The 72,089-nt window shown below is 36.1% G+C and overlaps 2 protein-coding genes and 1 long non-coding RNA gene across 3 annotated transcripts; all 3 read left to right on the top strand.

The window, feature by feature from the left end:
• Positions 1–1,974: 1,974 nt before the first annotated feature.
• On the top strand, positions 1,975–9,031 carry ERS (glutamate tRNA synthetase). Its single transcript, XM_022056083.2, has 13 exons — positions 1,975–2,393; positions 2,490–2,608; positions 2,734–2,855; positions 3,151–3,333; positions 3,550–3,668; positions 3,811–3,859; positions 3,966–4,067; positions 4,193–4,295; positions 6,263–6,326; positions 6,427–6,541; positions 7,981–8,081; positions 8,377–8,533; positions 8,647–9,031. The coding sequence occupies exons 1-13, from the start codon at positions 2,107–2,109 to the stop codon at positions 8,875–8,877; spliced, it is 1,752 nt and encodes a 583-aa protein (XP_021911775.2). The 5' UTR covers positions 1,975–2,106; the 3' UTR covers positions 8,878–9,031.
• An 858-nt stretch (positions 9,032–9,889) lies between these two features.
• LOC110825616 (brefeldin A-inhibited guanine nucleotide-exchange protein 1-like) lies at positions 9,890–31,349 on the top strand. The gene is made up of 11 exons (XM_088206699.1): positions 9,890–11,143; positions 11,634–11,951; positions 21,994–22,327; positions 22,551–22,973; positions 23,348–23,640; positions 24,095–24,368; positions 24,735–25,234; positions 25,604–25,925; positions 26,640–27,000; positions 27,425–28,107; positions 30,494–31,349. Exons 1-11 carry the CDS (start codon positions 10,107–10,109, stop codon positions 31,097–31,099), a joined length of 5,151 nt encoding a protein of 1,716 aa, XP_088062825.1. The 5' UTR covers positions 9,890–10,106; the 3' UTR covers positions 31,100–31,349.
• Positions 31,350–40,812: 9,463 nt separating this feature from the next.
• On the top strand, positions 40,813–50,581 carry LOC148253345 (uncharacterized). Its single transcript, XR_015821383.1, has 3 exons — positions 40,813–40,950; positions 41,029–41,094; positions 50,349–50,581. It is a non-coding gene; the product is annotated as an uncharacterized LOC148253345 (long non-coding RNA).
• Positions 50,582–72,089: the final 21,508 nt, after the last annotated feature.

A 72,089-nucleotide genomic window follows, 5' to 3' on the forward strand; every position in this document is an offset into this window, starting at 1 on the left:
AAATATTGTTGCAAGATCAAACACATAATCTGAGTACAGGGTATTGACGCATGTGTCATTTGAGATCACTTAGTTAAAATGTTATTAAAGAGTTGTGGTTCTTGATAAAAAAATTGAGATGAGATACGTACCATCACAAGATCAAATAACATAGTGCTTACCAAAACTCAAGGAGGAATACAATTTTATAACTCAAGAAACAAATTTAGAATAGTTGAGAGACCTTTACCACTGTCAAATTTAAAAAAGAATGTTAAAAAACAAGTGAAAAATAAGCAGGAAATACCGTCAGTAGTAGTTATATACCTACACTGCACAAATAACTGCAAGCTATGAATTGCACAACGATAAGACTAAATGGTTAATAATTATTGTAACAAGTTTTGTCCTTTTGCTATATTTGTACATTATTCATATGAATTTGTAGAGCTTTGATTTAATGTAAAATTTTATAAATTAAAGGGATCTCATCTCATGACATTATGCTGAGAATTGTTCAACATATTCCTCCCATTTCTTTTACGTTTGCATGAAGAAGGCAAAAAAAGAAAGCTTGAAGGAGCTTCGAATGTAGGAAGGCAAAACGAACAAAAATGATGTAGATGCTAATCGTTTAGTTTTTTATTTATATGAATATATATATATACATATATATTATATTTTTTTCATCTTTTTATATTATTTCAATTCAAATTGGCACCAGACCAGTATAGACTAGTTTTAAGATTTTAATTAAAAATAATATATTCCTAAGTCTACATATATATATATATAAAATAAAATTGAAACCAAAGGGTGTTCAAGTTTCAGTTTATATATATATATATATATGTATTGAAACTACAACTTAAAATGTTTTAACTTTCAGTTTTTATATACAATATATACATGCACATAAGCTTAAAAATAAAAAAGCTCTAGATTTTTTTTTTTAAAAAAATGAGCTCAAAATTTCATTTAGCTTCTGCCCTATCTTTTTAAAAATTTCTTCTTTTTTTCGGTTTACATTTCTTTGTCTTCAACATCCTCACTGTTAATATCCATGGCAGGAACAAGCAAGTTTAACCTGCAGCCTATACCAGTCCAAATAAAGACTATTTTTGAATACAGCTCAAGTTAGATGTTAGAATTTTTAACTGAAGAAAATTTAAATTTAAATTGACTCCAAAATTAATAATTTAATGTATTTTTAAATAAATTTACATATAAACTAATCTTTTGAAAATAAAATATCAGTAATATCTAAACAATAAATATTAAACTAAATCTCCTAATTATCATATGTTTTTTTAATATTTTTTATATCTATTTTGATTAATATAGAAATAAATAAAACAAATAAAAATTATTATTTTATTATTTATTTATAACACATATTTTTATATTTAATACTAAATTAGTTCAAGTGAAATATTTTACATATTTAAACACCAACAAGATGGTAAAATTTTCTGGGTCTAATTTTAATTATGGTCAATTTCAATAAAAAATAAAAATAAAAATTCGACAAGAATTGAACAAAATTGACTAATTTATTTCAATTTATTTTAATGAGATATAATATGAATATACATAAAAAATTATAAATTCAAAATAGATATGCAAAATGTGTTGAATTACCTACCCTATTCCTCCCACTTTTAATTTTATTTTTTAAATATACTCAAATTAATTAAATTTTATTTGATGAATATCTGATGCTATATATTTTAATATTACTTCATCATATCTTTTTATTGAGTATTGTAGTTGAATATTATTTTAAATTATATATTGTTTTTGTTCATATTTAATATTTTAACTTAATTTATTTAAATATTTTATAATTTTTTAAAATAAAAAAGTAAATGAAATAGGTAATTAATAAGACACTTTCTACCAATTTTTTATATAAGGGGTTATAAATTTATGTTTTTAGTAAGAATTAACGTACTCATTCCCGTGCCGATCCCTATCCATTCCCGCAGCTAGACTGCTAATTGCACGAAACGTTTCAGCAGAAATTGATTTCACGAAACGGTGACGTGTGTATAGGCAGCATCAAGTGTGATGCATTCATCGGCGAGCCCTTCTTCTTATCCTTTGAATTAGTCAGTTTTGGGAAATATGGCGACTCTGGCCGCAGGGACGCCATGGATGAGGGTCAGGGCTTTGCCAGAGCTTGCCCCTCCGTATCTTAGGCAATCTTGCCTTTGTTACTACAAGAACGCTGCAAGACGCGCCATCTCTGCTCGCATTCCGTGGAGGAATTTCTCAGTCTCTGCATCTTTATCTTCCAGCAATAACAAGGTTGAAGATGACACTCCCGTTAGAGTTCGTTTTGCTCCTTCTCCCACTGGAAATCTCCACGTTGGTGGCGCCAGGACAGCGCTCTTCAATTATCTGTTTGCTAGGTTTATTCCCTACTTTCTGTTACTCATTTTCCTCTTTCTTTAGTACTGTTTGGTTTTGAAATTAGAATATTTTGCCTTTTGGAATAATGATTGCAGGTCCAAAGGAGGGAAATTTGTACTGAGAATTGAAGATACTGACTTGGAGAGGTCTACTCGAGAATCTGAGGAGGCCATGCTTCAGGATCTCTCTTGGCTCCGTCTTGATTGGGACGAGGGTATTTCTCCTATTAATCTCCTTATACCTCAATTTCATTTTTCAACTGGAAACTTCTGCATTCGTACTCATTATTTGATGCGTACTTATCTCTTACTTTGGTTTTCTATGGTATCTGAACTGTAGGCCCTGGCGTAGGCGGAGATTTTGGTCCGTATCGGCAATCTGAAAGAAATTCCCTCTACAAGCAGTATGCCGAGAAGCTTTTAGACTCTGGTCATGTTTACCGCTGTTTTTGCTCCAATGAGGTAGTTTCTTCTAGAATCTCCTAAGTTATGTTTGCCACCCATTTGGATTTATTGCGGATTGGAAGCATGAATCTTCAAGAAATATAGAGAGAAGTACATGGACCCTTAAATTTTTTAATCAATTGATGGCAAAGAAACGATGATATCATAACTGTGATGAACCTTATGTCGATTCATTGATAAGTTTGATTGGTAGCTATTGGCATGGCATTATTTTTGTCAACAATTGTATCTTACTTCCACGTGTCAGTGAAAATGCATGTTGTACTTATTATTTTGTCCATAACTTCCCCAGGAACTTGAAAAAATGAAAGAGGTTGCAAAACAAAAGCAACTGCCTCCAGTGTACACTGGGAAGTGGGCCTCTGCTACAGATGCTGAAGTAGATGAAGAGCTAGGGAAAGGAACCCCTTATACATTTCGTTTTCGAGTGCCAAAGGAAGGAAGTTTGAAAATTAATGATCTCATCCGAGGCGAAGTAAGTTCTACTGATTATTGCTATTATGGTTGTTATTTGTGTTTATTTAGTCTAACTACCACAAAAGTACTATAGTGTTTAAAGATCATGACAAATTTGGCAGCTCTTACATAGATCTGCTGTCAACTGGTCACTCAACGAAAGAGTTTATGATTTCATTGCGATTAAACTGTACCAAACGTTTATGCACTAACTTTGACGGATAGTGTCATGAAGGTTAACTGGAACTTGGGTACGCTTGGAGATTTTGTTATCATGAGGAGCAATGGGCTACCTGTCTATAACTTTTGTGTTACAGTTGATGATGCTACTATGGCTATTTCACATGTTATAAGGTGACTAGAACTGCCACTTCAAATATTTAAAGAAATGTACTAGTTTTAAGTGTAAATAGTTTGCTAGTTTGAAACTTTTTTAAGTTTCAATTTGTTTCACGGGTGTTGCGCGCTCATTTTCCCCTCAAAACTTGTCTATTAGAGCAGAAGAGCACTTACCTAATACTCTAAGGCAAGCACTCATATATAAGGTAATGTTAGCATTTCTCTGCTCCCTTTTTGTGCTTTCCTGTGCTCCTAGAGATTCTGAATTCTTTTAAAAGCTGGATTTTGATATCTATTCATCATCCCTGGCAGGCTCTTGGGTTTCCGATGCCGCACTTTGCACATGTTTCTTTAATTCTTGCACCTGACAGGAGTAAACTCTCGAAGCGGCATGGTGCAACCTCTGTGGGTCAGGTAGGTAATTTTGATTTCTATTATTTACGTGTTAAGTAAATGTTGTAGTACGGGATGTTATTCGATTTCCTTGGTGAAGTGAAGTGTATAATTTTCAACAATTATGACTTTTTTTTGTCTAACAGTTCAGGGAGATGGGATATCTTCCTCAGGCAATGGTTAACTATTTGGCACTTTTAGGTTGGGGTGATGGCACAGAAAATGAATTTTTCACACTTGAGCAACTTGGTTAGTATCCTCATGTTTTTATAGTTCCTGACATGTATTTTTCTGTGAAAAAATTGTTGCTTGTTATTTTTGGTAGATGAGTGTCCTTTTTCTTTTAATAAGTTTTAGCTTCAGTAGATGAGTGTTCTTTCTCATGACCTAAGCCCAGGAAATGACTGGGACGATGGATTAGGTAGGCTTAAGGCTGCTGATACTGTAGTAAGCCTCAAAAATCACTAACTCATTGCTCACAGATAAAGCATAATAATTTGCATACATAATGCTGTCTAATCAAGAAGGGAAGTATTCTTAAACATGAAATTCTGTCGCAGCACGCATATACAATGTCATCTCAGTTTGTATTTCCATCCAATATGCATGGTCATTAAAAAACTTATTGAAGGTATATACTATTAGTTATATGTTATATGCTTGTATGTACTGATGTAAGGCATAATTTTAGCTCCTTATTTAAAAAAGGCATAATTTTAGCTCCTTGCTCAAGCTGTTTTCGAAGTAATCCTTGTTTCCTATAGGGTAGGATAGTTGAAGCATATTAATATACTACCTACAACTAATTGTCAGTTTATAATGTACTGCTAATATAATTGAGAAGTTATTATAAATAATAACTAAATTCTAAGAATTCAATAGAAAGTGAAAGGAAGCAAATTGTATTCCCAGTATATATTGTGGCAAGGTGTCCTTCTCCCAGATCCATGGTGCTTTTGGCTTGCTCGCAACTCTACAGTCTTTAACAGCAGATACACTTCCTACATTGAACTCTGGGAGAGGGTTATTTTTTTATGAGCCAAAGGACACGATCACTTTCGTGAAATTAGCATCTCCATTCTCCATAGAAGATGAGATGTTTTTGTTAAAAGCACGTAAACTTGTTTTTTGTTGGTCTTTCCTTCCTTTTTTTTCCTCTCTCTCTTGGCGGTTTGGTTTTCTTTGTATCTTATGGAGGATTTCTTGTTCTCCCTTGCTGTGATTTCATCTTTCTCAAGAAAGTTTTCTTCTTTTATCTGAGAAAACTCTTCTCTTTACTGAAAGTTCGGCAGAATCGTCCCTAAACATGAGACCTTTCTCCTTGTCATCAAATTATAGATAAGATATCAGCAGCCCTTAGGGCTCCAACAACTTAATAAATTTTCAGCAAATCAAGAAATGTCCATCCAGAACCTTCTAATTCTCTTCCCTCCTCAACTAACACAATAGAAATACCATATTACTACCACAAATGTTGTTTACATGGTCATTGACCAGCAATCACTGGAATGGTTGGAGAGATGAGATCTGGTTGATCTTGTCGTGACAGTTCTCCATGTGCTAGTCATAGGCAGGTACATGCCACCATTTTCCAGGATAAGACTTTGAAATCCGATGCCTTTCCCCCATCCTTCTTCCAAATGCCAGTGATTCAGAAGCTGGCAGAGGTCGGGATTGAAAGCTGGAGACACAAGGAGTCTTTTTGGTGGTGGTGACTCACTGCCTCTTGGCCAGGATTGGCTTGGATTGAGCCAGGAAGTTCGAGCTTCTCTTTCTCTCTTCTTTAGGTGTTGTTTCTGGTACGCTTCTTCCTCCTTCCTGCATTTCCAGAGGTGGTTGTCATGCTGGGGGTTGGTGGTTATGGGATAAGGTGGCTAGGTTCTGAGTACCAAGCCTTGGTACCAACCTTCTATCTATATGACTATTTCCTTTCTCTTTCTTGTTTGGTTTTGTGGAAGAAGAAGAGGATCCTCCTTTCTTCTTGCTTTAAAACTCCATCCCCCTTTTTTTTGAAAAATGCCCCTCTATCCCATGTATGCTATACATATTAAATATAAAAACATGATTTCTCCCAACTCATGTCAAATCACCCTGTTTACAATTGAAAAAATCTATCATTTTCTCAAAGAAGGTCCATAATAATTCTCCTAAAGGAATTTTCATTTGTATTTTTTTTTTTGCAATTTCTTACTTGAATAATCTTATGCAATTTACAGTTGAAAAATTCTCGATTGGCCGTGTTAATAAAAGTGGTGCAGTTTTTGATTCTATAAAGTTGAGGTAATTATAGAGTTTCAGTTTATATGATATTTGCTTGCTGTATAATTTCCAAGATTGTTGTTTTACCTGATGGTTTCCTAATGGTCTCTGTGAACTTAAGGTGGATGAATGGTCAGCATTTAAGAGCACTTCCATTTGAGAAGTTGACCAAACTCATTGGTGAACGATGGAAGAGTACTGGTATCCTGACAGAATCAGAAGGTCCATTTGTAGATGTGAGATTTCTCCCTTGTGCTTCTAAATGCATTGTACTTCTGATATTGATTTTTCAAATTAGCAGCTTTCCTGTTCTTTTGATGTCTGAGTTGGTTCTTTAATGGTTGTTTTAGAATGCTTTAACATGAACATGCTTTTTTTTTTCTCTCTTTCATTTAGTTGATTTACTGTTTGGAGAAGGTTTCTTTGAACCTCACTAGTTCTCGCATGCAGCATATCAATTTTTTGTTGGTCTATAATTTTGTATTAGGTTTCCCTTTGAAGATCTGAGACTTTCTATAATGTGGCTTGCATTTTAATTTTTCATTTCCCAGTGGCATGATTGCAGTATCTCAAACTGATATAGGACAAGAAAAGAGTAAGAGAGAACCAAAATTGAGGAAGAAATTAGCGCAGAAGGGAGAATAAGTAGGAGGAATTAACAGGGCGGGGAAGAAAGACTTACATTAGATTGGACAGAAAAAATCTGAAATACTATATAAAGAAGTGTTAACTTCATCATAATCGAAGATATTCACTGGCTTAATACCAATTTTTGGGGTACTAATTGGAGCGAAATTGAAAAAGCTACAACGATAAAGATAATATCACGACATCTGAAATCTTAATAATATTCGAAATCTATATATCCGTATGAAGAGCCAAATTGGGAAAGAAAAAGCCAAATAAACTAAAAATGTCAAATAATAATGATTACAAAAATATTTCATAGCACTAAAAAATTCCAAATTAAGATACTGCTCCTGCATATTAAGGATAAACAAATATAGGGTTGAATGCCATAGGGGGATTGCTATCCTTTTGATACGATAGGGAATCGTTTTGTTGTATGCCCAAAGTATTTTTAGGATAGAGAATTCCATTCCACATGATAGGGATTTGAGAAACAGATTTCTATTTCAGACTGCTTATAAATCTTTGTTTTCTTGCACCTAGTTGGTGCCTTCAATGATTTCTATTATCTTCTAAAAAAACAATTAATTAAATTGAAATTTTATATGAGAAGAAAATAATATAACAATAAAACAAAAAGTTTTTACTTAATGCCAATCAGAATTGAACTTCTGATAGTGAAGAAAAAATTAACCCATCATTTGAAATGTTATTTCATGGCAGAATCTGAGAGAGAAAAAAATCCTAGAAATAGTGGGGTGGAGAGAAATAATGGTGTTGTAAAGTTAACAAAGTTACTGTTTTTAATGGAACAAATTAGTTCCACGATTTTCATGAGCAAATTTGTTCTTTGATTTGATATTTTTGCACTATACTTAATTCTCTCTTTTTTAGCACCAAAGATAGGACAACCTTTTTCTTAAGTCCAACCCTGTAATTTTCTTGTTAATAAATGCTACCTAACTTCTAATTTTTGATAACAAACTCATGCATAATTTTATTGCGTGTGGTTATTCGAAACTTTTAAGTTTGTGCATGCATACAGGAGGCGGTGCAGCTCCTTAAGGATGGGATTGACTTGGTAATGGACTCGGACAAAGCTATTTCAAACTTGCTATCATATCCTTTGTTAACTACCCTGGCTAGGTGATCATTGAACTTCTTGTTCTTCACTTTTAATGTAATTTTGCGCAGAAAATATGGCATTATTTTTAAGATGGCAGGACTTTGTCCCTTTTGTATATTTCAATAAAGGGGAGAGAAAGCAATATTTTATCTCGGCCTTAAATTTGTGGTTGCTTAAAGATGAAAGGAGATGGTTGTGTAGTAGCTTTATGGTTTTATTTTTTCAGAAAAGCATTACAGTCTTTGATATCTGGTTAAGCAGGGTTATATGTCACGATTATCATGTTTTTATTAATTTTCTTTGCTCGATCTCCAGTTCTGAAGGTAAAACTATTGTGGAAGACAAGCTGTCTGAAGTTTCGGCAAGCCTTTTAGCTGCCTATGACAGTGGTGGACTCATTGCTGCACTGGAGGAAGGGCAGTCTGGCTGGCAGAAGTGGGTGAAAGGCTTTGGAAAAGCATTGAAGCGCAAGGTGGGTTTTTAAGAGCACTTACAGTTCCTCATCAACCAAAAGAATTAAGTAAGACATATCCTGTCCAAGGGTCATTGAACTGATAATTTAGCCTATTTGCATTCTCATGGCAGGGAAAATCACTTTTTATGCCTCTTCGGGTTCTGCTAACTGGAAAACTTCATGGCCCTGATATGGCTGCTAGTTTGGTGCTGCTCCATAGAGCTGGAAGTTGTGGTGTGATTGCCCCCCAAGCTGGGTTTGTCCCATTGGATGAAAGGTTTAATATGCTCAGGGAAGTGGACTGGAATGCATTTAGTGAGGATCAGCCAGTTTTGACATCCGCGACCGGCGTATTAAATTAAAAATTGACGGATTTGATTAGTTATTTAGAAATACAGACTACGTGTCTTCATTTGTTTGTTGTTATTATTATTACTTTTATTTCGAAACATGGTTTTGTTTTGCAGCCATCTCATTTAGTATTTATGAGCTGACAAGATCTCATTTTGCGTTGAATGGTTACTGTGCAAGAATGTTGTGAGCATTTCTTTATTCATGGTTGGAGAGACAATCTGCAATGAGATTATTTGATGCATTTATGTTTTATTATACTTGGAAAGAAGGTTCATTTATTCTCTTTAGGCATGTAGTTGAGGAGTAGTGTGACAAACATCGAAGGATGACTCGGGTAAGGATTATGCTTTATTGGCACTGCAGCAGGTTGGGAGGAGGGATGCAAGAATCTGAAGATAAATCAAACAAGAAGTTTCCTGCCAAATTTGGTCAAATTTTATTTGGAAAGTAAAGAGGCATACATTTTGAATCCCTGTATGAGGTAGTGAGAAGCTTGAACTTTTAACATTGTCTAGAATTTGAACTCAAATATTCAATGAAGACTGTTACCAATTGACAAGTAGTATTAGAATTTTTTATTTTATTACTAAACTATTATTAATAACAATAATGAAATAATTTCTTGGATTAGGTCATTGCAACCCCTTCTGTGAGGAGGCACCATTTTATTCCAAAATTACAGAATTAATTTACTGAATTCTTTAGAGGGAGTTACGTCGCCTTTTATGTATTTTCTACTAATTTATTTGTGTCGGTTTTAAGTATAAGTATTATTTTATTGAAAGTCGTTTGAATTTATAATCTGTAAATGAAAAATAAATAAAAAATCTTGAATTAAATGGATGATATTTGATTTCATATCAATTTTTATGAGAATGGAACCTTAAATTTTGAATTGTTAATAGTAGAATTTTAACTCAAAGAATACCAATACTAATACTAATACAAATGAGGGTGCATTGGTATGGTGTGGATAGGCTAGTTTTAACGCTTGACAATCTACACGAACCAACAACAAACAAAAAAGACCATCCCGCACGCATCTGTCGGGTCAGAACACAGAAAGCTAATTAGGGGCACTGCCTGGACTGAAACCAACAAGAAAAAGTCATCAAATCCCCAATTTACTCTTTTTATCATCTCCTTCCTCCTCTCCTTCTCCAATTTCTTATTCCTCTCACCATTTCCTTCTCTCCGATTACTCAAATGTGAACTCTTCTTCTTCTTCCGACAAATCATGTCCTTGTCTCACACTCTTGGCGGTCCATCTCGTTGCGGCCGCGTGCTTGGACCTTCCTTAGACAAGATCATCAAGAACGCTGCCTGGCGCAAGCACTCTCACCTCGTCTCCTCCTGCAAATCTGTTCTCGACAAGCTCGAAACCCTCTACGATTCCTCCTCCCCTGATCCTTCCTCTCCTCTATTTGGTCTCTCCCCCTCCGACGCCGATTCCGTCCTCCAACCACTCCTCCTCTCTCTCGATACCGCCTACGGTAAGGTGCTCGAGCCTTCGTTAGATTGCACCTTCAAGCTCTTCTCTCTCTCTCTTCTCCGCGGCGAGATCCACTCATCTGCTTCTGATTCCTGCCTTTACAGGCTCATCTACTCCGTCTGCAAGGTGGCTGGAATTGGCGAGGAGCCTGTTGAGCTTGCTGTCCTTCGCGTATTGCTAGCTGCTGTTCGCTCCCCGTGTGTTCTCATTCGGGGCGATTGCTTGCTTCACGTTGTTCGTACTTGTTACAATGTCTATCTCGGGGGACATAGCGGGACCAATCAGATCTGTGCCAAGTCTGTTCTCGCTCAAATTGTGCTTATTGTTTTCACCAGAGCAGAGGAGGACTCCCTGCACGTTTCCTTCAAGTCCATCTCTGTTAGTGAACTCTTGGCATTCACCGATAAGAACGTCAATGAAGGAAGCTCTGTTCAGTTCTGTCAGGGCTTTGTGAATGAGATAGTTGCGGCCAGTGAAGGGGCTCCCTCTTCTGATATCAAGCTTTCGTTGCAAACCCAAGTGCCTCCAATGCGGAACGGTGAAGGGGATGAGAAAGGTGACGAGGCCTTTGATGGAGCGGATTCACACAATGGCGGCAGCAGCAGCAGCAAGATTAGGGAGGATGCCTTTCTTCTTTTTAAGAATCTCTGCAAATTGTCCATGAAATTCTCATCACAAGAAGACCCGGATGATCAAATCCTTATCAGGGGAAAGACTCTCTCTCTGGAGTTGCTCAAGGTCGTCATCGACAATGGAGGTCCTATTTGGCGCTCAAATGACAGGCAATTACATGTTTTTCTTTTTCTCCTTTTCTAAACCTTCGTAAAATTTTCAAATGTAGTAGCTCCACTAATTGTTACCACAAAAAGCACGTCTGGGTTTTTTCATCTGGAATTCAGCTAAATAGATGATGGAAAATTGAATGCTTGTTATGGACTTCCAATTAAACTGTAGACTTTTTTTCTTTTCCCTCTCACATTTCTACCGTTTTCCATTTTGAGGGTCTTTAGCTTCATATCTAGTTCTGATTATTTAGCATTGCATTCTATTTTTACAAATTATTCTTTTGCATGGCAAATCCAAGTTGAATAATGGTCTTCCGCTTATGTTCATTGTTGAGAAGTTCTTTTTATACATGTGGTGAGTGTGAAAATTGTTGGATCTATGCAGGTGGTGCTGTGGATAATGTTTTTGTTCTAGATTTTGTACATCTTTTGCTCTCTGATTATATTAGGTATTACCTTATCCAATTTTTCATTCTAATTGATACAGGTTTCTCAATGCTATCAAACAATATCTCTGTCTATCACTCTTAAAGAACAGTGCATTGTCGGTTATGTCTATTTTCCAGCTTCAGTGTTCGATCTTTATTAGCTTGTTATCGAAATTTAGATCAGTTCTGAAAGCGGAAATTGGCATATTCTTCCCCATGCTTGTCCTTCGGGTGCTTGAGAATGTTCTCCAGCCGAGTTTCTTGCAGAAAATGACTGTCCTTAATTTATTGGAGAAGATCTCACAGGATTCACAGCTAATCATTGATATATTTGTGAACTATGACTGTGATGTAGATTCTCCAAACATATTTGAAAGGTATACACATCTCTATTGCATGCTTACTCTTCTTCTTTGCATTTGGTTACAATCTCTATCACCTGTGGAAGTATATGGACATGATAGTCTGTGTAGGAAGTACTAGCATGTAGCCTGGGCATTATTTGATTTTTCCTACTGGAATACTGATTGAGTTTTAATGCTGTTTCAAATGTTTATTGGAGCCCCCTGCTCTATGGCCACCCTTTGCACTTTGCTTTGGTTATTTTTTCAAAATTTTGTCTTATGTACATTTCAGGCTTAGTAAAAATTTGTATATGTAGTGGGAGGCTAGAAAATTTCATTAAATCAAGGCTGTCTATAATATTTTAAACTAAAACCTTAAAAGAAAAGCTTCTGCAATTTCAATATAAAGTAATTTGCAGATGCAAGTGCTCACTATGCTGATGTCTTGAAATGAGTTGAAAATTAACTTATAGAGGGGCAAAACTAGAAGAAAATGTCCTGGTAGGATATAGCTATTTATCCGACCACTGCCCATTTTAAGCACCCCAAAAATTTTGTTTGTGTCGTCTAAAACCGCAAAATGGAGTGACATATCGTTTGTACAAGTTATAAATAAACTGTCTGGTGTACATTCTTGTTTTAACTGGTGCTATTTATAGCACATGTATGAAATGTATATTATAGGTCTATAATAAGTTCTATCAAAAGTAGAACTAAGATATAGTTGTATTTTTAGGATATTTATCTCTTTACACCCTACAAGCTTTCTGGAGTCACATGCATAAATTGGACCTTAAATAGTTGAAGTGATTTGTAGTGAGCCCTTTGTGCTTTGGATAGGCATGTTAAATCAGACAAGAAGCTATGTAAATAGTGTTGACATTGTCAAGATAGGTAAAAGAGGAATCACTGAATGATAGTATAACTCTTATAACATATTCTAGAGCCAAGAAAAATTACAGATAACTGTAGAAACAACATGATAAAGAGAGGTGATAGTAGTGGAAGCTTTATGTGATGAGAATTTGTAGAAGAATCATTGTGGGGCTCAAAATTAGGTGGGCCTGCTTGGTGAAAACATCTTCTTGAGTAGTTGAATAATTGGCTAAGACGCGTGTGGCGAGGAAGTTAAGCAGAGTCATGGGAAGGCTAGTGGGGGAGCATCAACATGCTCATTAAGGGCATATAAAAATTGGACGTTGCTTTAGTTGCGAATGAAGTGGCGATAGCTTATTGAGAAGTGGGGCTGAAAGTCTGGTATGCAAGCTTGACATGGGAAAGGTTATGATCACATGTCCTGTATTTCTTGTTTTACATGCTAAATAGATTGGGTTTTGGTGCTAAATGGTGCTTGTGGATGAGGACTTGTGCTACCTTCTATTCTTTTCCAACGATGGTAAATGATGACCTATCGGTTTTTTAAGGCCTCTAGGGGTCTTAGATAGGGGAATCCTCTTTACCCATTGCTTTTATCATTGTGATGGAGGCCCTTAACAAGAATGATCTCCAAAGCAAGAGACCTTCAATTATTCAGGTCACTAGTGGTAGGGAAAGAGTAGGAATAGCGGGGGTGACTCATCGGTTATTCGCTGATGAGATACTATTATGCAAGTCAAGTCCTCAAGCTCATTGAATATTAGATGTATTCTACTATGCTTCCAAGTGGTCTTCGCTCCTAAGATCAATTTTGCAGACTTAGAGCTAGTTTCGGTTAGAGATGGAGAGGAACCCTCTGCTCTTGCCAAAATTTTGGTGTGTAGAGTTGCTAGTTAGCCCTTAAATAGTTGGGATTGCCTCTTGGGGCTAAGTTCAAAGACATCTTTGTACGGAACCTGGTTGTGAACATGTTTGAATCGAGACTAGTGTGATGAAAATGAGTTTCCTCTTGAAAGGGGAAAAAGTGACACTTACCAAGAGTACCTAACAGACCAATCTTCTATTTATCATTGCTAATCTTTTTGGTTATTTGTGGTGAAAAAGCTGGAGTTTATTCAATTTATTTTCTTGTGGGGTAATTCTTATGAGAAAAGAGGATTTCACTTGGTGGCTTAGAACGCGGTTAAATGACTGTTTCAGAGAGGTGGTGTTTGGATCAAATATGTGTTTGAGTTTGTCAAGGCTTTCCTAGGTAAGTTAGGGGCTTCAAAAATTCATTAGGGAGCAGACCAGTGTTTGGTGGAGAGAAATCAAAGTAAAATTTTGAACGGATGGTACAAGATGGTTTTTACGAGTTCTGGATGTCCTATGCTGTAGGAATTTGGAAGAAAATCTACATGGGTAGGGAGGAGTTTCATGGTTCAATTAGATGGAAAGTTGGGTCCGGCCAGAGCATGAGGTTTTGGTTGGATGAATAGAGTGAAGTCCGACTTTTGACTGGCGTTTTCCTAGTGATTTATTCCCTAGCTCGCAATGAAGAGGCCATGATTGCAGAGTTTTTCTCTGGTTCGTTCCATAATAGTGTTTAGGTGGACTTAATTGGGAATTTTAATGACTGGCAGGTGAAAGAGCATTTGAACTCATTTCAGTTTCTTTTCCAATGTATGAGGCCACTTGAGGCCTTGAGTGAGTCGGTTTGCAAGCTAAGATTCGAAGTGGATCTGCTCGGTTAAATCCTAATACTATCATTTGGCTAAGTGTGATAGAATCAATGAAAAATTTTCCTTTAAAAAACAGATATGAAGGATCAAGGTCTCACCTAGAGTGACTTTTTTTCATGAGAAGCAGCAAAGGATCCTATTTTAACTATAGACAATCTGATTAAAGGGGAAAAGTTATTGTGACTGGTGCTATTTGTGCAAGAAAGAGGCAGAATCTGGCAATCACCTTCTCCTTTGTTGTTCTTCATTTAACCGGCTTTGTTCTATGGCCTGTGGTCTAGTTGGGTGAGCTAGGCTATGGCTAGTTATTGAAAGTGGACTTTGGGTTTGGAGAGGCATCCATGGGAATAAGCGTTACAACAATACTTTAGACATTATCTTCATGGCGACCTTATGGGTAATTTGGACGGAAGGAAACAAAAAGGCTTTGAGGGCATATGATCTACTTTTAATAGATTTAGGAGTCTACAGTTTTAGATCTTGGTTTTTTTTTTCATTAAGGGTCATTATGTTTATATGTATAAGTATTTTGGGGAGTTTATTCATATTTTCACAGATCTGTAATTTTTTTGCATAGCCTAAGGGACTTCAGACCAATCAGTTTGGTAGAATATATTTATAAATTAATTGCAAAAGTCCTTGTTAGAAGAATGACTCTGGTGTTGGGTAAAGTAATAGAGGAATGTCAACACACTTTTGTTGGTAGAAGACAAATTTTTGATGCGGCTTTAGTAGCTAATGAAGTGGTTGACGGCTTTAGTAGCTAATGAAGTGGTTGATGAATTGATCTTCAGAAAGAGGGATGGTGTTCTTCGTAACCTCGATATGAACAAGGCATATGACCATGCGAGTTAGGACTTTGTTGACTACATGCTTCAGAGACTCGAGTTTGGGGAGAGATGGAGGGGATGGATTGACACTTGTATTGCTTCTGCTTCCTTTCCAGTGATTGTTGACAGTGTGTTTCATCATTTTTTAATGCATCCAGAGGGCTGATACAGGGAGATCCACTTTCACCATTGTTGTTATGGAAACTCTAAATAGAATGTTATTAAAAGCCAAGGAATGTGAACTATTCAGCGGGTTGAGAGTTAGTAGGGGAAGGCAGTTTGACGAGAAGTGCTATGCTTAATTGATAATTATAGTTTGGTTGATCTCCCTTTAAAAGGCGGGAAATGGACTTTGTGTAATGACAGAGTATCCCCCTCTTATTCAAGAATTGACAGATTCCTTGTCAGGCAGGATCTTCTTCTCTCTTCACCTGAGTCTCACTCAAAAGGTACTTTCTAGACCTCTCTCTGATTATTTTCCTATCTGTCTTCATCCTAGTGGCATCAAATGGGGCCCTGCTCCTTTTAAGATCGGTAACAAATGGTTTAAGTCTGAAAATTTCAAGTGTATGGTTGACAATGAGTGAAAAAACACTGTATGTAGAGGGACTCCCAGCTACCATCTTGCTTTCAAACTCAAATCTCTGAAAGAAAAAATTAAAATCTGAACTAAAGTTGTGGAGAAGGCTGATGAGAATCTGGTTAATAACCTCATGGAAGAGCTGAATTTTTTGGAAAGCATTGAGTTGGATTTGGGTTTATCCCTTGCTGACAGAGATAGAAAGGACAATAGACAACTGGAATTAGATTTGGAAGCTCTTTCCTGGAAACAAAAAGTTAGGGAGAACTGGATTAAAGGTCACAAAAACACAAAATATTTTCATTGCCTTGACAGTTACCACAAAAGCTTAAACTATGTTGATGAACTCTTCATTGATAATTCCAGAATTGAGGGTAATACAAAAATGAGGGACAAAGCACGTTTACATTTGCAGAATATGTTCACTGAAGAGACCCAGTGGAGACCGAAGTTAAATAACCTCCATTTTGACAAATTACATGACTCGGCTAGTGCTTTTCTGGAATATGAGTTTACTGAAGTGGAGGTTTTCGACTGCCTTAAAAATTATGAGGGGGACAAAGCTCCGGGCCCTGATGGGTTTAATATGAAATTTCTCCAAGAGTTTTGAGGTGTCGTTAAGAACGATATCATGGATTCTTCAAAGACTTTCATAAGAATGCTTCATTTGTCAAATTTATTAATTCCACTTTTATGATTCTGATCTCAAAGAAGAAAAATGCTTCAAATAATAAGGACTGCCGTCCTATCAGTTTGGTTGGGTGTATCTATAAACTCCTCTCTAAAGTACTGGGGCATAGATTAGCTAAAGTTGTTGGTTTGGTCATTGGGGAAAATCAACAAGCTTTTGTCTATGACCGTCAAATTACTGATGCTATTCTCAAGCCAATGAAGTGGTAGATGATGTCATTAGAAATAAAAAAAGAGGTTCTTTGCAAGCTTGACATGGAAAAGACTTTTGACCACGTCTCTTGGGATTTTATTGATTATATGCTGGAGAGATTAGGCTTCGGAATCAAATGGAGACGTTGGATCAAGGTATGTATCCACTTGTTTTGCCGTGATGATCTATGGTGGCCCTTCAAAATTCTTCAAGGTCTCCAGGGGCTTAAGGCAAGGTGATCCCCTCTTTCCTTTATTATTCATCATTGTTATGGGAGTCCTAAATAAACTTGTTTTACAAGCTCTTTCCTTAGGGCTGCTTAAGGGCATTTTGGTGGGTAGAAGAAGTCATCAAATGGAATTTTCTCACGTGTTCTTTACGGATGACACACTATTTTTTTGTCATGATAATCCCAGCAATATTTTGCACCTTAGATGCATTCTACTATGTTTTTAGGCTGTTTCCAGACTCAAAATTAACATGGACAAATCTAAATTGATTATGTTGGGGGAAAACTCTATTTCCGATGGATCTCTTGTTAATGTTCTTGGATGCAAAGCTGCCCGCCTCCCTGTTAAATAGTTGGGTGTCCCTCTCGGTGCCAAACACAAGGATAGTATCTCTTGGGAGCCGGTCATTGACACTGTCCAAAGCAGATTGGCTTGTTGGAAAAATAAATACTTATCTAAAAGTGGTAGAAGGACCCTAATCAAAAGCACAATGTCCAACCTTCTTATCTTCTATCTTTCAGTCCTCCCCATCCCCAAAAAAGTGATTAAATGTCTTGAATCCATCCAATGTCACTTTTTTGGGAGGAGGACGATTTGAATAAAAAGTTTCACTTGGTCAATTGGGATCAGTTGAAAAAACCTGTTAGAGTTGGTGGACTTGGTTTTAAATCCATTACTAGTCTCAACAATGTTTTACATGGTAAATGGATTTTGAGGTTTTGGAATGATGATACAAGTCTTCGGAAGTAAGTTATTGTTAGTAAATGGTTTGGAATGACGGTGAAAGTTATTGTTGGAAGAAAGTTATGGTGGATAAGAGTGCTTTCGGTTTTAGTCTTTGGAAGAGCATTTGGAATTCAAGAAATCTTGTCCTTAATAAATTCCAAATGGGTGATCAGCAAAGGTGATAAGGTTCGGTTCTGGCAAGACATTTGGTATGGCCAAACGAGCTTTCAAATCCAGTCCCAATATTTTTGCCATCGCTAGAGAGAAATCTATACTTATTGAAAAAGCCTATGGGGCTTCTACTTCTTTGTCATGGGATGTGGCTGTTATTAGGAATTTAAACGACTGGGAAGTGGTGAAATATGAAAATCTGCTTCGCCTTTTGTCTACTGCAAAAATTGGGTCTAGACATGATAAATTAAGCTGGAATTTATCCAAGAAAGGCTCTTTTTCCATGAAGTTCCTCTACAGTTTTTTGGCGGACGACAATGGTTCTCCTACTGTCTTCCCTCGTAAAATTATTTGGAATTCTCTTGCTCTACCCAGGATTTCCGTTTTTGCTTGGGAAGCTGCCATGGGTGCTATTCTTACACTTGATAACCTCATGAAAAGGGCTTTTGTTCTGGCTAACTGGTGTGTTATTTGCAAGTAGAATGCTGAATCATGTAACTATCTTCTCCTCTGGTGCCCCGTCTCCTATGAATTGTGCTCTATGATTTACAAGCTGCGTGGCTTTTCCTGGGTTATCTCTGGTTCTGTTAAAAGGGAGTTACTTGCCTGGGAAGACATCAAATTCAACAACAGATGGCACAGAGTTATTCCTCTTACAATCCTCTGGATCATTTGGAAGAAAAGAAACTACAGAACTTTTGAGAGCAGAGAAACTAACCTTCTATCAAGGACAAGTGGCTGCACTCTTTTGGTTCCATTGTTCTTGGTCGTAACCTTGTTTCTTTTGATGATCTTGGTTATATTGTAGATATTCTTACCGACCTATAAATTTCTTTTGTACATGGGTTCGCCCCCTTGGCGTCTCTTTAATATTATATCTTACTTTTATATAAAAAAAAATATTATTAGATGTGTATTGTTGGGTTTTCAAGCTGTATCTGGACTGAGTATCTACTTATCCAAGTCAGAATTAGTGAGATTTGGGGAAGACGAGGATTTTGAGATTTTGGCAAGTGCTTTGGATTGTAGAGTGGCAACTTTACCTATTAAGTTCTTGGTTTTATTAGTTGGGTTTAGTTTCAAAGCGGTGAGAACTTGGGAGCTCATGGTGGAGAGGGTGGAGAAGAGAGTGGCTGGGTGGAAGAGAGCCTTACTATCTAAAGGGGGTAGAATGACTCTGATTAAAAACACATTGAGTAACCTCCCAATTTATTTTGTCTCTACTGTCTGTACTGGTGAAAGTTGCTAAAAAGTTAGAGGCCATCCAGTGCAGATTTCTTTCGGGAGACTTGAAGGGGTGTGAAAAGTCCCATTTGGTTGCTTCAGAAGAGGTCAAGAAACCACTCGCATTGGGTGGTTTGGGTATTCGATCCATGATAGAAATGAATAAGATGCTACAAGGGAAATGGCTTTGGAGATTTCTGGTGGAGCAAGAGGCTTCATGGAGAAGGGTGGTAGCACTTAAGTATGGCATCAATGAAAATGGATTGTTTACAAGGCTGAACTCCAGGTTGCATGACAGAGGTTTATGGAAAAATATCAGTAAAGGCAGAACTCTTTTTCGGAGATACATCAGTTGGAAGGTAGGAATGGGGGACATATTCAGATTTTGGGAGGATTTGTGGTTGTTAGAGGGAGGCCCTATATGTGTGCAATATCTGCAGACTTATGCAATCACCCAACAGAAGGAGATCAAGATATGTGAGGCCTTCGGGGTTGGTTGCTGGAGGAGTGAGAGAGTGGTGGATTTTAGTTCAAAGACCTCTGAATGACTGAGAAATTGGGGATTATGAGAGATTACTTGGTATACTTTCCCAGATTACTTTTGGTGATAGTAGTGACATCCCTGTGTGGAGCCAGACAAAGAAGGGCGTGTTCACTGTTAAATCCTTTTACAGGTAGCTTGCTAAGCATAATGGTTCTAGTTGAAATATCCCATATAGGCAGATCTGTAAGACAAAGGTCCCACCTCGCATTTCGTTCTTTGCATGGGAGGCTAGTAGGAGCTGTATTCTTACTATTGACAAACTCCAAAGAAGAGGCAAAATTTTGGTGAATGCATGCTTCTTATGTAAGCGGACAGAGGAAAATTGTAATCATCAGCTTCTATGGTGTCTAGTGGTTTATAGACTTTGGACCATGGCTTATGCTTGGTATTAGTTGAGTGCTTGCTGGCTCGGTGAGAGATGAAATTTGGGTTTGGAAAGGTTTGGGTAGTAAGAGGAAACAAGCAGAGTTGTCCTGCTTGCTATTTTCTAGGTTGTGTGGAAGGAGAGAAACAAAAGGGTTTTTGAGGGGCTCGATGATGTTGATTTACATAAGAACAAATGGTTCTAGACCCTTGATTTTTTGTTAACAAATCACTTTATTATATCATCTTTAGAGTTAGGAAGCCTTCTAGATAATCTAATTGATTTATGAATATTTTTGTAATGAGTGGCACTCCCTTGGAGCCAATATTAATACATATACATATACATACTTTTTATTTAAAAAAAAATAAATATTTTTGTATACGGCTACACCTGCTTGGTGCCTTGTAATATTATTCTACTTTCTTTTAAAAAGTTATAAATCGAGGTCTTGCTCACATATTTGTATGTTCAAAACAGAGGATGGTGCAATTGCTGAGAAGCCATGAGGGAAGGAGGACGAGGCTGATGGATAGTGGTAAATAGAGAGGAGGAAGGAGAGAGAAATAAAACTAGGGAGGAAAGAGAAAGAATTAGTCTGAGCTGTAATGCAAAGAGAAAAAAAAAAAGATAGGAAGGAGAGAGAAAAGGTAACCAATAACTGTATTGGTAATTGGGTTTAATATTGTTATGTTTTCATTCTAAGAAGATTTTGTTTAACATTGATAGCAGGGAGAATAGAGAGGAAACACAATTAAAGGAGAGAGGGATATCCCTAGAAGGAAAGAGGAAAAAGTAATTAATAATGGGCTCTGATTCTGTGGAAGCATCTTAACCAAAAACATTTGATGACATATGAAGGGACTCAAAAGATATACAAGTCATTATAAAGTCTTGTTGATTCAGAATAAAAAGTTCTTAAAGTAGAGATATTTTGATGACAAGATATATTTATGTAATTGTGATGTTTATACACTATTGAGGTTTTTAGCTTGTTTAGAACTAGTATCTATTGGCTTATTTTTTTAATAGACATCTATAGGATTATCAGTAGTATGATTTTATTATTTTCTATTCAGTATGATCTTGTTTAGTTATTCTATAGTATAAGTTATTCCAACTAATTAACTTATTTTCTTATTTAGTAGAATTCCTAGATAGATTTGAAAATTTCTATTTTCATTATAATGTGGTACCTATAGTTAGGGTACTCTAGCTTAGTTTGTTTGTAGATTATTTATATGATTATTATATCACATGAGTTCTTTTGATTCAATTTTTTTTTGAAATAGAGTTATTTTGATTCAATTAGATTCGAAATCTGTAGTTTTTGTTCTTACTAAAATTTTCAAAATTTCCTGCTCTCTTACATTTCTTATATTTGGTTGATGTAAGATTAGTGTTTCATAATGCACCTTCATGTAGAAGGTGAAATGCCAAGCTATAAAGTAGGGACAAAATTGGCTTTGACACCGTGTACAATTTATTGATAAATTGTATTGTGTGTATTCATGTGTCAAATGGTGCTATTTATAGCACATGTACAACTAATAGAAGTCTAAGAAGTTTGATCAGAATTGGAACTAATATGTAGATATTTACTAGATAATATCCAATGATGTTTATCTCTTTATGGTTGAAGTTCCTGATTTTAAGTTCATAGAAGGGTCTCTGTCTCTGTCTCTGTCTAGCGTGCGCACGCATGTGCGTGCATATGGACCCAGGCCTGCCTGTATACAAAGGCCATGGACTGGACACACACCATATACACATGCATATGGACATGGTACGTTGCACACACTTATGACTCATTTTCTCATATGTATGCTGCATTCATCCGTGTCTGTTTCTTTATTTTCTTTTTTCTCTGGCATTTTGCTTTTATAAATGTATTTACACTCTTATAATTCCATCAGATATTTGCAGGATTGTCAATGGCCTCTTGAAAACTGCTCTTGGACCACCTCCTGGTTTGATCACAACCTTGTCTGCCATCCAGGATATTACTTTCCGGCATGAATCTGTGAAGTGCTTGGTTAACATAATCAAGGCAATGGCATCTTGGATGGACCAACAACTTCGAATGAGTGATTCATATGTACCTAGGGCTTCTGAAATTGATGCTACCACAGAGAATTATTCAAGTACAAGTGGAGAAGAAGGAAATATTCCTGACTTTGACTTGCACCCAGACATAACTTCTGAACCGTCAGATGCTGCTACTCTTGAGCAACGGCGGACTTATAAAATTGAACTCCAGGTACTATACTTTTCCGCTCTTTGAAGACATAATAACTTTGTCCCCACTTACTCTATTCCCAATATATTTGCCATCTTCAGGTGGGCTGTCCTGCATCATAATTTGCCATTTACTGATTGGCCACCACGTCTCTACATGTTTCTATTTTTCATTCTGTGCTCTATCTTACCGGGACTTCCACCTGGTTTGTTATGTGCTCACAACTTTACTGGGTTACATGCAGAAAGGCATATCACTATTCAACAGGAAACCTTCGAAGGGTATTGATTTTCTCATAAACACCAAAAAGGTTGGCAGTTCGCCAGAAGAAGTGGCTTCCTTCCTAAAGAATACTGCAGGCCTAAATGAAACTGTAATTGGTGATTATTTGGGTGAAAGGGAGGAGTTTGCTTTAAAAGTTATGCATGCTTATGTGGACTCATTTAATTTCAAGGGGATGGATTTCGGTGAAGCGATAAGATTTTTTCTACGGGGTTTTAGGTTACCTGGAGAGGCACAGAAAATTGATCGCATCATGGAGAAGTTTGCTGAACGCTTTTGCATATGCAATCCAAGCTCCTTTACTAGTGCTGACACTGCCTATGTTCTTGCATATTCTGTGATAATGCTTAATACAGATGCCCACAATAGTATGGTGAAAGATAAGGTTTTACTGTGAAACCTGTTCCTTTATGTAATTCTGCCCACAATCATGACGTGTGAGCTTTTGCTTTGCTTGGAAAATTTCTCATTTTTTTAACTCATAAAATATATGTAAAAATTAGCAATATTATTTAAGTTTTCTTTTTAGTTTTGGATTCCTCAAAATTGCCATCTTCTTGAGAAAATTTTAGATCCCATGTGGAAGCTGCTTCAAAATCTTTGGATATGTTATTTGCCATCTGTTTCTGGCTGTTGTTAAAAATACACTGAAGAATTTGTAAAAAAAGAAATACTGATTTCCTATATGCAATTAGTTATCAGAAATGTGGAATTTATATTAACCTCATTCTTTCTATTATGCATTTCTCTGCTCTTCAGATGTCAAAGGCTGATTTTATTAGAAACAACCGAGGTATAGATGATGGGAAGGATTTACCTGAAGAATATCTTGGTGCCCTTTATGATCAAGTTGTAAAAAATGAAATTAAGATGAATGCTGATTCTTCTGCTCCACTGAGCAAGCAGGCAAACAGCTTGAACAAACTATTGGGTTTGGATGGTCTTATCAACTTAGTCTCTTGGAAGCAGACGGAAGAAAAGCCACTCGGGGCAAATGGACTTCTCATAAGGCACATTCAAGAACAATTTAAGGCCAAGTCAGGAAAATCAGAGTAAGCTATGATGAAATTTCAATTTTTAGAAAGACATTGGAAGCAAAATTACTTACTGTTGATCTTCATCTGCACATTTTCTCATTGAAGAAGTTTAGAATAATTTGGAGCAGTTTTTCCATCCAGAGGTTAGGTACACTGTACATCATTTCAGTGCCATAGTTTGTGATAAATTGGAAATTGATCGAAGTGATGCTGGCTTTGCATGTTTAATTTGTTGGCTTCTTGTGATAGGCGTCTTCATCGTATGAGGGATTATCAAAAGTAAACTTACTTTGCATGATAAAGAGTCCTGGGTCTTATAGGAAGGGACAAGTTTTCCCCTTCTGGCCTCCTATTTCTCAGAATACCTTGTTTTCATCATCTTTCTTAAGAGCACCGACACTTTACCAACATATTTCTTCTCATGTATTAAAACTAGAAATTATCTTAGTTCCTTTTATTTGTTTTTCAGGTCTGTTTATCATGCTGTTACGGATGTAACAATCTTGAGATTTATGATTGAAGTCTGCTGGGGCCCAATGCTTGCTGCCTTTAGTGTGACTCTTGACCAAAGTGATGACAGGCTTGCTGCTTCTCTGTGCTTAGTGGGTTTCAGATATGCTGTCCATGTCACTGCTATTATGGGTATGCAGACCCAGAGAGATGCCTTTGTTACTTCTATGGCAAAGTTCACTAATCTTCACTGTGCAGCAGATATGAAGCAAAAAAATGTGGATGCTGTAAAGGTGAAGGCTTTAAACATATAATCAGAGGAAAAATCTCCTTGCAGTTATTATATGCTCAGATAAAAAATTATGCATGTACTCTTTTTTCTCCAATGTGTTGTGAAGATGGAGCTGACCAAGTCTTCACATGTTGTACTTCCATGATTTTTATCTTCTGTTCCTCGACAATATATGTGGTCATTTTGTCAGGATAAATTTATATTTAAGTAATCAAAGTTTATGTAACTAGCTTTAATTTATTAAGCAGAAGTTAGAAATTCTATATCATAGCTAATTTCTATCTGTTTGTGTGGTGTGTCTGGGGCAGTTAGTCTTTTTGTGGTATCCCTCTATATCTGTATTAACTCTGGATTTGACATTGTACAGGCGATAATAACAATTGCCATCGAGGATGGTAACCACCTTCATGAAGCTTGGGAGCATATATTGACATGCCTTTCTCGAGTCGAGCATCTGCAGCTATTGGGAGAGGGGGCACCAAGTGATGCATCCTTTTTAGCAGCTTCTAATGTTGAAACAGATGACAAAACTCCTAAGGCTATTGGTTTTCCAAACCTAAAGAAAAAAGGAAGTCTCCAGAATCCAACTGTTATGGCATTTGTCCGAGGGGGTTCATATGACAGCACGATGGTTGGAGTCTATTCAGGATTGGTAACTCCAGAACAGATTAACAATTTCATTTCTAACTTGAATCTGCTGGACCAGATTGGAAATTTTGAGTTAAACCATGTTTTTGCTCATAGCCAAAGGTTGGGCAGTGAAGCGATAGTGGCTTTTGTTAAGGCTCTCTGCAAAGTTTCAATGTTGGAGTTGCAGTCCCCAACAGATCCCCGTGTGTTTAGCCTCACAAAATTAGTTGAAATTGCGTAAGATTCTTATCTCTTACCTTCAGATTTTTGTTTTACTTGTATCCTGTTTGACAGAAAAAAGGTTATTGCAATATTAATATGGTATGTTAAAAGGAAATTTGTGTATTTTCCTTGGTGATCTATTGTTGCAAGGACAAATATATTCTTTTTAACTGGAGTTGAACTTTGCAGAAATTCCATAGTATTTAGACTTTTGTACTTTTTTCAGTAAATTTATGAAATTCCTTGATGGCTCTCCTGTTTCCTTGTGCTTTCTTTAATTATCATTCTAAATCTAAAAGGTGATATGATGATAGATTCTTTGGAAATTATAATTTTGCTGCTTTCAGAAATGTTACTAATTTGGATATCATAAATTTGTTGCAGGCATTATAATATGAACCGCATAAGATTGGTTTGGTCTCGCATATGGAGTGTTCTCTCCGATTTCTTTGTATCAGTTGGATTGTCCGAGAATCTATCTGTTGCAATTTTTGTAATGGACTCATTACGGCAACTTGCTATGAAGTTCTTAGGGCGTGAGGAGCTAGCAAATTACAATTTCCAAAATGAATTTCTCAGACCATTTGTCATTGTTATGCAAAAAAGTAGCTCTGCTGAAATTAGGGAATTAATAGTTCGGTGCATTTCTCAAATGGTACTGAGCCGCGTCAGTAATGTGAAATCTGGTTGGAAAAGTGTTTTCATGGTATGTTAAGCTTCAGTAATAAATTTATATTTTCATACTCTTTACGTGGAAAATCTGATATACCAAATTTTTGGTTGAGGAATAAATTTAAGTGAATGGAAATATTCTGAGGAAAAACATTGCATTATATTTCATTTCTGTTTGTCAATATTGAGGGAGTCTGGAAAAAAGTGAAAAAAAAAGTTTATGGGAGAAGCTTTGGTTAATTCAGGCAGACGAGGGGAATTATATAATTTTTGGAAATCTGTTGGGAAGAAATAAATTTGTTGAATTATTCTCATATAAATTAACATTTGTCTGATTGTCATGTTGCATTATCTAGTCAGGTAAATAATGTTTGTCTCTGTTATTAAAACATATAAGTGTAGAAATGATCACTTAAAGTTGTATGCTATTTTAAAATCTGTGATATATCTTCAAAAGTTGTATGCTATTTTAAAATCTGTTAAATTCTTTAAGAAAACTAGAGTTAAAATGTGCTTCAAAAGGTCAGATATGACAAAATGTCAGATTGGGATACGTCTAGGATCAGTAGTCAGTTGAAGGTAGCCCATCCTATATTAATTTCTTTGAGAGTGAAGGTTATAACTGAGATTCCTCATGTTTCCTATGAGTATACAACTAAATTCCAAGTACTTCTATTAGCACAAGTGTGGCTCTGTCAGTACTGACTGCAATGAGAATCCTATTTCTCCAACATGTTTCTCCTTTTAGGTTTTCACAACTGCTGCAGCTGATGAGCGGAAGAATATAGTCTTGCTAGCCTTCGAGACGATGGAAAAAATTGTACGAGAATATTTTCCGTATATTACTGAGACAGAGACTACAACTTTTACAGATTGTGTTAGATGCCTTATCACTTTCACAACTAGCAGGTTTAACAGTGATGTTAGCCTCAATGCTATTGCGTTTCTGCGGTTCTGTGCTTTAAAACTTGCAGATGGGGGACTTGTTTGGAACGAGAAGAGCAAAATTGATGGTTCATCCACTCCAGTGTTAACTGAGGATTCCCCAAACATTCAGAGACTCATTGATGTAGATGAGCATGCATCATATTGGGTTCCTTTGCTGACAGGTATAATGCGGTTGTACTGAAAGTAATGGTAAAACTTTGCATTATAGATTTTTTCTGCTCCCCCGAGAGGGGGGGGGGAGGGATTGGTGGGTTTCCTATTTGAGAGAGCCACCATCCTAAAAGGACTGAACTGAATCTGAAGTTTATTCTTTAAGATCTTCAAAAATCACATGAATGTAAATCACTTGTCTAGCTTTTGTTGTTTAAAGTGCGTCATGACTCTGCTAGGGCCCTTGATGCTCAGTTGTTGGCAAATGTTAATGAGTAACTAATCCTTTATTCCTCTGCTGAAATTGTTTTAGGGAGAGTGAGGACAGTTTCTCCATAGCACAAACCTCCACTCTACTTTAAGCTTCATATGTTCTGAGGATTAATGTGCCTTTTACTGCGCTGAAGTTTTAATTTTTTCTGTATTATTGTTCAGGTTTGTCTAAACTGACATCTGATCCCAGGTCGGCGATCCGAAAGAGTTCCTTGGAAATGCTTTTTAACATTCTAAACGACCACGGCCATCTGTTCTCTCGACCTTTTTGGATTGGTATCTTTAGTTCCGTTATTTTTCCCATATTTAATAGTATATGGGGCAAAAATTACCCTTTTGTTAGAGATGAACATGATTTGCCATCTTCGAGAACTCCATGCATTGAGGGAAGTACCTGGGATTCTGAAACATCTGCTGTGGCAGCACTGTGTTTGGTGGATCTATTTGTCAGCTTTTTCAGTGTAGTGAGGTCTCAACTACCAAGTGTAGTATCGATACTCACAGGATTTATCAGAAATCCTGTTCAGGGTCCTCCAAGCTCAGGGGTTGCTCCATTACTACGATTGACGGGTGAATTGGGTACCAGATTTTCTGAAGGTGAATGGAAAGAGATTTTTCTAGCTTTGAAAGAAGCAACATCATGTGCATTTCCAGGTTTTATGAAGGTCTTGAGAATGATGGATGACATTTATGTGCCTGAAAATTCACAATCATATGCTGATGTCGAAGTAACATCTGATCTTGGATTGACCAGTGATGACCTAGATGATGACAATCTGCAAACTGTGTCATATGTGGTTTCAAGAACAAAAAGTTATATAAATGTTCAACTAATCAATATACAGGTTCTATCTCTATCTCTCTCTCTCCTTTTTTTCCCCTGTTAGATTTGTGTATGCGCACATGTGTGTATTTCTTGTTTTCTACTGTCATCTCAATTTACACCATGTTCGAGCAGTGATATCCCTTGGACAGCTGAGTATCTAGAGATGAAATTTTATGAAAGGACCATGTAACTGATTGATGATATAAGATAATTGAAACAATGATTAATTTTTTCTTATTTTCTTTGTTTGTAGTTCTCTCTCTCTCTCTCTCTCTCTCTCTCTCTAAAAAGTTCTCTCTATCCTTCCTGTGCCCTTCGGGAATCTATTAGGCCGACCATACTCTTGCCTTCTCTTCATGAGCTCTTTCGGAAGAAGATATCTAGCTATTGAGAACAAATCCTTTGATTTGGTTTGTAAAGGGAAAAGATTGGATTGTTTGAGGATTACCGAAAATGGGTGGGGTTTTCGCCGCTCGATCGTTCTCAATAAGGAGGAGTACAACTGGTTCTTAGATGCGCTTGACGAGTTTTCGTGGAGATGGAAACCGGGGACTTGGGCGAAACATTTTGTTCAGAGAAGTTTCGAGTTATGGTTGTCGTATGGATGGAATAGAATAGGCGAGTATCTGGTTTTAACACTACAGGAAGATAAGTAGGCTAAAAGAATTTTTTTTTTCCTGGTGGTATGGAAGGGAGAGGCTGGTGGAGGTTATTGGTTGCTGTCTTCTCCGGGGAGGAGTTATGGCGGCTAGGGTTAGGGTTTGGTGCAGATGGGGTTATTTAAATCCATATGCTTTTGATCTGGGTCGTCCATCGCGTTTGATCTGGACCGTCCGATCGCAATTAAATAGGGAATGAATCTGGACCGTTTATCGCGATCCAATCTGGGCCATCCATCGCGATTCACTTTGGACCATCTGATCGCGTTTGAATCTAGCCATTTGATTGCGTTTGGGAGGGAGTGCATCCAGGCCGTCTGTGCGCCCGGGAACGGACCTCAGCCGTTCGATCGCAGGCACGTGGATTGCCCACATGGCCTCTCGCGTGGCCTACCGCGTCAGTGTCTCTACCACTTGGCGCGTCCTGGTTGGTCAGGACTGCTGACTGGGCGTATGGCATAGTAAACTTTTCAAAATTACGTTTTGACCCCTCTTTTCTTATTTTTCTTTCAAAAATACCCCCAAAATCTAAATTTTCTCCATTTTTTCCCAAAATTATTTTCAATTTAATCTTCCATCAATTTTATTTCATTTTTTTATCCCAAATTAAACAAAATAAAATACTTCACAAAACAAGAATATGGCTGTTTTTGAGGCTTACTAGAGGTCTGATGTGAATGTGATTTGGTCCATTAATGTTAACAGAAATCTAAGTGATTGGGAGTTGGAGGAATATGAAGGTTTGTTGCAGCTTTTGGCGGAACAGAAAATTTCTTGTGAGGATGATCTGCTTGTGTGGAATATGGAAAAAAGGGCTTATTTTCTGTTTCTTCTTATTATCAGTTTTTGTGCATGGATAGAGAAGTGGGCAGGACAGTTTTTCCGGCTAAACAAATTTGGAAGACCTTGGTTCCTCCTCGTGTGTCTTTTTCTGCTTGGGAGGCTTGCTGGGAGAAATTTTAACTAATAAGCGTAGAATCAAGGGCTGCATTCTGGTGAATGGGTCCTATTGTTGTCTGAAGGCGGAGAAAACTTGTAACCGTTTATTATTGTGGTGTCCCATGGCTTATTGTTTGTGGACTTCTATTTATGGTTTGATGGGCATTAATTGGGTTATTGTTGATTCGGTGGGGGGTGAGATTTGGGGTTGGGATGGTTTAAATGTAAAAAGTTAAGTTAATGTGATCCCTTCGACAGTTTTTTGGGTCTTATGAAAAGAAAGGAATAATAAAGTGTTTGATAGTGAGACTAGTAGCATGATTAGGTTAAAAAATAGGTGATTGTATTATTTTGGGTATATATTGTTAGGGCATGACATTATTAGTGACGTGAATTTTGAGACTGTCATTGATTTACTAATTTTATTGTAAAGTTTTATATATGGTTGGTACCCCGTTTTTGGTACCTTGCTAATACACAATTGATACTTTTTATTTTTTTAAAAAATGATTAATTTTGTAAATGAGCAGAAGACAAAAAGCTTCAAGAAAAGGCTCCTTTATACTCCAGTGATAAGCAACTGTTGCTATCATCCAAGATAATTCCCTAGCAGTTTTAAAAAAATTGGTTTTAATAGAAAGTATTGACCACTTTAGTTACAATTCCCCAATTTCCCTGCCGTGCCTATTTACTATGAACATATAGTAGTGAAGCTTCATTTTTGGTTGTTTTACATTGAAGGATAAGAACCTGTGATATGCTGTCCATATTGATCAATGCCATTCTGTTTGTGTTTTATCATTTCAGATTGTAAGTGATTTGTCGAAGGCACATATACAGTCCTTGGCAGTATCTCACATAAAAATTCTTACAGAGATATTTTCATCTATTGCATCACATGCCCACCAACTGAACTCTGACATAGTCCTGCAAAGGAAACTACAGAAAGCTTGCTCTATCCTGGAGCTTTCTGAACCTCCCTTGCTCCATTTTGAGAATGAGGCTTACCAAAATTACCTCAACTTCCTCCAAGATTTGGTGGAAGATAATCCATCTGTATCCGAAGAGATGAAGCTAGAATCTGAGCTTGTTGCTGTATGTATGAAAATACTGGAGATATATCTAAACTGTACTGGGTGTCTATCCACTCAATCAAAAGCAAAGCAGCCAACGATACATTGGATTGTTCCGTTGGGATCAACAAGAAAAGAAGAAGTAGCTGCCAGGACTTCTTTAGTTGTGTCAGCATTGGAGGTATTGAGTGGATTGGGAAGAGATTCATTTAGGAGTTATCTTTCAAGCTTTTTCCCTTCGTTGGTAGATCTTGTGTGCAGTGAGCATAGCTCGGGACAAGTTCCGCTTGTTTTGAGCAAGATGTTTCAGTCATGTATAGGCCCAATAATGATGGAATGATAAAACACCATACGATATTATACACATTATGTTATTGTCAGATCACAGTTTTGACCTTTTCATTTGGATAGGACAAGAGCCAAGGTTGTCTATGCACAATCGTGTTACTCTATATTTTTTGTAGTATATGCAAAGGTCCTTTCGGTATATGTGTAATTTTTTTTATGGAGAAAATGTAATTCTAGATGTGCTGGTGATACCGATTCAACAGAAACTCAAATGGTCAAATGCAGAGGCCTTATATCTTATATATGATACTTCTTGTCTTTCCTTTGTAAAGCTCAACAGTCCTATTAATAAAAAATATCATGTAAACTAGAAGTAAAGTATCAGTTTAATCCATAAATTGTTATACATAATGTTTTAAGATTTTAATTCGGTGCGGTCGGAACCGTTTTAATTTTGGTCCGGTCTAGTAACAAGCAGCAGCGGACCACAATTTTTTTTTCTTTTTTTCACTGGGGGATGGTCTAGATACAGAGATATATATAGGCTCATTGTTATTCCCATTATGATATTAGTTTTAAAGAGTGTTTTAGAGATTGTATAAAGAAATATATTTAAAAAGTTATAAACAATCTTCCTATATTTTACATGCTTAAAGTTATAAGTTTACGTCCTATTTTTTAATTACAAAATGAAAAAAAAACTTAAATATACTACTTATAAACACTCTTTTTAGTTTTGAAGTTAATTTTTTTTATAACAATTAAGTCAAATATTTTTACTCATCGGGGGTCATATTTCAAAGATAAATAATTTGATAATAATGAGTGGCTATTTCTTGTAAGTAAAATAATTATGAAGAGAAGACAAATATATATCTTAGAGTAATAAGCATATATAAATAGGAAAATAATACTTGTGTGTTACCTCCTTCTATTTGTACCCATTAGACATTGATTACGATATTCATTTTCATTTAGTTATATTTCTCATTATTTTAGCTTAATAGATAATAAATAATAAATAATAAATAATTACAACATTGATTATTTATTATAATAATTACAAATAATAAATAAAACTTAACAAATAGTGACAAATAAAAATATAACTAAAAAGAAAAGCCAAAACTTATAGAATTAAGCATGAGTATGGTCCAAATACTTTTGATTTTAGCCAAAAAAGCAGAAAAAGTATACATGTATAGTATAAATATTTTTTAAAAAATAATCAGTAATAAATGATTCATACGTATCTAAACTAAAAAAAAAAAAAAAAAACTATATTCTTTAAATTGTTAAAGATTTGAACTCAAAATTTCTTTCTTTTATGGTTTAACCATCCAACACTACGCAAATATTTTAAGTAATAATTTTTGTTAACTCTAAAAAATATTATACATATCAAAAGTCTAAGTAAAGTTTGTAATTGAAGTTATTATATATGTTGACAATTATGCACACAATCCATATATATATATATATATATACACACACACACATAATACAATTAAGTTAAATGTTGGCGTTAGGTAAGTTCATCAATCATGTATCATAATTCTTGTATATTACGTACCCAACATGCAATTTTATTTTTGAGGGAACTCAACAAATCAATCTTTATATTATAATAAGTAATTTTCATTCAAAAATTAATAACTGATTTCCAAGTGTCCAACTTGTTCAAAGTTGAAATTTTTTGGTGAGATTGAGTCAAAGACATGAAAAAGACTTTGATTGTTTCAATTTTTTTTTAAAAAAAAGGCCACAGAGATGAATTTTTTTTGAAGCAATAATTTAAGTAATTTGTTGAGAATGAGAGAATCTATACATACACATGTTTTTTAATTAAAAAGTCCACAACTACAAGTTATTATAATATGGAACCCTATAGATATTAAATATTTTATTTTGCATGCCTTGAAACTTTTTTGTTTTTTTTGAACAGATTTGCTTCATCCATTGTTGCATTTCTCACTCTCCCTTCACGTTATCTCATTTTATTTTCAATTTCTTGACTCTGTTACCTAAATATTGGGATATTTTTTCAATTGCATTACAAAGATGTGATAGGACTAACAATTTGCATATAATTAGGTTGATTAAGCATTCGTATCTAATTAGATTAAGGTATGACTAAAATGTTATTTCATTATTATTAAATATGTTTTTATAGAATTGTAAAATAAGATATTATATTGAAAAAATAAAAGATATTATATCACGAACCATACTTCGTCTTATAGGGCAGTGAACAAAGCATACTTATTTAAATAACATAAATTTAAGTTAAATAAAATAAAATAACTTTATTAATTATAATAGAGTCACATAAATGTACATTTCTTAAATGTAAAATTTAAATATATGTACGAGACTCTAAATTTTATTTTTTATATTATAAAACAAAAGTACGAACCTATGACCTTAATATCAGAGTTTAACTTTAAAATTTTTTCTTCATAACACCGCTCACTCTGCAGCGGTATCTTCGGTATCTGAAAGGTGATGGGAGAGGTGAGATAAAATATCCCAATAAGTAATATTATGAAGTCATAGCATAATACATGCAGTATATAGTTTTTTTACAAATAACAAAAATATATATCATGTACTTTTTCTAAAAAACAGATGTACGAATTAGAAGATAAATACGTAACTTGAATTAGCTCATTCTAGCTCTCAAGGCCGTTGACAAGTTAAATCCTATGGACATTCTCATGACTACTTGGTAGTGAAGAACCAACTAATGAATGTTTCTTGGTTGGTTTAGGAATAAGAAAGGATTGATTGTCAGAATGTTTTTGAAAACTATTAATGATTTGCCATATTTTGAGTAATATAAATCTTTGCGTCTATGATCAATTACATTACTGGAGTTAGCTATTTCATCAACTAGGAATTCTTCTTATAATTTTTTTAATTTCTAATTTCACCTAAGAGTTTGTTTAATATTATTCTACTTATTGTTTATTTTATATTTTGCATATTGGATTTGACCTTTCTTGTCACTATTACACCAAATTTTGGCGTCATTGCCAAGGAATTTGAGATTAACTAATTATTTTTTCTTTTTATGACCAGAACCAATCGTGGAGAACCTCTTCTTTGCGATTTAAAAATAAAAAAAACTATAAAAAGCTTAAGAAAATAGACCCCAGTTAAAGAGAAAAACGTGTCGATAGGACACAGTTTTTGCAGACAACAGTGTAGCTATAAAAAAAGAAGCATAAATAGAGCAGATGGCCGAGGAACGCACTTTAAGGGAGCTGGCAACATCGTTTATCAACTAGTAGCCCCTTTGCATCACTTATCCAGCCTTGGAAGTTGTGTTTGAGCTAAAATCTAAGCTGATTCATTTGCCGCCCAAATCTCGAGGATTGGAGAATGAAGACCCAGATAAGTATCTCAAGGAATTTCATATTATGTGCTCAAGCATAAAGTTGCAAGGAGTCTCTAAAGAATAAATGAAATTGAGAGCATTTTCCTTTTATTTGGATGATACAACTAAATATTAGTTGTTTTATTTAACTCTTGGTTCGATTACTACTTGGATTGATAGAGTAAAAATTTTTTTTAAATTTTTTTTTATGCCTCAAAAGCTGTTAGAATAAGGAGAAAAATATGGGAAATAAAATAAAAAGAGTCAGAGAGCCTGCATGATTGTTGGGAAAGATTCAAGCGGTTGTGTACGAGTTGCCCACAACTTGACATCTCTATACAATCTCTCATCCACTACTTTTATGAAGGGTTATTACCTATACAAAGAAAAATGTTGGATGCAGCTAGTAGCGGTGCCATAGTGAACAAAACATCTCGAGAAGCCAGAGATTGAATAGCAATCATGGCTACCACCTCACAGTAATTCACGATAGCATGAGACACCCTGAAGAGGGTGAATGAGGTAAGTATCTCTTCTTTTAAATTCCAAATTTATGAACTAACTCATTTAATAAAAAAATGGCTGTAGGGAATAACCCTTGGGCAAAGATTTGTTGAATTTGCGCGCATCCTCGACATCCTAGAGACATGTGCCCTACACTTCAAGATGATAATCAGCAGCAGGTCAATGTTGTGGGTGGTTTCCCAAATCAACCGCAAAGGAGATATAATCCTTTTTCCAATACATACAACCCTAGATGGAGAGACCACCCATTTAGCTATGGAGTATGGTAGCGAAACTACCAATAATATCCAAATAGGTCACCACTACTACCATAAACAACACCTCCAAAACAAGATATGTCTCTTGAAGAAATCGTTATATCACTTGCTACTAGAACCCAACAATTTCAATAGGAAACAAGAACTAACATACATAATTTAGAGACTCAAGTTAGCTAATTAGCGACTTTCATGATTAAGTCAGAATCCTAGGGCAAATTACCCTCACCGACAGAAGTGAACAAATGCCATCAATTACTCGTCTATCAAAAAAATGAGTTAGTTCCGCTAATCCTCTTATACCCCCAGTTAAAGATATTGTATAAAAAGTATGAGGCTAAATGTTAGTGTCATCACCTTACGAAGTGGGAAAAAACTACAAGAGACTCCTATCAAAACAATGTTTCCTTTTCTAACCATTGGCCAAGGCTTAGAAAAGGAAACAAAACTAGAAGCCTTGGGCAAGGCTCCTAATGCAGCTGCAGATGGCAATACCCTTTCAGCTAAAATAGGCTCTGATCAGCCTAATTTGTTTCAAATCAAATTACTCTTCCTGTAAAGATTTGCCAAAACAAAGGAAAAAAAAAGAGGATAAAGAGACCTTGGAGAGATTCTACGAGGTTAAAGTCAATCTTCCCCTATTTAATGCTATCAAACAAATACCTAGATATGCCAAGTTCCTGAAAGAATTGTGCACCAACAAGAGGAATTATGCAGCAATGAAAGAATAAGTGGGGGGAGAACGTCTCGGCTACCATATAGAGAAAATTACGTCCCAAATGCAAAGACCAAGGTATGTTCACCATCTCATGTAAAATAGGTACCTTAAGCATAAGGAAGGCCATGTGTGATCTCGAGGCTTTTATCAATGTGATGCCCATGTTTATCTACTCTAAGTTGAGTACCGGACAACTAAAGAAAACTGGAGTCATCATTCAATTGGCAGATAGATTCATTGTCTATCCTGAAGGAGTCTTGGAAGATGTATTAGTTTAAGTAGACAATCTTATCTTTCTAGTTAACTTCATAAGTTAGATATGGATGATGATAAGTCTATAAATTCCTTTGATCACCTGCTAGGTGGGCCCTTTCTCAGTACCACTAAAACAAAAATAGATGTTTAAGATGGAACCCTCACTATGGCCTTCGACAACGAATTGGTAAGGTTTAATATGTATGATGTCATGAAATATCCTTATGATTTATCTTGTGTATGCAACATTGATTCCATGGATGTCCTGAACCAAAAACACTTCAATCTAAGCCATCGGGATGAGGTGAACATTGCATTGTATAATGATTGAAATGCTGTCAGCTTAAGATTATTGGAAGAAGACCATATAGTTAGCCAGGACTTATAAGAAGCTGTGTTTGAGCTAGAATCGTTTAAGTGAGTAAAAGGTATGACTCCTCAATTAGATCTCCCCATTACTCATGCAACAAATTTCACCCTCTGTTTTGCAAGCTCCCAAGGTATAATTAAAATCGTTGCTCGAACAGCTCAAGTACATCTTTTTAGGCAAAGGAGAGACTCTTTTAGTGATAACCTCCAACAAACTCAGCCAAGCAGAGGAAGAAAGACTAGTAAGAGTACTCTGTGAGCACAAGGAAGCAATTAGCTCAATGATTGCTGACATTAAATGGATTTCACCTTCCACTTATATGCATAGAATTCTATCAAAAGAGGACAGTAAACCCAGCAGACAAGCATAAAGGCACTTGAACCCACCAATGATGGAAGTAGTGAAGAAAGAAGTTTTGAAGCTGCTTGATGCTCGGGTTATCTACCCAATTTCAGATAGCAAGTGGGTGAGTTTGATTGAAGTTGTGTTAAATAAAACAGGGGTCACTGTAATAAAAAATCAAGAAGGAGAGAAAATTTTAGCAAGAGTACAGAATGGGTGGAGAGTTTGCATTAATTACCACAAGTTGAACGCCTTTACAAGAAAAGACTACTTCCCTTGCCTTTCATTGATAAAATGCTAGAAATATTAGATTATTGCTACTGGATGGATATTATGGATTTTACCAAATTTCAGTCGCATTTGAAGACAAAGAAAAAACCATTTTCATATGCCCCTTTAGGATTTTTTTCATACTGATAGATGCTGTTTGGCCTTTGTAATGCACATGCCACCTTCTAGAGATGCATGGTCAGCATATTTTTGATTTTGTAGAAAGAAACATAGAGGTATTCATGGATGATTTCACAGTTTATGGATATTCCTTTGATGAATACCTTGACAATGTCACAAAGGTGCTGAAAAAATACCTTTAATCTAACCTGGTACTCAACTATGAAAAATGTCACTTTATGGTGGACCAATGACTAATTTTGGGGCATGTATTGTCCTCAAAGGGAATAGAGGTCGATAAAGCACAGGTGGATGTCATCAAATCTCTGTCTTACCCAAAAAAGCGTACGAGAGATACAGTCATTCATTGGGCATGCTAGTTTTTATAGGAGATTCATCAAGGATTTCTCGAAAAATAACACAACCCTTATGTCGATTGCTGTAAATATATATGTTTATATTTTATATTTAAGGGATGTAACACTTCTGCGACTGTGTTATGATTAATTAACTTAAGTTATTTTACTTAATTTGAATATATGTGATTTATGTAAGTATGCTCCAGCCATTGCCCTATAAGACGAAGTATGGTCTGTAACAACAGAGTTCTCTCAAATAATAAAATAAAATCCAAGAAACCTACAAAAACAAAAGAAAAAAATATAAAAAGCATAAATGAAGAAAATAAATGCAATAGACCTAAAAAACAAACAAAGACCTCTAGCAAGCAATTAAACGACTTGCGACATGAAGTAACTTAATTTTATTACACTTACCAATCTATTTCTATGCAACTAGAATTTAATTAGAATTTCGTAGGATTATTTATTAACTTAATTTTTTAAAATCAATATTTATAAATTATATTATAAAAATATATAGATATCATCAATATTTTCCATTTTTTACTCTAGTAACATAAAATATATATTTATTGAAAAAGAACTTTTAAAATTTTGTTTACATAATGTAATATCTCTACTATTATATCATCTCAATTTTCATATTTGATTTATTATTTATTTCCAATTTAGATTTAATTTTTTGTATTTTTTAATTAAATAATATACAAACAATGAAATTCTCTTAATTTTTAAATTTTTATTTTGTTATTTATTTTAAATTCAAATTTAATAATCTTTTAAGTTTTTAATGTTTAAAATTTAATTGTTTTATATTTGAAAACTAAAATTAAAGACAACATATAATTAAATGGACAATTTACAATACATTTTTAAGTTCTTGAAAAACTTGCAACTCTTCTTCTACCCTTTTTGTATAGATTGACTCTATCAGATATACTGGTATAATATACTTTTAAGGTAAAAAAAGGATAATATACTATTTTACTAATTTTTTTAAAGCAAAAATGAAAAGTGTGTGTTACCCTAGAGTCAAGAAGAATACCAATTGATGTAACGCAACTTATAGATCTTTTCAATAAAAGTTTCAAAAATAATTACTGAAGTACAAAAGTGTGTAGCACATGATAAATTAAAAATCCTTTAGTTGGCAATAATTCTAGTAATTATGAACTAGATATTCTAGTAATTATGGAGTCTCATATTATTGGGGATATTAGATATGTGATTAATAGACTTGGAAATTGATAGTTTGTTAGAGCTAAAAGTTATTGGTTTCTCTGTTGGAATTTGGATCCTCTGGAGAACCTATATCAAACTTCACGACTCCCAAGTACACACGGACTAGAGCCACCACTAAAGTTCGATTCGATAAAGCTTACTCCAATGCTGTAAGCTGAGCCCATTTTCTTGGAGACACTAATTCATAATCTTGCTAGATTTTACTCGAACTAGAGCCTAACTATGGTAACTCTTGATGTTGGTAACTTCATTAAGGTAGATGGAGGACATTTATATTTGAAGTTGTAACGTCCTGACTCTTTTAGGGTCTTGAAAGTATGCACATGATGACCAATTAACAAAACCAAAGAAAACATTTAAATAAGCACAAGTTAAATAAAAATTTACATCAAGGAGATAGTTAGACTACATGGGTTTCTAGTGTTGGTAGTATCAGACAGAGATCCTAGATTTACCTCCAGATTTTGGGAAAATTTTCAACAGGCCATGGGAACTAAGTTACCTCCAAATAGATGGTCAGTCAGAAAGAACCATTCATACGTTAGAGGATATGCTCTAAGCTTGTGTCTTGGATTTTGGAGGCCACTAGAATGACCATTTGCAATTGATAGAGTTTGCTTATAACAACAACTATCAGAAAAGTATTAGCATGTCCCTTTACGAAGCACTAGATTGACTTATAGATGCCAATTTATGGGATTGAAGTGGGTGATAAGAAATCATTATTGATCCATAGCATGTATATGAGACTACAACGAAGATTACTAAAATTAAAAAGAATATCCAGGTGGCCTAAAGAAGATAAAAGATTTATGCGGATACTCAAAGAAGGGGCTTGGAGTTCAAAGTTGGCAATCATGTCCTTTTTAAAATCACGCCACTTAAGGGCATCACTACATTTAGAAATAAGAAAAGAATGAACCCTCATTTCATTGGACCTTTTAAGATTCTAGAGAGAATTTGATCATCTGGCTATAGGTTAGCATTACCCCCAAAAATGTTCATAGTCCACAATGTCTTCCATGTGTCAATACTATGGAAGTACAACCCTAATCCCTCGCATGTTTTGTTTTGTGAGGCTTTTATACTCTAGGAGGATCTATCTTATGAAGAGATACCCATCAACATCTTGGATCGAAAAGAGAAGGTACTTCGTAACAAAATAATCCCCTTTGTCAAAGTCTTCTTGTATAATCACTCTTAGGATGAAGTTACATGGGAATTAGAATCAGCTTTAGAGATAGAAATCCTTAATTATTTAGTGTGTTATAGCAATTTGGAGGACCAAAATTTCTTTTAGGGGGTAGAATTATAATATCCAAAATTTAAAAATGATTTAGTTCTGTCATTTACTAAAGAATAAACTTTATTTATTTGCATTTTAAAATATTTCAATGTGTTAAATTAAAATCAAAATTCATAAAAAATGTGAAAAATAATTAATTTAGGACCTTTTTTTAAAAAATATTGAAATCAAGGCCATTTTACAATTAAAATGGACCTATATGAAAGGATTTTAAGTGACCAAGGGTTATTCTACAATTTTAGAGAAGTGAGCCACGTAAGATGACCCACTTTGGCAACGCGACCAATTGGGCCACGTTGTGTGGTAGCTACACTAGCAGGGAGTTCGACGCGAAGATGGCACATTAGCAATCCATGTGCCTAGAGATCTCGTGTTAATTCCCACATGCTCGAATGGCTTTAATCACGTTCCTACCTAAAACCAGATGAATGGCCTTGATACGATCACAAGATGATCCAACGGTCCACATAATGAACGAAAATATTTGTGAGGGAAAGGCGATAAAATAGTTAAGCTTCACCCAATGTGGAAAAGACCAATATGCCCTTAATGAAGGGCGATTAGAAGACCCCCTTGGCCTGTGTACTCGATTGCACGATTAGGATTTGTGGGAGTGGGTATTTAAGCATACATTCTGTCAGCCCCCAAAGCCTAACCTACAGAGGAAGACCAAAGAAGGGAGAGAGAAACACCAGACAAGGGAAGTTGACGGCAGAGCAAGGTAGTGTTGCCCTGTCAAAGACCCAAATGACCCTCGGTGAGCATTTTTCTTCCTTTTTCACTATTATTCTCCCTCCATTAGTGGTTTTGATGCATATTCTTGTGATTCAACTAGGAAAATCCAAAACCGAGAGCTCGACCGGTAGCCGTCTTAAGTAACATTTCTAACATCCGCTTTAATGTAAGGACGCCCAAACCTTTCCTTTTCCTTGTTAGTATTTAACAAAGCTTAAATCTAAAATATCTAATTCGTAACTTGTTTTGATAAGAAAATGATAATAATATAACTAGTGTTGATGGAGCCATATGACTCTGTAATCCATTCGTGCATATTTTCCATTTATGTGTTTCATTCATGATATTCAATTCAGGCTATGTTGTTATAACATATTTATGTATATGTTGATTTTCAGTGTACATGTGTTGATATGTAATATCTTTATGATGATTCTGTAATCCTGTTCATGCATATTTTTCCTTTACATGTTTCGTTTATGATACTCAATTTGGGCTATGTTGTTGTAACATATTGATTTATATGGTGATTTCTCGTGCGCGTGTGTTGATGTATAATAATCTTTATGTATGCAGTGTGTGTGCGTAAGTGTGCTCATTTTGTTTATGGTGGTGAGTGTTGATATTGGTGTAAATGATAAAGGGTTAAGCTGCTTGTAATGAATGACATTGTGTGTGTATGTATGTTAAATAGAAAATACATGATAAATAATTCTTTTTCTTTTCGATCTAAAATAACAGGAAAGGGGAAGAATGAAATTAAATAGGTTCAAGAATTTCAAAGATGAGAAGCAATAATAAGGAGATTGAGAGGAGAAATAATAGTGCATCAATATAATTTAGAATAAATCAAGAAAGGGAGGCAAGGTATAAAATTGATTGTACAAATAAAAATTAGTGTTGCTTAAAGAGTTGGAAGTTAGACAACCAACAAAGAAAAGATAATTGTTAAGCTAGAATTTTATTAAAAGGGAAATAAATATTAGGGAGTTTGAAATAAATAGAGAAAGTAAAAGAATTTAGAATAAAACTTATAGAGTCTTTTAAAAGATAAGGAAAATCTAGTTAACAGGTATCAAAGAGGGAGGATGCATGTGTAATAGTTATATGGTGAATCCTACTATGGATACAGCCTTAGCCAGGCGTGTTTGGGAAACAGTTATCAACATTCTTATGAGTTGGGGTATGAGGATGGTTGGGGCTATGGTGCCTATAGAGATTGGGGTACAGTGAGAGATTTGCTAAGAGATTTTCTATTTTGCTTAGATAATTTATTTCTATAGTTATTAGTACCTATTTCGATATTCCTGGAACTTTATTATCCGTAATTGCCTCATGATTTAGTATTTACATTATGGAGATACATGGAAGGGATGTCTATTGAAATCTTTCCAAGGAGTCGATCATTTTCACAGTTAGGAAATGAGAAGATTTGGTGAGCTATTCAACAATTACTAATATGACATCGTGGCCTAACGATCTTTGGTAATCCCATCAAAAAATTAAAATTGTAATATGTTCCAATTTCCATTTAGGGTTCGGTAGCAGTTGGAATAGGCCACCTAGTTATTGATGCTCTGCCTTAACCTGTTGACATGTGAGATATTTAGAGACAAAATCGACAGTATCTTTTTTCATACCATTCCACGTAAACTGGGTCTTACTGAGGTGGAGATGGGTCATATTGTGGTGAAGGTGGATGGGAATTAGCGAACTCCCTTCTTTCATCCCTGACAAGCTAGGTAGAAACCAGCCTCTCGACCATGTCATAGAGTCGATCGATGTCCTCCCATAATGATTCCTCACGAGTTGTTCAGTTAAATGGGGGTCTTCCTCGCCTCATGTGTCTCTTTCCTACATCACAAGACAAACGTTTAGGATTTGATATTTTAAAACTTATTTTCATTCTTAACTCATCCTAAGCCTCATTTGCAAGGAACGGTTCTAAGGAAAACGACTTTGACACCAAATGTAATGTCCCAATAAAGTGATTTGTTCTTGATTTCAAGAATGCTATGTGATCTTATAGGCATTTGATCATTTATATGTAAATTAAATAACAAAAATATGATGATAATTGTCTGAAAAATATTTAAAAAAAAAGAAAAGAGAAAGGGAATGAGCCAGAAATTGTCAAAAAAAATAAATGTACCTGTATTAACATGCATAATGTATCAAGTGTTTCTAACTTTTTATCTTTGAGAGGTTTCTATTTTTTCCTCCATCTGATCTGGAAAGACGTGAGAAGACTGTTCCCTATAGATGACAGCATACCCTTTGATGAGAGCGGTGACGCGAATATCTGTTAGGGGTCACCTTTGGCTAAGTACTGTCGTGGCTATAGAATACGACCGTGGTTATAGATCGTACCATATTTTGGCAAGCTGAAAATGTGCCTGAGCAAATTGTCATTATATATCTAATTTTGTCATTTCACATGGGTAGTCGAAAATCTGTATTTACCCTCAAAGATGGAAGTCAGAACGATTTTGTGAAGCATGATATGAAAATTTGAGTATTTCATGATTTGTTTGATTTTTTCTATTGTTAAGTATGATTTTGATTCAATTATTGTGACTATGATATGACGGATCTGATGTTTCTTTTAATAAATAAAATTATTTTCATAAAGTAATAAAGGACCCTGATGTGACCTGGTGGTAAGTATTGATGACATAATTATTTCTTTTAAAATCTTACGATCTTATGTAAATACTATTTTTCTTACTGAGAATATGAAACTCACTCTTTCCATGCCCCGCTAGATGAAGAAATAGTGAGGAACCGATTGCTGATCTATCCTTTGAAGTCTATGAGGATCCCGTGGATCCACAAACCTTGAGTGTATGACTTGTCCCGTACTCTGATGAGTCGAATCACATAGTGAAAGAAGTAGCCCTTTTGTATTTTGATATTTTGTATTTTGTTGTCACTTCTGGCCTTAATTATATATATGTGTAATTGGAACTCATATATTTTGGTAATGGATTTGTAATAATTTGCTTCGCTGCATATAATTTTTATCATGCACTCGTAATCTATTTCTGTATCTAACACTCTTATGCTTAATTTGCATTGGGGATGTCATAGATGGTATCAGAGCAGTTACGCAGACCAAATCCTTTATAACTGAGGTTGTAGGTAGAAAGACCCTTAAGACATCTAGAAAGTTGAGTCATCTTGTCTAAAACTAGACCACCAACTTGTGTCTTCTTTTTTTTTTGTAGGAATGACACGAGGGAGACCTTCCGTAGAACGTACTGAAAGACCCAAGGCTCAGGACCATCCAACCAGGGTCGAGTTTACCGAACTCTTTTGAGTTATCCAATGATTAACTGCAGCTATAGTATAGAACCAAGCCAACCCTTGTTAGCACCCTGTCCCGGAATACCGAACAATCGAAATGTCTATCTTTCACAACATAACAGAGTTTAAGAAGCTTAACCCACCACACTTTAAAGGTGGCCCTAACCCTTTAGTAGCCGAAGCATGGATCTGGTAGATAGAGAAGCTTTTCTCTGTACTAGACCTAACCGAGGAATAGAAAGTCCCCCTAGCAGCCTTTATACTGACTGGTGAAGCAGAACATTGGTGGCGACTTAAGAAGGAAGTCCGGCCTACCCCTACCACTTGGAAAGTTTTCATAGATGTGTTCTTTGATAAATTTTTTCCAGCTTATGTCTAAGAGAAGAAGGAAGAGGAATTTCAGGACCTCCACCAAGAAAATCTGACGGTTGCCTGATATACAGCTTGATTTGTTTAACTGTCTAGCTTTACTTCTCTAATGGTCACCCCTGAAAGTTGTAAAGGTAGGATGTTTCTAAAAGGCCTTCGTGTCGATATCTATGATCAGGTTATGATGCTAAGACCTAGCTCGTATACTGAGGTGCTAGAACATGCTCAGTTGGTTGAAGACCTCATCTCAGCAAGGCACCAATGCATTGCCCGAGTCTATACCCAACAACAACCCCAATAACCCAAAAAAAGATTGACCGACCCTGTAAGTAGCCACACTGATAAATGAACGTGAGTAGCCCTTCCCCATGCTCTATCTCTACCTACTAGACAGCGTGCCTGACCTTCCCAACCATGTTAGCATTGTGGTTGCTTGCATGGTGAATTACCCTGTCGGCATATCAATCACACCTGCTATCAATGCGGAAGCACCCAACACCTTATAAAGGATTGTCCTTGGTGACCAAAGGACGTGACTAGACTTGTAAACCAGGGTCAAGTATACCACCTCGATGTACCCGACGCCCTCCCCACTCCAGTCCTTATCCAGGGTATGCTTTTTATTCATGATACTTTTGCCAAGGATTTGACTGATACAGGTGCTACCCATTCTTTTATCTCTTGTGCATTTACTTGTAAATTAGATATTATGCCTGAACTTTAAAAGAAATATTAGTTGTAAAGACTCCCTCTAGGGGATTATTAGAAGCTCACTGCGTGTATAAAAATTATAAGATAAAATCTTTAGAAACAGAAGTATTTATAGACTTAGTGCTCTTAGATTTCTCAAATTCTAGGAATGGATTGGTTAGAATTATTAATTATGAAAGTAAAGTTGTAACCTTGCGACCTCCAAAAAAGAAATAAAATCTATTTTTCTCCTTAACAATTGCATAACTAGGAATATGGATGTTGATTCTATTGTGTATTCCATTCCCATTATTTGCAACTTTCTGGGAGTTTTTCCAGTCGAATTACCTAGTCTACCTCCCCCGCGAGGGATAGAGTTTTCTATCAAATTGCTTCCTGGAATCCAACCGATTTCGAAATCTGCCTATCGCATGAGTCGTGCTAAACTTGTAGAACTAGAAAACCAGCTTTTTGAGCTTCTTGGCCAGATTTTTATTTACCCTAGTCACTCCCCTAGGGTACTCCAATGTTATTTGTGAAAAAGAAAGATGACTTCCTCAGACTATGCATAGACTACTGAGAACTTAACCGAATAACAATAATGAACAAGTATTCTTTACCTCGAATCGACAATCTTTTTGACTAGTTGTAAGGAGCCACGATTTTCTCCAAGATCGACCTCAGATCGGGATACTACCAGTTGAGAGTCAAAGAAGAAGATATTGTAAAGATAACTTTTTGGTGCAGATACGGCTTATACGAGTTCAAAGTGATGTTATTTGGGTTAACTAATGTTCCTACTGCCTTAATGGATTTCATGAACAGGGTTTTCTGGCATTCACTCGATCAGTACATCATCATATTCATTGATGATATCCTAATATACTCCAAGAGCTTGGAGGAACATGTAGTCCACCTGTCTAAAGTGCTGGGGACACTTCATCAGAACCAGTTGTTTGATAAACTTAGCAAATGCTCCTTTTGGTTGGATTGAATTTCTATTCTTGGTCACATGATTTCAAGTAAAGGAGTTTTTGTGGATCCGACCAAGGTTGGAACAGTGATCAACTGGAACCCGCCCACCAATATAGCTGAGCTACGTAGTTTCCTTAGCTTGACAGGTTACTACCGATGATTCATCGACGGATTTTCTAAGATTGCTACTCTATTGAATTAAATCACTTAAAAGAGCGTACCTTTTGTCTTGGATTATTAGTGTGGTGAAAGCTTTATGAAATTAAAGTATCGTCTTGCCTCTACTCCGGTGTTGATCCTCTCCGATAACACTAGAAGATTTCAGGTTTACTGCTATGTATCTCATGTTGGTTTGGGATGTATTTTGATGTAGCATTGTAGAGTGGTTGCTTATGGATTTAGATAGTTGAAACCCCATGAGCAGAATTACCCTACTCATGACCTGGAGTTGGCAGCCATTATCTTTGCCTTGAAGATATGGTGTTATTATCTGCTTAGTCAAACTTTTGAAATTTATACTGACCACAAAAGTTTAAAGTACATTTTCTCATAGAAGGAGTTGAACATAAGATAGAGATGTTGGATGGAGCTCCTGAAGGACTACAACTGCAAGACCATCTACCATCCCAGTAGAGAAAATATAGTCGCTGATGTGCTGAGCCGGAAGGAGTTCGTAGTGTTGGCCCAAACCATGGCCTCTAATTAGAAGTTAGTAGATGTTATGCAGGTACTCCACCTTAACCACTATGGTAATGGTGCCTATCTCGCTCAGATTCGAGTTTTGCCTGATCTTTTCATGAAGATTTGGGAAGCTCAGTCCACAGACCAAGAAATCACCAAAAATTTAAGTAAGTTCTCTTCTGATGAGTTTCCTGATTTCTGGCTCTTAGATGATGGGTTGTGTAGATTTTGGGACTGAATTTGGGTCTCTGTCACTGTCAGGGCAGATGTTCTCAAGGCTACCCATGCCTTTAAACTGCCCTTCCACCCCAGGAGTAGCAAGATATACTAGGACCTGAAGCACCAGTATTGGCGGCCTAGAATGAAGAAGGACATTGTTGAGTACGTCTCCCGATTCCTTACTTGCTAGTGAATTAAGGTAGAACACCAGAGACACAACAATTTGTTATAGGGCCTCCCAATTCTGGAATGAAAGTAGGAACATATAACCATCAATTTTGTCACCGGCCTACTTAGGACCTGTCTGGTCGTAATACTATTTGGGTCATCATTGACAGACTAACCAAGATCATCAATTTCTTGCCCATTAGGACCATTGACTCCACCAGCAGATTAGCTTGCCTTTGTGTCGATGAAATTGTTAGACTCAATGGTGTTCCCTCATCCATTATATGCAATCGAGATTCTTGATTCAGCTCCCACTTTTGGGACAACTTTTAAGAAGCGTTTGAGTTTAGATTGTACTTTAGCACTGCTTATCATTCCCAAACTGATGGTCAGTCTGAACGCACTATCCAGACGTTGGAAGACATATTGTGTGCTTACATCCTCGAATTTAGCAATAACTAGTATGAGTATCTTCTTTTGTGTGAATTTTCTTATAATAACAGTTATCACTCTAGCATCGACATGACTTCGTATGAAGCCCTATACAGTAGGCCCTACTGTTCTCCCACTTGCTAGAGTGAAGTTGAAAACTAGTGTCATTTAGGACTAGACTTCATCTAGGAGAGTATTGAGAAGGTTGCAATCATCCATAGGAACTTGGTTGTCACCCAGAGTCGTAAGAAAAGTTACATTGATAATCGTAGAAGACCTCTAGAATTTGCCGTTGGAGACCAAGTCTTCTTTAAGATTTTTTTCCAACAAAGGAAAAATGCGGTTTGGGAAAAAAGGAATGTTGAGCCCCCGTTATATGGGATCTTTTTTTATTGTAGAGTGTATTGGACCTGTAGCATACTGCCTTACTCTACCTTAAGAGTTTGCAGGTTTACATGATGTTTTTCACATCTCTATGCTCAATAGGTACCACCCTGATCCTTCTCATATCATTCCCACAATGGAATGTAGGTACAAGCCGATCTGACTTACGAGGAACTCTCCAAAAAAATTTTTGGTTGGACTAATAAAGTTTTACACAATAAGACGATCCCCATGGTGAAAGTGCAGTGGTAGTACCACACTCCGCTAGAGGCGACGTGTGAGTTTAAGAGCTAGATGAGAGAGAATTTTTCAAACCTATTAGAAACAAATTTGGGGAATCAAATTTTTTAAGGTGGGGGTGATATAACACCCTGCTCACCATTGCACTAAATTTGTACCTGAAAACTCCTATTCATTCGGGCCTTAAGGCCACTTGAACTCATTTAAATTTATCTCGTAGTTTTATATCGTGTTTCGTAATTTAAATTCATAATTTATTCTGATTTTATTATTTTATTAATTTTTATTTTTATTTACTATTATTATTTTTTATTTATTAAAAAATAATTTTCAGGAGAAAAATAGAAAAAAAAGGGCAAGTCCCAAGGGAAAACGCCTGTGGGAAAGGCTCTTGCCTATGTAGGCATTACACGTTGTGCGCGTGCGTGCGCGCACAACCAATGCAAGACATGCGCATTGTGTGCATGTCCTGTCCGCGCGAGGCATGAGGCTGGTCTGTGCATGCATCCCATCACGCGTGGGCAAGCCAGTCCACATGCATCACATCGCGTGCCTTTAGGGCCAGGTGTCGTGCGTCCAGTGCATGCGTCGTCCGCACAGTAGGCCTACACGTTGTAGGCCCTGCCCATTGCAGGATAGGTCGGTACCTACAGGCTAGGCTTACAACGCGTGGCTAGCCTAAGGAGGCGCACTGTCGCTTCATGCAATGTACCGCTGCCCCTTGTGTACCGTGCACTGCCTTGGGCAGTGTGTTGCTACCACCTTGGATGGAGAGCTACCATTGGTTGAGGATTCTTCCTCTGTTTTTCTCACTTCCGTCACGTCGCATCAAATTACTCATCTTTCACTCAACTTCCTCTCTCCTCACCAGATTTTGCCACTTAGCGCAAATCTAATGGTCTCTATTTTCTATAAATAGGGACCCCTTTTTTCTATTTTCCTCATCACTTCTATTTCATTCTTCCATCATTCAAGAGCTTAGAGAGAGGGAGTGATCTAAAGAGAGAAGGAGAGGAGAAGAAGAAGAAAGGTGTAGGAAAATTTCAAGATTTCGGTAAGGAATTTAGTATTTCGTTAAACATCTTGAGAAGCATTTTTAGAAAATAAAAAATTATGAAGTTTTTGTTTTATGTTTTGCATGATTTATATTTAATAGTTTCAACAAAGTAATTTGTTCTTGATTTCAAGCATGTTATGTGATCTTATAAGCACTTGATGATTTGGATGTAAAATAAATAACATAAATATGATGATAATTGTCTTAAAAATATGAAGAGGAAAAAAGAAAAGAGAAAGGGAATGAGCCTAAAATTGTCCGAAAAATGAATGTATATGTATTTACATGGATAATGCATAAGGTGTCTCGTTAGACTTTTTATCTCTGAGGAATTTCTGTTTTTCCTTCCTCTATCTGATCTAGAAAGATATGAGAGGACAGCTCCTTGTGGATGACAACATACCCTTTGACGAGAGCGGTGACACAAATATCTATTAGGGGTCACCTTTGGCTAAGTACTACCGTGACTATAGAATATCTAGTAGGACCACTATGGTTGGTACGACCATAGTCATAGATCATACCATGGTTTGGCAAGCTAGAAATGTGCCTGAGTAAAGTACCGTTATATATTTGATCTATTCATTCCACATGGGTAGTCGAAAATTCATATCTGCCCTTAGAGATGGAAGTCGAAATGATTTCGTGAAAGATGACACGAAAATATGAGCATTTCATGATTTGTTTGATTTTTTCTATTGTTAAGTATAATTTTGATATAATGAATATGATGTTTCCTTTAATAAATAAATTTATTTTCATAAAGTAAGAAAAGATCCTAATGTGACCTGATGGTAAATATTAATGACATAATTATTCACTTTTTAAATCTTATGATGTTATTTAAATACTGTTTTTCTTACTTAGTATATGGAACTCATGCTTTCCATGCCCCCCAGATGAGGAAGATAGTGAGGAACCGATCACTGACCTGCCCCTTGAAGTCTATGAGGATCCTATGAATCCACAAATCTTGAGTGCATGACTTGTCTCGTACTCTGATGAGTCCAATCACATAGCAAAAGAAGTAGCATTTTTGTATTTTGATATTTTGTATTTTATTGTCACTTATGACCTTAATTATATATATGTGTAATTGGAACTCATATATTTTGGTAAGGAATTTATAATAATTTGCTCAACTACATATAATTTTTATCATGCACTCGTAATCTGTTTCTGTATTTGGCACCCTTATGCCTTAATTTGCATTGGGGATGTCACAACATCTCACAATCCTTACTGAGTCATCTTGGATATCGTCCTATAGTCTTGCTAAGACTTTGGGGTTTGTTACCTTTATCTATTGCCATATATGGTGTAGATCGTGCCTAGTTTCAATACCCTTCTAGTGTTCCCCCTATACTCCTAACTTTTTATTATAATTCCAAGAATTCCACTTTTCTCTTATCTCTAGCAAACTTCGAAAAAAGTGTCCTTGCAGAGATTTATTCCACATTTAAGGACTTCCACTAGGGTTTAACTACATCTTTAGGGTATCATTATTCTTTATTCTAGGGTGGAGCATAGTAAGTCCAAGAATCTATTCTTATTAAGCTTGACTAAGTTTGAGATTAGTCATCATCTCTAGTTGGCTTCAGGTGAAAGCATACCTTTCATTGATTTTACTTTGTCAGAGTATGTTATTTATAGGCTATTCTTCATGACCTTGAGATGCTTGAATCTGTCCTTCTTATCATTATTCTGTATACTCACAGATGTTTCAAGGGGAGCTCCAAACGTCTCCTAAGTTCCATATACTCTTAGAGTAGGCAATTACGTTTAATAGTCATATTCCCAATGGTTTCATCCTTAGGAGGGGCAAAATTTCTTCATTAGTCTTAAGGTTGCCATTTTTATTCAACTCAACTTTCACTTGACATACACTTCCTTTTGTTGGATCAGTGTCTAATAGGTTTGGCCATGTTTTTATTAGTATTTGTCTAATCCGGTATATTTGATCCCAAATGTTTAAGGACATCATTACACTTTGTTCAGGGAAACTACTTGAGAGATATGGTGTGTTTATACTCCTCAGGTTTTTAACTTATTGCCTTATGGTTAGTTTTTACAATGTTGTATATTTCTATATTCAAACTAGTCCTTTGTGGCATCCCAATACTCGATGGGGACAACGGAGCCAAAATAAAGGTGATATACGAGTGCACTAAAGAAAAACATTCACAGTAAGCGGAAGCATTCCATCCTTTATAAAATACATATATGGATGTATTGCTGAGGCAATTGAATTAGCTATATTTTTTACAAAAAGAAATCTTCAGCTAATCCAACTATCTACAAATCACCTATCAGTGTGTTTTTAAAATATAAAAAAGTAAAAGTACTCTAGCTTCAAGGATCCAGGAAGGGATGCAAACATGGATCCAAGGGTAGATCGAAAAGCGAATCGTCTCCTATGCTATCATCTGGGAAATGGATTGGGGATGAGTTCCATAAAACTCATTAAGGCAAATAGTAATTTAAACCATGTCATAAAGTTTCAAAACTTTATAGTTTTTGGAAAACACAAGTCATTTCAAATTTCAGACCACTTGCCATTTTGCAGATACAATTACTAGTTATTTGGAAACCTTCTAAAAATAATTTAGCTCTACCAATTAATTTTATGCTTCATAAACAATCTCATCATGGAATTAATGATGAAACCGTGAGAAACATGTTTCATAATCAAAGATAGTTAAGTCAGCAGAAACATTAACCTGCCAAGCCACCTATTAAACAAGCTAGTAAATAGTGTTGTTAATGTGTTTTACAAACCTTCGCACAAAGGCGTTCAAAACGGATATCAATGAGGGCAGAAGGGCTATTCGACATTCACTATGAATCGGTCAAATCAAATCAACTACAAATTCAAATCAATCAATTGCACTCCACTTGTTTTCTGAGGGATGGCCAAAGGCCATTCACAAGGAGCGGTTTACCAACAAACAATAATGGATTTCAAATTCAAATCAATCAATTGCACTCCTCTTGTTTTCTGAGGGATGGCCAAAGGCCATTCACAAGGAGCGATTTACCAACAAACAATAATGGATTTCAAATTCAAATATCCCTCATTGATAACAGTCAAACAAATTTTTAATGATTACTTTAGTCAATTAAGAGAACAATACATACTAAACTCAAATTCAATTCCGATATTAAAACCTAGTCGTTTGATCTAGAACCCATTTTCAAAGTCCCATGTCTAAGCAACTTCTGAACCAAGACTCTCCCAAATTGATTCAAATCAAACTTACCCGACCCTCGGCCCTACATGAGCCACTAACCCTGTTGACATTCACTTTCAGCCCAGTAAGGCCCAACCGAGCTCTTAGCTCGGGAAGGGCTTCCAGTTAAGCCAACCATTTGGACTTAGCCTCCCAAACTTTGGCCCAAAGTCCTCAAACAAAGGTTCAACTTGACAGATCCCAAATCTTGAAACCCATGGGACTGATGAAGAACTTGCTTAAACCTATCCATATGGGCTTAACCGAATACCCTACGGCCTGATAAGGACCCACTTCAAGCCCATCCGCATGAGTTTGCACCTAAAACCCATGCGGCCTGAAGGGAGCCGGGATCAAGCCCAACTTGAGAGCTTTATAACAAATTACTTGAGGCCTAAAAGAGCTTTCCCTTTGGGCCAAACCTTATGAGACCAACCTTATAAGTTCATACCCTATGGTAACAGCAGCCAGAAAAGACTGGTGTTGTACAAAATATTTATCATCATTCATATAATGTGCTATAAGATAGGGTGTACCTAAGGACTTGGATTGGAATGATTGACTTAAATGGTGTGCATGACATAGTCCTTCAAAAGAATAAAAGACTACTAAACCCTTTTTACTTTGCCAAGTTATTCATCAAACACCATAGGTCCTCCCATATCAGTACCCCCTCTGTCTCCTAGTCTAGCATTCACATCAGAAGTCATCTTCTCATTGTGAACCATCTCAATATTCACCTCATGCTCCACACTCCAAATTAGAGCTTGCTGCTCCTCTATGTCATCCTGTACATATGAGTTCTCATTGTCTGCAAAGTAATTCGCAACCTCATTCTTGATTATGGATGAATCTACAATAAACTCTGTTTCAATGAAGATAACGTCCATTGAAATAAAATATTCTCCACTATCCAAATCATATATTCACTAGTCTTTGTTCCCAAACCGATACCCAACAAAAATTCACTTTCAACTTTGACTAGCAAATTTATCTTTACCTCGATTCCTATCATGTACATAACACAAACATAAAAGTTCGAATGTGTTTATAAGAAGGTACTTGTCCGTATAGAATCTTATATAGTGTTCTACCATCCAATAAAACATATGATATTTTGTTAATCATATATCCAGCTATAAGAATACATTTGCCCTAAAACTCACCAAATAAAGATTTTTGAAATCGCAAGGCTCTTGCCAAATTGAGAATGTATCGATTTTTTCTTCCTACGTGTTCTATTGAAGTGTCCTAGCACAAAAAGTTTGATACAAAATTTCATGTTCAATAAAATATTCTTTCAAACACATAGAATTCAATACCATTATAACTCCTAATAAATTTGACATCTTTATCAAATTGTTTCCAACCATTGTGATGAAATTCTTAAGCAACCTCATCTTTTCTATTCAATAAATATATCCACAATGCACAAGAATAGTCATCAATAAAAAGCAAGAACCCTATAAACTCACCATAAACCATAATGGATCAAGTCAAAATTTTATTTACCTTTATTATCACTAATAAAAGAATACTTCTTTTGTTTGCTTAGCTTTAAAACAATTGCAGAACTTATTCTTGACACCATCACTTATATTAACACTACAAACTTCAGAAATTAAATCTACCATCCTAGAGGAGGGATGACCCATTTTTTATACCAGAGCTCAAAAGATGCAACACCAATTGTCTTGTAAATATGAACAACAGTCACTCCTTCGAGAAAATAAACACCCTCGCATTATTCAACCACTCCAATCAGCATCCTCAAACTGCAATCTTGTATAGTACAAATTTTATTAGTGAATTGAACAACAAAGTGCGAATCTTTAAGAAAATGTGATGCAGAAATCAAATTGCACATTAACCTAAGCACAAACAAAACATGTTGTAGTTTCATCTTTTCTCTGAAAGTCATTATTCCTTCTTTCAAAGCTATGGTCTCTTCTCTATTTCACAACCCAACCAGACATGGTGTAAAATTGCATAAGTCACTCAAACATGTATATGTCCCAATCATGTGATGCGAAGCCCTTGTGTCAATAATCTGAGGCAAAAAAATTTTCTTACCCATTAACCTCTCATTATCACCATTTTTCTGTAAGTTTAACATGTTAAGCAATGTGGCCCATTATTCACATCAACTCACTAATTCATGTTCTATCAGAATCAGTCACAACATTTGTCTTACCATCAGCTCTTAGCATTTAAACTGCACCCCCTCGAGAAGTCCCTCCATATCCTCGTCCTCCACTAGTTTGATAGTGCTTAAAAATAACATCATTATTACCCACTTTTGAATTATTAAACTTGATGGTATGCTATCTAATCCGAGCTAATTCTATGTTTTGTTGCAGGGTAAGAAGCAAGGTCGAGAGAAAGAAAAATGACATGGAAAAGAGGAAGAATTCGTGAAAAGAGCCATCAGCCCAGAAACAAGCCTTGGGCAAAGCTTAGGTCCTATCCCAAACGACTTAGACTTGGCTAAGGCTAAGAGCTACGTCCAATAGTCAGTTTAAAAAGAAAAAGAGTGCGCATTTAAAATCAAAACAGATCCTATTTAGGCCAAGATTTGCGGATAGAAAATCATGAAGATCAATATGAAAAGCTAGGGATGTGCTAAGAATCAAGGAACGATTATAAATCAAGAAGAAAAGGAAACCCTAGCCCCTTTTGGGAATATAAAAGGTGGGCTGCAACAAGCAAGAGGATCATCTCCCTTCTTCCCAAGGGTACACATAGCAGCTTCTGCCGCTTCTACAATTTTTTGCCATCATTTGTCTTCTTCTATTTACTCTCCAATAACTCTTTCATATTGAAAAGCCCACATGAGTGGCTAACTCACTTTTTTTTCCTAGTTGATAGATCTAGCAAACTCTAACAATGTATTTATGAGGTCTAATTGAATTAATTTGGATTTTATTTCAGAGCTAGTATTTATTTACTTCTTGCACCTACATATATTTATTAGTTTGAATCCATTTGAACAAGCCAGTCATACAAGAAGAGAAACTGCAAGTAACTAGCTGAACCCTCAAATCCGTAATCGTTTGAGTGGTTCTAGCACCGAGTAGTGACCATTGATGCACCGGGGAAGATAAATAATCTAGTTGACTGGTTCACAAAGATGAATCTGACAACGTGAACTAGGTCATTCTAGCTCTCAAGGCTGTTGATAAGTTAAATCATGTAGATATTCCTAGGACTGCTTGGTAGCAAAGAACCAACTAACAAACATTTTTTGGTTGGTTTAAGATCAAGGAAGGATTGGTTGTCGGAGCGTTTCCGACAACTATAACCTATTTACTAGATTTTTGGTAAAACGAATCCTTGGATTTATGATCAATTATAATACTAGAGCTAGTTATTTCATTAACTTGGAATTCTTCTTATAATTATTTAAGTTTCTAATTTGCACCCAAGAGTTTGTTTAATATTATTTTGCTCAGTGTTCATTTCATATTTTGTGTATTGGATTATATAAATCTCCCATTTTGTTTGCTTTTTATTGATCGGTCAAGAAAGAAAATTAGTTTCTAATTCCCTGTGGATTCGACCCTTCGTACCATTGTTATAATAATGTTTTATTGGTTAATTAGGAATTTATTTTTGGTGGATTTGTCACCAAACAAATTTTGGCACCGTTGCTGGGGATTTGTGATTTACTGATTATTTTCTATCTTTTTATGACCAGGACTGATTGTGGAGAACCATTTCTTTACTATTCAGGAATTGAGAAAATCGCAAAAGCTTAACAAAACATACCAGAGAAAGAAGGCAAACACATCAAAATAAAACACCATTTGCTGCACTCGAAAAAGAAAATATGGAACAAGAGTGCACATTAAAGGAACTTACTGCTCCACCCATAAACCAGCAACCCCTTTGCATCACATGCCCAAACCTGGATGTTCTCTTCGAGCTGAAATCTTGTTTAATCCACCTATTTCCTAAGTTTCAAGGTATGGAGAATGAGAACCTGCATAAACACATCAAGGAATTCCATGTGGTTTGCTTTAGCATGAAACCTCAAGGCGTGTCTGAAAAGTAAATCAAGCTGTGAGCATTTTCATTCTCCTTAGATGATGTGGCCAAAGAGTAGTTGTTTTACCTATCATTTGGATCAATCACGACTTAGCCAGAGATGGTGAAAGCCTTCCTAGACTATTTTTTCCCAACATCTCGGGTAACTAGCATTAAAAGAGAAATATTTGGAATCCATCAAAGAAATTATGAGAGCTTACACGATTATTAGGAGAGGTTCAAACAATTATGCGCAAGCTGTCCACAACATGATATTTCATATCAGTTTTTGATATATTACTTCTACGAGGGGCTTCTAATCTTAGAAAAAATGATGCTAGATGGTGCTAGTGGAGGCGCCATCATCAACAAGACACCACAACAAACAAGGGAGCTGATATCAATCATCGCAACAACTTTCCAGCACTTTGGTTCCACTCATGTCACTACTCGGAGAGAATGAGTTAAGTATATCTTCTATTGAGTCTCAAATTTCTGAATTAACTCATTGGGTGAGAAACATGGCAATAGAGAGCACTTAGCGAACAAGAATGTGTGGAATTTATGCACATTCCACACACCCCACAAACATGTATCTTATGTTCTAAGAAGATGATAAGCTGCCGTTGGGGGTTTTCCAAATCAACTGTAAAGAAGATATGACCCGTTTTTCACCTAATACAATCCTAGATGGAGAGTATACATGGACTTTAGCTATGGAGCACAGCAGCAAAACTACCGATAATATTCAAATAGGCTGCCACCGCTACCACAAGGAGCATCTCCAAAATAAGGTATGCCTCTTGAAAAAATCGTTAAACCACTTGCTACTAACACCCAACAATTTTAGTAGGAAACAAGAGCTAGCATCCAAAATTTAGAGATTAAAGTCAGCAAATTGGCGACTTTCATGAGTAAGTTGGAGTCCCAGGATAAGTTACCCTCTTTGACAGAAGTGAACCCGAAGCCAAATGTCAGTGCCATCACCTTGTAAAATGGGAAAGAACTACAAGAGACCTTTATCAAAACAAACCTTGGCTGAGGCATAGAAAAGAAATAGAACCAGAAGTCGTGGGCAAGGCCCCCGAGGCAGCATCAGATGGTAGTACCTAACCAGCTAAAATAGGCTCTGATCAGCCCAATTCATTTATGATTAAACCACTATTCCTGCAGAGATTTGCTAAAATAAAGAAAAAAAAGAGGACAAAGAGATCTTGGAAATATTCTGCAAGGTTGAAGTCAATCTTCCCTTGCTTGTAACTCAAACAAATTCTCAAATATGCCAAGTTCCTGAAAGAATTGTGCACCAACAAGAAGAAACTATGCAGCAACAAAAGAGTATGTGTGGGGGAGAACCTCTCGGCTATCATATAGATAAAATTGCCTTCCAAATGCAAAGACCAAGTTATGTTCGCTATTTCATGTAAAATAGGCACCTTGGGCATAAAGAAGGTCATGTATGACCTTGAGGTTTCCATTAATGTGATGCCCATGTCTATCTACTCCAAGTTGAGTGCCAGACAACTAAAAGAAACTAGAGTCATCATTCAACTGGCAGAAAAATCTGTTGTCTACCTTGAAGGAGTCTTGGAAGACATATTAGTTTAAGTGAACAATCTTATCTTTCTGGTTGACTTCTATGTGTTGGATATAGAGGATGATAAGTCTCCAAATTTCTCTGATCTCGTGCTAGATAGACCTTTTCTTAGTACTACTAGAACAAAAATAGATGTCCAAGATGGAACCCTCACCATGGAATTTGATGGCGAAGTGGTAAGGTTTAATATGTATGATACAATGAAATATCCTTTTAATTTATCTTGTGCATGCAGCATTGATGCCATGGATGTCCTAAACAAAAACACTTCAATCTAAGCCATGGGGACGAAGTAAACATTGCACTTTATAATGATTTAAATGCTGACAGCTTGAGGATACTAGAAGAAGACCATGTAGTTGGCCAAGATTTGCAAGAAGCCGTGTTTGAACTGGAATCCTTTTAAACAGGTGAAAGGTATGACTCCTCAATTAGATCTCCCCATAGCTCACACAAAAATTCCACCATCTGTTTTGCAGGCTCCTAAGCTCGAATTAAAGCCGCTTCTCGAATACCTTAAGTACATCTTTTTAGGTGAAGGAAATACTCTCCCGGTGATAACCGTTAACAAACTCAAGCAAGAAGAGAAAGAGAAACTGGTAAGAGTACTCTGTGAGCAAAAGAAAGCAATTGGCTGGACAATTGCGGATTTCAAAGTGATGTGATATTGGATATCCCAAATTTGGTGTCAAGGATGCCAATCTGCAGCAAAGAGGAATCTAGCAGGTCCTAACTCAAATAAGAAAGTAAGTTACGGTTTCTTAAAAGGGAACACTCAGAACATGAAAGAAATTTCTTCCATGACTACTTTTCTAATTTGGATTATTCCAGGAGATGGACTAAATTTGTCCAAGCTAGAAGGCTTAAGGCCCAAGTAAGATTAATGAGCTTAAAGAATCGAAAGGAAGTCCAAGCTTTGGGCCCAACTCGAGAAGGTCTCAAGACCTTATGGCCAAGATGGGCCACGACCCAAGGATGCCGCACTCATTGGCAACCCACACCCGAGAAAGATGGCCTACATGCACGCACCAACTATATATGCACTACAAGGCCTGTACGCATATAGGTTTAGACCGGGCAGTTGTCCCGGCCGCATGACCCAAGAGACCTGCAGGCCCACACACAGAATAAGTCGCGCGCATAGGCCTAAGAGGCCGAACCCGCGCCATGTACGAATTAACTTGTGGATGACCCAACAAGCCCAAGCCCAGCCTACAACTCTCATGGGCCTTCTCCCACGCAACCCATGTGGATCGACTAGCCTGGCCCATTCGGGTAGCCCAGACCGGCCGACCTTTATTTTTCCTTTTTTAAATTATTTAAATATTTATTTTACTTTATTATTTTAAAACCTTTTTAAAAAAGGCTTGTGACCCACCTTTCAAAATACCCATGTGTTAAAATTAATTTTCACATGTGTTTTAAATGGATTTCACATGGGATAAATATGGATTTAATTAATTATTATTTTAATATAATTCTATCTCTTAAAATTATTTAATTAATTTATTTGAGATAGAATAATTATTTTATTATGTAATTATCCTAGATTAAGATAGAATTTTATCTAGGTTATGATTTTATTAATTATCTTAAGATTTTTGTACTCATCTAGATTGCCCGAAAAATGTTATAAATAGACCTTTACCTCTATGATGTAAATCACACATTTGAGAATAAATTTGAGAGAATTCTTGAGAGTTTTGACTTTTTTTCTTTTAGTATTTTGTTAAAATTAGCTTCTTCAAGTTCTGTGGGAAGCAGGAGTCTTTAGAAGTCTTATTGAGCTAAGGAGTGGGGATCAACTTATCGATAAGCCTGTGTTATTTTTTCTTTCCTTGTTTTATTTCCCTAGTCTTTATTTTTTTTTCTTTTTAGGATTGTAGATTCAATTAGAGGGAGATGTTTTATTCTAGGTGGTTATTGTTTCGGTATTGCATACATTGAGTGGGTTTTAAAAGTAGATTCAATCCTCCACATACCCTCCTGCATCATAAAGGGATTTCACCTTCCACTTGTATGCACATGATTCTATAAGAAGAGGACAGTAAACCCAGTAGACAGGCACAAAGGTGGTTGAACCCACCAATAATGGAAGTAGTGAAGAAAGAAGTTTTGAAGCTGCTGGATGTTGGGGTCATTTACCGAATCTCGGATAGTAGATGGGTGAGTCTAGTTTAAGTTGCACCAAAGAAAACAGGGGTCACAGTAATAGAAAATCAAGAGGGAGAGAAAATCTCAACAAGAGTGTAGAATGGGTAGAGAGTTTATATTGATTACCGCAAGTTGAACACCTCTACAAGAAAAGACCACTTCCCCTTATATTTCATTGATCAAATGTTAGAAAGATTGGTTAACAAAACTCATTACTGCTGTTTAGATGGATATTCTGGATTTTACCAAATTTTAGTTGCACCTGAAAACCAAGAAAAGACCACATTCACGTGCCCCTTCGAGACTTTTGCCTACCGACGGATGCCATTTGGCCTTTATAACGCGCTTGCCACCTTTTAGAGATGTATGGTTAACATCTTTTTCTGATTTTGTGGAAAGCAGTATAGGTATTCATGGATGATTTCACAATTTACGGAGATTCCTTTGATGAATGCCTTGACAACCTCATAAAGGTGTTGAAAAGACGCCTTGAATCCAACTTGGCGCTCAACTATGAAATATATTAATTTATGTGAACCAAGGACTGATTTTGGGCCATGTAGTGCGCTTAAATGGAATAGAGGTTGACAAGGTAAAGGTGGACATCATCAAATAGCTGCCTTACCCAAAAAGCGTATAGGAGATACGTTCATTCCTTGGGCTTGCTGGTTTTTATAAGAAATCATCCAGGATTTCTAAAAAATAACATAACTCTTGTGTTGATTGCTGTAAAAAAAAATAGAATTCACCTTTGATGAGTATTGTAAAGAAGCATTTAAAATGCTTAAAGAGAAGTTAGTGACAATACCCATCATGCAGTCGCCAAATTGGGATCTACCAGTCAAAATAATGTGTGATGCAAGTAACCAAGCAGTGAGCATAGTTTCTGGGCAAAGAACGAGAAAAGATTCGCATGTAATCTATTATGCCTCCCGTACCCTTGACATTGCTCAAATGAACTATTATACTACAGAGAAAAAAATTCTTGTTGTTTTGTTCGCTTTGGAAAAATTTCAGACATATTTGCTAGAAACAAAGGTGATTGTGTTCTCCGACCATGCAACATTGAAATATTTGCTAAAGAAAAAAGAGCCAAAATTGAGGTTGATATGATGGATACTTCTTCTATAGGAGTTTGATCTTGAAATAAGGAATAAAAACGGAATGGAGATTTAGTAGTAGACCACCTTAGCTGGTTGCCATTTAATGGGGAATCTTCCCCATTGGATGATGAGTTTCTAGATGAACATTTATTTTCAGTGTAGCGCAACCCCATGGTATGCGGACATCATCAATTATCTTGTTACATGTGTGCTACTAGTTGATCTACCAAGGGCCACAAAATAAAAGATAAAAAGAAAACAAGACAGTATGTATGGGATGACCCATACTTGTGGAAGCATTGCATAGACCAAATAATCAAGAGATATATTCAAAAAACTGAAGTAGCCTCTATCCTCAAATATTATCAGTCACATACATATGGGGGGCATTTTGGACTTAAGCGAACAGGCCTGGAAGGTACTAGAGTGTGCTATGTTCTGACCATTCTTATTCCATGATGCATACACCTATTCCAAGACATGTGAGAACTATCAACGTATTGACAACACTAGCCGAAGAGATTAGATGCCGCTCACACCTATTTTGGTGTGCAAACTCTTCGATGTGTGGGGCATCGACTTCATGGGACTGTTTTCATATTCTTTTGGCAATACCTACATCTTGTTTGTAGTAGATTATGTCTCTAAATGGGTCGAAACAAAATTAATAAGAGCTGATGATGTTAAAATAGTCATTAACTTCTTAAAAACGTAGATCTTTGTGAGGTTTGGAGTTCCAAGGGTAGTGATAAGTGATCGGGGAACCCACTTTTGCAATTGGGTGGTGGAAGCTCTCTTTAAAAACTATGATGTCACTCACTGTATATCCACCGCCTACCATCCACAAACCAGCGGACAAGTGGAAGTTTTTAATCGGGAAGTCAAATTCATTCTAGAGAAGATGGTTAACCCAAACATAAAGGATTGGAGTGTAAAGCTAGATGACACTCTATGGGCATACAAGATAGCATTCAAGACACTAATTAAAATGTCCCCACACCAACTAGTCTTCGAAAAAGCATGTCACCTACCTGTTGAGCTGGAACATAGAGCATATTGGGCTATCAAAAGCTATAACATGAAGTTAGAAGAGTCGGTGAACATAAAAAATTGCAGCTGCAAGAGCTGGAAGAAATATAGAATGAGGCCTACGAAAATTCTAGGATTTATAAAAAGAAAACCAAAACATTCCATGATCATATCCTTTCTAAGAAGTCATTTTTGATAGAGTAAAAGGTCTTCCTCTTTGACTCTCGACTTAAGCTTCTCCCTAGGAAGTTAAGGTTTAGATGCATAGGTCCATTCATTGTCACCAACATCTTTCGTTATAGTGCTGTTGAAATTAAAAGCCTTGACAACAATAAAATCTTTAAAGTGAATTGACACCGCCTTAAGCATTTTTGACGAAGGGTTTTCCACGCACAATATTGAGGAAATAACCCTAGACTTACTTGAGACACACACCTGACAGTAGAAAAATCTGGCCTTGGACAGTAAAAAAGGGCACTCAATGGGAGGCAACTTGTCTCTTTCTTTTCTCTTGAATTTATTAAGCATTACTTATTCCAATCTATTTATACCACTTTCTCTGAGTTAACATGAGTTCTGTGGTTATTAGAATGCATGAAGAATTCAGGTGTTGGAGTCAAAGACAAGGCCAAATTCTTGAGCTGCTAGACAAGCCTTGCCCAGGCTTGTATCAGACCCATAAAAAACGGTCGTATGTCAACTTACACATAAGCCTTTCCCAAGCTTGTGCAAGATCCTTAAGACACGACCGTGTCATGTCCACAACAAGAAAATTAACAAAATCCCAAGAAGAACATGGCTGTTTGCATGCCCAACATAGCTCTGTGTCATTTCATACATAAACGTTGCCTAAGGCTTATACCGCCTGATGCCATTTTATTTCAAAAATAAAAAAAGAAACTTTTTCAAAATATGAAAACCTAACCACCCCCATTTTCCCCTTTCACTGCCACTACATCCCCTTCTCTCTCAACATTCAACCTTAACTTCCCTTTTTCGCTTACATCAAATCCAACTCCCCCAAATGAAGCAGAAGAAATCTTCACAGAAGACAAGCGCCCTTCTGCACTTCGCTCATCTCCACACTATAGGGGTAGCAAGTCAAGCCCCTCAAACAGCTCCCAACCCTTAAGCCCCTACTTAAGTGCAACCACCACCAACCACCATCAGCCCCTTGAGTTCCAAATTAGCAACTCGAAGCCCTATCATCGACATCCCTGACTTTTTTTTCAACCCTAAACAACCAAGCCTTTACATCACCAACCCCTGCCATCGAAACCACTAAAGAAGAAGAAACTTCTAAATAGCCACCAAAGAGGGCCTGGGTACGACGGGGCCAACCCCTCCACTAACCCATGGAGTCCGAACTCTGTGGGCACCTCACCTTTGAAGATGACAAGGAGAAAGCGCGTTACGATGTGATCCAAAAGTTGCCAATCATCTCAGGTAAGTTTGTTCATGACCCTACCTTGAGAACCCTTGGTATCTACAATGGTGTACACAGGCTTATTAATTCCATCGGTTGGGAAAACTACTTTGCCATTGATATGTCCACCTATGTAGAACTGGTTAGGGAGTTTTAACAACCTTCAAATTTTAAAAACCCTTAAAATTCACTCTCCACACACCCAACCTTATTTCTTACCGATTGAGAGGGAGACACTTTAACCTTTCCATCGCCCAGTTCAATACAGCCCTTGGATTTGATGACCCCAAATACACCTACCCCTACTGTGATTTTTGTGAGGATTTCAATCTCATAGAGGTCTATGACAAACTTTGAACTAACCATTCGACTCTTTATGACCCCACCAAGTCGAAAGATCTTTACCTATGCGATCATGCATGAAGTACCTCTATAGATTCCTTGCATACTCTTTTTTAGGATGTAAGGATGCACCCAGTATTGTGTCCAAAACTGAGATTTATTTCCTTTGGTGCATGATGCAGTGACGGGGAGTGAACTTGGGCTACTAGTTCGCTTCACAATTTGCAAGTGTTATCTCATTCTGTAGATCATTGATCCTAGGCTCGATCATCACTAGACTAACAATTTTCTCTACTAAGTTTGACATAGATGACATTGACCTCCATATTACCTGCCCATAAGCCCCCTCAGATGTACACACCTTAGATGACATGGGCCTCTTGGAAACGAAAGATGTCGATCCTTACTTTGCACCACCTAGGCCACTAGTACCACATCACAAACATTTCTACAGTAAGCTGCGCGACCTATTAAGCACAACAAGAACCCGTCCCACCCTCCATCCAATTTTTAGGAATTCATGGATTGCACCATGCTACACATTGGGATAATTATGACTAAATTACACTTCATGGACTTCGCTCTCCATGATTTGACTAAGAAAATAGAAGCCTTGTCACGACTATTGACTCAAAGCGTGCAATCATCAACCCGGCTTCACAACCGGTGACCATTAGGGGAGTTTCTTACCCCTTTTCCTTTCACTTTCAATTTATATTATGTAATTTTATTAACCATTTCTGCTTTATTGTACTCTTTTATCTTTTTTTTTTTCAAAACTCTTTACTTTGACGACATTACCTTTTCTCTCGCAACTCACTCTGAAGTGTTTGCATGGCCTTGCCCGAGGCCTCTGCCATATGAATCACGACCAGATGTAATTTCCCACTATGCCCCACCTCCAAGTCACGAAACCATGGGAGTAATCTATCCCTTCATTTTGTATTTTGCATTATTTGCATCACATTGAGGACAATGTGCGGTTTAAGTATGGGGGAGAGACATTTTGCATCTTAAGTAGTTAGTTTTCCTTTTTATAATATCATTTTAGGTATTTGGATCTTGCCTAACTTTTGTTATACCACACATGGACCCCCAAAATTTTGTAACTCCAACTTCACAACTTTCCCTATTATTTTTAAACAACTCAGACAGGGCAATTCAAAAATCAATTTGCACTTATAACCCTCCCTTAGGAACTGTAGTTGTTTTCCGTTTTTTCACATCTAGAATAGTTATCTTTGGTTGTGCATTTTAAGCATGGGGTTCTTGAGGATTGCTTATTCAAAATGAATTATTCTTATCTTTAAGTGAATACTAATGTCTAGAAAAGAACTCTATTGCAACTTATCTGGATTTGCATATTTAGAATCTTATGGTTCATGCGTAGTATTTAAAAAAAAAAGGAGAAAGAGCATGCATAATAATCTACTCCTCTGGTCACTTGAAATGGATGCTAATTGAGTAACTGGGGCCATTCATTATGAATATTTGTACTTGTGTCAAAAGGTTAGTAGCATCTTAAAGCACTACGTAGTAGCCACTTGAAAATATGACCAACTGAGTAATCAGGGTCATTCATCACAAATATTTGCACTCACGTCAAAAGGTTGGTGACATTTCAAGTAAATAATAAGTGCTCAAGTTAGTTGCAAATAGTCTTTCTATTTTTTGCATGGTCCAATTGCTTGAAACCTTTATACTTAGACGAGTTCGGTAGTTGTTCTATTATGTATTAGTTGTTCCTCTTGACTTATTTTTATAATAAAAAACTATCTTATGTCATGTTTGGATGTTGTCAAAATGGTTACAAATTGTTAGTTGATGGTTCCTCTTACAACTTAAGGGTTGAGATATAACGTGTGGATTATAATGAAATGATTAGAAGTAAGTGAGTTGAAGGTGAATAGATGGGGATTGATGGGGTGTATTGTGTAGTGCTTGAGGACAAAAACAAGGTAAGTGTGGAAGATTTTGATAGTGCCTAAAACAACATCATTATTACCAACTTTTGAGTTATTAAACTTGATGGTATGTTATCTAATCCAAGCTATTTTGTTGCAGGGTAAAAAGTAAGGTCGAGAGAAAGAAAAATGACATGGAAAAGAGGAAGAATTCTTGAAGATAGAATCAGCCTAGAAATAAGCCTTGGGCAAGGCTTGGGTCTTATCCCAGACAACTTAGCCTTGGGCAAGGCTAAGAGCCGTGCACAACACGCAATTTTTTTTTTAAAAAGGATGTGTGTTTAAAATAAAACTTGATCTGCGGATAGAAAATCATGAAGATAAATCTGGAAAGCTAGGGATGTGCCAAGAATCAAGGAACAATTGCAAATCAATAAAAAGAGGAAACCCTAGCCCTTTTGGGAATATAAAAGGCAGGCTACAACAAGCAGGAGGATCATCTCCCTTCTATCCAAGGCCACACACAGCAGCTTTTGCAACTTCTACAATTTTTCATCTTCATCTCTCTTAATCTCTTTACTCTCCAAGAACTCATTTGTATTGAAAAGCCCACCATGAGTGGCTAACTTACTTTCTTTTTCTACTTGATAGATCTAACAAACTCTAATAATGTATTTGTGAGATCTAATCGAATTAATTTGGGTTTTATTTCAGAGATGATATTTATTTACTTCCTATACCTACATGCATTAGTGTGTTTGAATCCATTTAAATAAGGCCCGTCATACGAGAGGAGAAACCATAAGTAACTAGTCAAACCCCTTAAATCCGTAATTGTCTGAGTGGTTCTAGCACCAAGTAGTGACCAATGACGCACTGGAGAAGGTAAGTAATCTAGTTGATCGGTTCACGCCGATGAATTAGACAACTTGAATCAAATCCTTCTAGCTCTCAAGGCCGTTGACAAGTTGAATCCTATGGACGTTCCCAGGACTACTTGGTAGTAAAGAACCAACTAAAGAATATTTCTTGGTTGGTTTAAGATTAAGGAAGGATTGGTTGTTAGAATGTTTCCGACAACTATAACTAATTTACCATATTTCAGGTGAAACGAATCCTTACATCTATGGTCAATTACAATGTTGGAGCTAGTTATTTCATGAACTAGGAATTCTTCTTATAATTGTTTTAGTTTTTAATTTGCAGCCAATAACTTGTTTAATATTATTCTGCTTAGTGTTCATTTCATATTTTGTGTATTGGATGCTATAAACTCCCCCTTTTGTTTGCTTTTTATTCGTTGGTTAAGAAAGAAAATTAGTTTTCAATTCCCTGTGGATTCGACCCTTCTTACCATTGCTACAATATTATTTTATTAGTTAATTAAAAATTCATTTTGGTGGATTCAACACCCATCAAGTACTTTATTGGACACCATGTCCATGCGCACCACCACGCTTGCTAATGGTTGTGCGTGGCCTGTTGCTCCCCATTTTGGATAACCATTTTGTTGAAAGTAGCTATCAATATCATGTTCCTTCTGCTTGTAATTTAAGCAAACTACGATCTTGTCTTTTCCATCCCTTCCCAAGTTTTGACCACAATCTTGTATTGCAAAACTCATAGGGTTGCCTCTTTCTTCTTTTCCTCGTGCTATGGTCCATACTCATTTATATTATACAATTGTAACATAAACTTGATTTAGATTCAACTGAGGTTCGGAGCTCACGATATTTAAATGTACTGTCCCATATCCATATTCATCCAATCCCCTCAAGAATTGATGAACTCATTCTTCTTCTCTCTTTTTCTCTAATTCATTCTTAATGTGACATCTGCACCCAATATAACTACAAAATGGGATTGAGTCATAATTGTTCAATTCGTCCTAAAGAGATTTGAGCTTACCATAATAGGTGATTATGTTCTATTCTTCTTGCTTGTAGCTTGTAAGCTCTGATCTCAATTGTTACACGTGTGGAATTCCTAATAGAAAATCGTTTTTTAGTTTTTTCCTAGAGATTTTTTACGTCCTCTATGTAAGTGATCCGTATGGGAGTGATAGAAGTTGAAAACTCTCAAATATATACTAACTGAAGATCGAGAGAAGGTTCATCTTTAAAGAAGATAACTTTTATTCTTCTTTGCTTAATTTTTATAATGAAATCCTCCTATATAACTATAAAGAGCTTATAAAAATAGCACAAAAACTAAAATAAGTAAATCTTAAAAAGAATATATAAATTAATATCTTTTAATTTTTTAGTAAATTAATTAAAACCATTAATCTATTTTTAATATTAAATAAAAATAAAAATTATGAAAACAGAAGATTAAATATCACCCTTGATCATTACTTGCTTTTCTTTTAGAGGAACTCAACTCTTGTTGGATCTTAAAATTTGAGATTGGGAAACGTAGATTCTCCCATTCTCTAGTGAACCACTTGATGCACTAGATTTTTGTCCTTTCTTTCCAACACGAAATGCTCCTCTTGTTTTCCTAAGGGTTTTTGTGATATTTTTTTCAAGGATAGTATCTTTCAGTAACAGGGTCTTGCTGTTGGTGTTCAAATCCTCCACTGATGGCATAACTTCCCCAGGTTCATCATCTAACATTGATGGTTTGAAAGGTTTTAGATTTTCGATATTAACTATAGAGTATATTTCCATGTAGCTAGGTAACTCTAATTGACATGCATTATAACCAATCTTTTTAAGGATCTTAAAAGGACCATAACGAATAGGCTTTAATTTCTTGTCTTCTCCTTTTAACCTCTCTTTTTCTAAATATAGCCATACTAGATCTCTCACTTGGAATTCACCTTTTACTCTATGTCGATCATGTCTAGCTCTATATTTTTGTTGAGCTTTTTGCAACTGTTTTTCTACTTCACCATGAACCTGTTGAATAATTCTAAGAACTTCTGAGCCTTCTTTGAACCATTCTTATCTCGTACTTCCTTTTATGTTGACTCAAGTGTAAACTCAATGTCAAATGAACTTTGTGGTAAGTAACCAAGATACTTTTTAAAATAGCAACTTATTAGTGGAGCTATGTATAGCTTGGTTAAAGGAAATTACATATATGGTAAACTTTCATCCAAATTCTTAAGGTGTCGAGCATTGTAATCTCATAGAAGATGTACAATGGTCCGATTGATAACTTAAGTTTGACCATCAGTTTAGGGATGAAAAGTTGTGTTTCTATTCAACTCTGTATCCATCATAGACTGTAATGATCTCCAGAAGCTTCCAAGAAAATGACTATCACAATATAAAATAATAGAGCTTGGTAACCCAAAATGTGTCCAGACATTTCTAAAGAAATGTTTTGTTGTTTCTTCTCCCATAATGGTCTTCTTGCATGGTGTTAATATTATCATCTTGGAAAATCTATCCAGTACTGGATATAGACAGTCATATCCTCATTTAGTAGTCAGTAGACCTCCCACGAAATCCATAGAGATACTTTCCCATGGTCTACTCGGAACTGGTAATGGTGTGTAAAGTCCAATTTTTATATGATGACTTTGAAATGTTACATAACACATATGCTTCAACAAAATGTGCTACATCTTGTTGCATCCGAGGCTAATAAGTATAGGTTAAAGATGTTGTACAGTCTTATTTACTCCAAAATGCCTTGCTACCTTTGAAGTATGAGCTTTTTTGCATCCGTTATATACAATTTGCTTTTCTTGTAATACATAGTTGTGATTTTTGTAGAGTAATCCATCCCGTAATATAAACTCTGATGGTTTCTCCATTTTTATCGTTGTTATTATATCATAAAAATATGGATCTTGGTCATACATGTTGGCATATCCTTCACACACGCTTGGTTGAATCTCCATCACTGCAGACAAGAAAAGTGTTGTTATTAGTGGCCTATATGTTCCATCACAACAGAAAAGCAAAGTGTTGTTATTGTGGCTGAGATAACATATCGGCCAATTTGTTTTAAACTCCCTGTTTGTATTTGATGACCAAGTTAAATTGTTGAGGTAGGCCATCCATTTCATATGACAAGTTTTTTGTAATTTAAACTATGTTTGAAGGTATTGAAGGGGTCGATGATTAGTGTAAACTACTGTTTCTTTACCCAAACCATACACACGCCAATATTTTATGGTTTAGTGTAGGGCAAACAACTCTTTATCATAAGTTGGGTAGTTCTTTTGAGACTCTTGAAATAATTCAAAGGAGTAAGCAGTAATTGTTCCTTCTTGCATCAGAACAACACCCATTGCATATCCAGATGCATCTGCCTCAAGTTAAAAAGGCTTTTGTAGATTTGGTAAAACTAAAACAGGCACTTCACATATCTTTTTTAGAAGCTTAAACCTGTCCTCATGTTTCTGAGTCCACTCAAACTGTCAATTGGCGTTTGTTAGTTCATATAAGGAATTAATTTTAGATAAATTTTCTAACATACTGATAAGCTCCCATAAAATTTTAAACTTCAGTGACATTTTGATGTAGAACCCAAGATCAATCAACATGGTTAGGAACTCACACAATTTCATTCAAGGCAGCAAAAGAATTGATCCTATGAAGACCCTCCCTACTTAATCCTCTATCAAGAATTATAGGAACCAAGATCATTGAAAAATGGAGGATTAAAAAGAAGAATGGAAGAACGCCACAGGGAATTACCTTGATAAGTAGATATATTCCTTACTCAATAAGAAAGATGAAGAAACCTCTCTTGAATAAGACTCACAATATTATTATTTTTAATCTTGAATGCTTACAATGAAGACTTGATGACCTATTTATAGAGTAAGCTATGTGAATAAAAATGTAATAAAATTTCCTAATTTAAAATCGCAATTACGTAGAAAATTAATTAAAATTAAAGTTTAAATCCCTAATTAGGTGCAATTACGTAAAAAATTAATTAAAATTAAAGTCTAAATTCCTAACTGTGATAGATATGATCTTCCCCCTTTTCTTGGCTAATTGTTTTCTTTTCTTACTCATTTCCGTCATGTGCTTGAAGCAAGTTGATGAGATCATTTTGCCCTTAGGTTAATTGGTTGGGTAGCTTATTTTCTTGGGGTTCTTTAGTGGATATAAGCTCATCTTCCATATTAATAAAAGCTTGGATGTAGAGTTGGAGAGTCGCGCGCCTGACATAATAGTGCTGCACATAGGATCCGTGCATGGTATGGTGCTTAGGCGGATGGGGCGTATGCACGATTAGCTTTTGTGCGCATGCACACGGGCGGATATCGCACAGGGCACTCCACCGCGGACGTGTGGGCAAGCCTGCTTGAGCTTAGGGATTTATCCCCTGCGGCTTTTCTCCATTTTTTTCTTTTCTTGTTTAATTTAAAATCTTTAATTTTTTTTAAAATAAATTAAAATAAAATAAAATAACTAAAATAATGATATGAAAATTAAAATAAATTTTAATAGTTTACGAAAAAACGATAGAAAGTCAAAATAAAATAAAACGAAAAATAGTAGATATCAGAAATTTAATGTCTAAAGGCCTAAATAAAATGGAATCTTAATACCACATGAAGCACAAAGGTGTGGGGTGTCACATTCCCCACACCTTTAAAAATTTTGGTCCTCTAAAATTGTCATGAATAGGTGCAAAAATTTCTTCCACATTTTGCCTTCCAATTCCCACATAGCCTGCTCTTGGGTGTGATGTTATCATCGAACCTCCACCATTGGGATCCTCTTGTTGCGTAGCACCTTGTCGGTCCATCCTAGTAGTTCAGTTGAGTACTCTACGTATGCCATATTGGAGCTGACAGGAGTTTCCTGAATTGGAATAATCTGATAAGGGTTAGGGTGGTACTTTTTTAACATG

The sequence above is a fragment of the Carica papaya genome, chromosome 6 (assembly GCF_054855325.1).
Source record: "Carica papaya isolate Zhongbai chromosome 6, ASM5485532v1, whole genome shotgun sequence".
Taxonomy (NCBI): Eukaryota; Viridiplantae; Streptophyta; class Magnoliopsida; order Brassicales; family Caricaceae; genus Carica; species Carica papaya.

What these genes read in the sequence shown, in the direction of transcription:
- ERS (XM_022056083.2), top strand. Translation starts at nt 2,107, where the DNA reads ATGGCGACTCTGGCCGCAGGGACGCCATGGATGAGGGTCAGGGCTTTG. An exon ending in GCTATTTCACATGTTATAAG is followed by an intron (nt 3,669 to 3,810) that starts GTGACTAGAACT and finishes CTTGTCTATTAG; the next exon opens with AGCAGAAGAGCACTTACCTA. An exon ending in TTTCACACTTGAGCAACTTG is followed by an intron (nt 4,296 to 6,262) that starts GTTAGTATCCTC and finishes TGCAATTTACAG; the next exon opens with TTGAAAAATTCTCGATTGGC.
- LOC110825616 (XM_088206699.1), top strand. Translation starts at nt 10,107, where the DNA reads ATGTCCTTGTCTCACACTCTTGGCGGTCCATCTCGTTGCGGCCGCGTG. An exon ending in AAAATGTGGATGCTGTAAAG is followed by an intron (nt 24,369 to 24,734) that starts GTGAAGGCTTTA and finishes GACATTGTACAG; the next exon opens with GCGATAATAACAATTGCCAT. An exon ending in TTGGGTTCCTTTGCTGACAG is followed by an intron (nt 27,001 to 27,424) that starts GTATAATGCGGT and finishes ATTATTGTTCAG; the next exon opens with GTTTGTCTAAACTGACATCT.